This window comes from Nycticebus coucang, chromosome 8 (assembly GCF_027406575.1).
Source record: "Nycticebus coucang isolate mNycCou1 chromosome 8, mNycCou1.pri, whole genome shotgun sequence".
Taxonomy (NCBI): Eukaryota; Metazoa; Chordata; class Mammalia; order Primates; family Lorisidae; genus Nycticebus; species Nycticebus coucang.
This window is the reverse complement of record NC_069787.1, coordinates 96,964,955-97,035,958: the sequence shown is the minus strand read 5'-3', so window position 1 is coordinate 97,035,958 and position 71,004 is coordinate 96,964,955. Positions and strand designations below refer to the sequence as shown.

General features: G+C 47.3%; 2 protein-coding genes across 9 annotated transcripts; both read right to left on the bottom strand.

Annotated features, from left to right (window-relative positions):
- Nucleotides 1-24,048: 24,048 nt before the first annotated feature.
- GRM2 (glutamate metabotropic receptor 2) lies at nt 24,049-36,131 on the bottom strand. Its single transcript, XM_053598798.1, has 6 exons — nt 35,586-36,131; nt 33,329-33,914; nt 30,111-30,948; nt 27,290-28,365; nt 25,630-25,810; nt 24,049-25,384 (listed from the first exon to the last, which is right to left on the bottom strand). Exons 2-6 carry the CDS (start codon nt 33,776-33,778, stop codon nt 25,311-25,313), a joined length of 2,619 nt encoding a protein of 872 aa, XP_053454773.1. The 5' UTR covers nt 33,779-33,914; nt 35,586-36,131; the 3' UTR covers nt 24,049-25,310.
- Nucleotides 36,132-38,663: 2,532 nt separating this feature from the next.
- Nucleotides 38,664-70,643, bottom strand: TEX264 (testis expressed 264, ER-phagy receptor). 8 transcript variants are annotated; one of them, XM_053598805.1, is made up of 6 exons: nt 69,876-70,407; nt 66,711-66,997; nt 56,372-56,593; nt 42,675-42,858; nt 39,226-39,266; nt 38,664-38,793 (listed from the first exon to the last, which is right to left on the bottom strand). In XM_053598805.1, the coding sequence occupies exons 2-6, from the start codon at nt 66,966-66,968 to the stop codon at nt 38,692-38,694; spliced, it is 807 nt and encodes a 268-aa protein (XP_053454780.1). In that variant the 5' UTR covers nt 66,969-66,997; nt 69,876-70,407; the 3' UTR covers nt 38,664-38,691. The 8 variants fall into 8 exon arrangements, with proteins under 8 accessions (XP_053454780.1, XP_053454781.1, XP_053454776.1 ...); XM_053598806.1 differs by having other exon boundaries at nt 42,690-42,858; nt 69,876-70,405; XM_053598801.1 differs by lacking the exon at nt 69,876-70,407 and adding an exon at nt 70,542-70,643 and having other exon boundaries at nt 38,664-39,266.
- Nucleotides 70,644-71,004: the final 361 nt, after the last annotated feature.

The following is a 71,004-nucleotide window of genomic DNA, read 5'->3' as shown; positions in this document are numbered from 1 at the left end:
GATGACATGATCTTATATCTGGAAAACCCCAGCGACTCAATCACAAAAGTCTTAGAAATGATCAAGGAATATAGCAGTGTTTCAAGATATGAAATCAATACCCACATACCAGTAGCCTTAATATATGCCAGCAACGGTAAAGCCGAGAATAAAATCAAAGACTCTATTTCTTTTACGGGAACACCAAAGAAAATGAAATACCTGGGAATATATCTAACAAAGGATGTGAAAGATCTCTATAAAGAGAACTATGAAACCCTTAGAAAAGAATAGCAGAAGACATTAAGTAAAGGAAGAACATACCATGAGAAAAATGGTTTCAGTGAGATATATTTACATTAATACCTTTTATATTTTGTATAGACTGCATCTATGTTACACTTGTAATACAATCCAGAGTTTCAACTAAAGTTTTAGGAAAATTCCTAGGTATTTTATTATGACATTGTATATGTCACCATATTCAATTATCTATGAATCAAGGTGTCAAAAAATATAGATCAAGTAAATCTCTTAAATATTTTCTAAATAGACTTCATATTTATTGGAACACATGAAATCATCAAAGAATTATAAAACTGAAGAGCTGGAATTGACATAATAATGGGCATTCTCTAGTGATAGAGCTGCAAAAACTGAAAATCGTATCAAGTGTGTGTATTTATTTTAATAGAAATTACGTATGGGAATAGTTGAACACGTAGGAAATGAGCCCTTTTTAGTAATTTGGCTTCAGTATACAGTATTTCAATACAGTATGTCAATACTTTATAAAAGAGGTTTTAGTTATTAATATGCACTGAGTGATACAACAAATATGAAAAGTGACTGAACAAGGCTGGCACGGTGGCTCATGCCTGTAATCCTGGCACTCTGGGAGGCTAAGGCAGGTGGATTGCCTGAGCTTAGGAGTTCTACACCAGTCTGAGCAAGAGTGAGAGTCTGTCTCTAAAAAAAACAATAGCCATGCGTCATGGCGGCTGCCTGTAGTCCCAGCTACTTGGGAGACTGAGGCAAGAGAATCTTGAGCCCAAGAGTTTGAGGTTGCTGTGAGCTATGATAAAAAAAAAAAAGGGACTGAACATATAAAGCTGAAAAACTGTAAAAACACAGAAGCTGTTAAAAAATGAAGAAAGTTACATTATTGGAAGCAAAATAAAATTAAGTCATTTAACATTCTCATAAGCTTTTTATGACTTAGTAATAGAAATATTGAATACATAAAGCTCCCAGAAGGTATTATAAGGGCTACCCTATATACTCTATATCATTCAAATCTTGAATTGCTGTTTTTAGCAGAAGCAGAGAGAAGATTAATGAACAGTGTCATTAATGTGAGGAGAAACTCTCCGCTTATGCTATTTCACTGTACTGATTATCATTTTAATGGGAAAGTCATTGGAAAAGTTTATTGTGATTCCTTTTGTCCAGTATTGGCTAAAATGGTTGTATCATATAGCCAGTGACAAGCATATGAAATGAAAAATTATAGTAACAATTAAAAAATACTGGCTCAGCGCCTGTAGCTCAACTACTGGGGTGCCAGCCACATACACCAGAGCTGGCGGGTTCAAATCCAGCTTGGGCTTGCCCAACAACAATGACAACTACAACCAAAAAATATCTGGGCATTGTGGCAGGCACCTGTAGTCCCAGCTACTTGGAAGGCTGAGGCAAGAGAATCGCTTAAACCCAAGAGTCTGAGGTTGCTGTGAGCTGTGATGCCACAGCACTCTACTGAGGGCAACAAAGTGAGACTCCATCTCCAAAAAAAAAAATACTTCAGAAATCATTTGAATGGTTTCTTTTAAATGATTGGTGCTTAGCTTGTATCACTAGATACGCATTTTTATAATACTGTATTTAGAGATTATAAGAGAATAAATATATTTTAAAATTTTGAAAATTAAAAAAATTTTTTTAAAAAAAGTAGCATGGTACTGGCACAAAAAATAGAGTCATAGAGGCTCTAGAGATGAATCCAACCATGTATCATCATTTGATCTTTGATAAGTCTAACAAAAGCATGCACTGGGGAAAAGAATCCCTATTCAATGAATGGTGCTGGGAGAATTTGTTTGCCACTTGTAGAAGACTGAAACTGGACCCACACTTCTCACCATTGACAAAAATTGATTCTCGCTGGATAAAAGATATAAATGTAAGACATGAAACAATAAAAATTATAGAAGAGAGTGTGGGGAAAATGCTTCAAAATATTGGCCTGGCTGGCGGTGCCCATAGCTCAGTGGGTAGGGCGTTGGCCACATACACCAAGGCTGGTGGGTTCAAACCTGGCCCGGGCCAGCTAAAACAACAATGACAACTGCAACAACAACAAAATAGGTGGGCATTGTGGCCAGTGCATGTAGTCCCAGCTACTTGGGAGGCTGAGGCAAGAGAATTGCTTAAGCCCAAGAATTTGAGGTTGCTGTGAGCTGTGATGCTACAGCACTCTACCCAGATTGACAACTTGAGACTCTGCCTCAAAAAAAAAAAAAAAAAAAAAAAAAAAATATATATATATATATATTGGCCTGAGACGGGCCTGGTGGCTCACACCTGTAATCCCAACACTCTGGGAGGCTCAGGAGGGTAGATTGCCTGAGCTTGCAAGTTTGAGACCAGCTCTGAGATAGAGCAAGACCCTGTCTAAAAAATAGCTGGGTGTTGGGGAGGGCACCTATAGTGCCAGCTACTTGGGAGGCTGAGGCAAGAGAATCTCTTGAGCCCAAGAATTTGAGGTTGCTGTGAGCTATGATGCCAAAGTACTCTACCAGGGGCAACAAAGTGAGACTCTAAAAAAAAAAAAAGGAAGGAAGGGAGGGAAGGAAATATATGGGCCTGGGCAAAGATTTTATGAAGAAGACACCACTGGAGATTGCAGCAACAGCAAAAATCAATAACCAGGATTTGATTAAGCTAAAAAGCTTCTATACAGCTAAGGTACCACAACCAAAGCAGACAGACAAACTTCAGAATGGGAGGTTTTTCCATGTTATGAATCTAACAAAGGCCTGATAACTAGAAGCTACAGAAAACTCAAATTAATCAATAAGAAAAGAGCAAACAAAGAAATGGGGTTGTTTGTTCTTTTCATATTGATTAGTTTGAGTTCTCTGTGGATTCTAGTTATTAGACTTTTGTCAGAAACATAACCTGTAGACTCGGGGCTCATACCACAGTGGTTACGGCACCAGCCACATACACGGAGGCTGGTGCGTTCAAATCCAGCCCAGGCCAGCTAAAGTAACAATGACGACTGCAAAAAAAAAAACAGCCAGTCATGTAGCGGACACCTGTAGTCCTAGCTACTGGGAGGCTGAGGCAAAGGAATCGCTTAAGCCCAAGAGTTTGAGGTTGCTGGGAGCTGTGATATCACAGCACTCTACTGAGGGCGACATAGTGAGACTCTGTCTCAAAAAAAAAAAAAGAAAGCAAAGAAAAGAAACGTAACCTGCAAATATCTTCTCCCATTCTGAGGGCTGTGGGCAAGGGAATTGAACAGAAGCTTCTCTGAAGAAGACAGGCACATGGCCTACAAACACATGAAAAAATGCTCATCATCTTTAATCATCAGAGAAATGTAAATCAAAACCACTTTGAGATATCATCTAACTTCAGTAAGATTAGCCCATATCACAAAATCCCAAAACTACAGATGTTGGCGTGGATGTGAAGAGAAGGGAACACTTCTGCACTGCTGGTGGGAATGCAAGCTAATATGTCTTTTTTGGAAATAAGTTTGGAGAATACTCAAGGAATTAAAAGTAGACCTGCTGTTTGATCCTGCAATTCCTCTACTAGGTATACACCCAGATGATCAAAAATCATTTTACAGCAAGACATTTGTACCAGAATGTTTATGGCAGCCCAGTTCATAATTGTCAAATCATGGAAGCAGCATAAGTTACCATCCACCCATGAATGGATTAACAAATTGTGGTATATGTACACCATGGAATACTATGCAACCATAAAAAGATGGAGACTTTACATCTTTTATGTTCACCTGGATGGAGCTGGAACATATCCTTCTTAGTAAAGTATCTCAAGAATGAATGAAAAAGTATCCAATGTACTCAATACTATAATGAAACCAATATATAATCACTTATACATTTATACAAATGATAAAACACAACTATAGTCCAGAAAGGAGGGAAGAGGAGGAAGAGGGAGGATATTTGGTGGGACCTCACCTAATGTGCACAACGTGAGGGTACATGTCAAAACTATTAAGAGTAGAGTATAAATGTAGACCTGCTAAGTGAGGTGACGGTTATGTTAACCAATTTGATGTAAGCATTCCAAATTCCATATTAAATCAGCACCTTGCCCCCCATAAATGCATTAATGTATAGTTATGATTTAATAAAAATAAATAAAAAACAATTCAGTGACATTAAGCACATTCATTCACATTGCTGTGCAATCATTAAATAAAACAAACAAAAAAGAGCAAATAACTCCATTTCTAAGTGGACAAGAGAGTTGAACAGAAACTTTTCAGAAGATGACAGACATCTGTCAACTACATCATTTGACATCATCATTTTTAATCATCAGAGAAATGCAAATCAAAGCCACTATGAGATATCACCTAACACCTATAAGATTAGCCCACATCACAAAGTCCCAAATATGCAGATGCTGGCATGGATGTGGAAAGAAAGGAACACTTCCACATTGCTGGTGGAATTGCAAACTAATACAACCTTTATGGAAAGAAATATGGAGAATTCTCAAAAAAATAAAAGTTGACCTTCCATTTGATCTCACAATCTCATTGCTAAGTATCTACCCAGAAGAACAAAAATTGTTTTACCACAAAGACATTTATACCAGAATGCTTATTGCAGCTCCACTCATGATTGCCAAGTTGTGGAAGCAAATCAAATGCCCATTAGCCCATGAATGAATTAACAAATTGTGGCATATGTATAATACCATGGAATACTATTAAGTCATAAGAAGAGATGGAGACTTTACATCTTTTACATTTACCTGGATGAAGTTGAAACACATTCTTCTTAGTAAAGTATCTCAAGAATGGGGAAAAAATCCAATATACTCAATACTAATATAAAAGTAATTTTTAAACAATTGTGTAATTGATTCAAATGATAAAACACAAATATAGTGTAGCAAGTAGTAGGGGTGAGAAGGGAAGGGGTGGGAGAAAGGGCGTGCAATTGGTGGGATCTCACCTGTTATACACAATATGAAGGTGTTCAGTATGTTGCCTGGGTGAAGGACTCTTCTACAACTTGAACTTTATCTTGGAAGTGAGAACAATGTAACTTAAAAATTTGTACCCTCATAGTAATTTAAAATTTTAAAAAGAGACATACATTTGCAAGCTGGGCATAGTGGCTCATTCCTGTATTCCTAGCAACTTGGGAGGCTAACAGGATTGCTTGAGGCCAGGAGTTTAAGACCAGCTTGGGCAACAGAGCCAGATCCCATATCTCAAGAAAAGGGGGGGAGGTATTTTAAATATAAAGTCACAGATGCATAGAAAGGAAAATAGTGAAGCAAGATATTTTACACAATAATTATTTTTTATTTATTTATTTATTGCAGTTTTTGGCTGGGACCAGGTTTGAACCTGCCACACCCAGTATATGGGGCTGGCGCCCTATTCCTTGAGCCACAGGCACCACCCAACACAATAATTAGTATAAACAAATTTGGTGGAGCTATATTAGTATCACAAAAAGACAACTTCAAGGAAAGAATTATAACCACTATCTAATGATCAACATCTTATATAAGATAAAAAAGGCCATTTCATAAGGAGGACATAAAAACTCTAAATGCAGTGGTGCCTGTGGCTCAAAGGAGTAGGGTGCCAGCCCCATATACTGGAGGTGGTGGATTCAAACCCAGCCCCAGCCAAAAACTGCAAAAAAATCCCAAAAATCTCTAAACGTGTATGCACCTAACAACAGAACTTTAAATTGCCTAAAGTAAAAACCATGAACTAAAAGAGAAAAGTAGATAAATCCAAAATCAAGTTTTGAGACTTAACATTCTCTTCTTCGTATTTAATAGAAGTAGACAAAAGGAATCCAATAGGAATGTAGAAGAATTAAAAAACATTATTAACTCTTAAGTAAAATGTACAGAACTTTAAATGTAATTAACTACAGGATAGTAATTTTTCAAGTGCAGTGGAACATTCACTGAGGTGTATCATATTTTAGTCTATGAACAAGTCTCTATATATTCAAAAGAATTGAAGACATAAAGAATATGTTCTCAGCTCCAATGAAATTTTTATATATTAAAAATAATTTTTTTCTTTTTTTGCAATTTTTGGCCGGGGCTGGGTTTGAATCCACCACCTCTGGTATATGGGACCAGTGCCCTACTCCTCTGAGCCACAGGTGCTCCCATAATAGAAAATCTCCCTAAATATTTGACATTTAAACACACTTCCAATTAAACCCAAAGAAATGAAAAGAAAGAAAACAGTAAAATGCAACAAAGTGATAAGCAACAGAGAAAAATTAACAAATTCAGTGCTTTGAAAAGATTAATTAAATTATGAACCCCTACCTAGACACATCAAGGGAAAAAAACAGAATGCAAATTACCAGTATCAGGAATAAGAGGGTGACCACAGGCCCTACAGACACTTCGAAAATAATAAGACAGTATTATCAACAACTTTATGTCCACAAATTCAGATAAAATTCGAATTTAGATAAAATGATCAAGTTCCTTGAAAAATGTAACATCAGAGCTAACACAACAATACATAAAATAGTTGTATAACCATATAGCTAAAATAATTAGAGCTGGGGCGGCACCTGTGGTTCAGTGAGTAGAGCACTGGCCCCACAAACCGAGGGTGGCGAGTTCAAACCCGGCCTCCACCAAACTGCAACAAAAAATAGCCAGGCATTGTGGTGGGTGCCTGTAGTCCCACCTACTGGGAGGCTAAAGCAAGAGAATCGCCTAAGCCCAAGAGCTGGAGGTTGCTGTGAACTGAGACGCCATAGCACTCCACAGAGGGCGACAGAGTGAAACTCTATCTCTAAAAAATAATAATAATAATAAAATTAGAGCTGTAATTTAAAATGTTCCCACAAATGAAACAGCAGAAGATATCTTTACTAGTAGCTTCTACCAAACATTTGGAAGAAATAATACCAACCTTACACAAACTTCTTCAAGAAATGGAGAAAGAGATAACACCTCTCAAATTGTTTTATAAAGACAAAACATTCCTGATATTAAAACTTACAAAAATAGGGCGGCGCCTGTGGCTCAAAGGGGTAGGGCACCAGCCCTATATGCTGGAGGTGGCAGGTTCAAACTCAGCCCCAGCCAAAAACTGCAAAAAAAAAAAAAAACAAAAAAACCTTACAAAAATATTACAGATAAATATCGCTCCTAAAAAAAATCCTTAACAAAATATTGGCAAATCAAATCTAGCAATATACTAAAAATACAATTCATTAAAGTATAATATATAAGAGTATAATTCATCATTACTACATAAAGAATATAAGAAGCTCTTATTTACCTTCACCAGGGTAAGGATGCCTCTGTGTACCCCCAAAAATAGAAATTAGAGAAATTCAAAGGTGATAAATATTGTCAATTAGCTACATTGTTTTACCGATGCCAAACCCACTGTCTTTTTTTTTTTTTTTTGTAGAGACAGAGTCTCACTTTATGGCCCTGGGTAGAGTGCCGTGGCATCACACAACTCACAGCAACCTCCAACTCCCGGGCCCAAGCGATTCTCCTGCCTCAGTCTCCCGAGTAGCTGGGACTACAGGCGTCCACCACAATGCCCGGCTATTTTTTTTTTTTTTTGGTTGCAATTCAGCCGGGGCTGGGTTTGAACCCACCACCCTTGGTATATGGGGCCGGCGCCTTACCAACTGAGCCACAGGCGCCGCCCAAAACCCACTGTCTTTACATTAATTAATCCACTTCTAATTTTATTTGATCTCATTATTTATTAATTTGTTGGGGGAAATAATGCTAACTTTCTTCTCCATAAAGTTGGAATAATTCAAGAGTGAAATAGAATGACTCAAACAGTTGAAGGAAGATATACAATTTTCTCAGTTCTTTCCTCACTTTGTTTGAGGAATTCTATCTGTTTGTAGAGAATATAAACTTTCTTCAACCCCTGCTATGAAGGGCAGGTCTCTCTGGGAAAAGTCTTCCTTTTGTGAACACTGTTGGTGATTTTCAATGTTTGATTAATAAGAATGTTCAGATAATAGCAAGCTGAAAAGGCTAAAACACCTAATCTACATTAAACATCATCATTAATAAAAACAGCAACAGACTGAATAAAATAAGTATAAATGCTTTCAAAAAAAGAATGTAATTCAGCACATAAAAGTATAAAACATCATTAACATTTATTCATTATAATTCATCTGATCAAAGTAGGGTTTAACTTATGAATGAAAGTACATCCAGGCTTGGCGCCTGTAGCTCAGCAGTTAGGGGGCCAGCCACATACACTGGAGCAGCCCAGGCCTGCCAAACAACAATGACAACCACAACCAAAAAATAAAATAAAATAAAATAGCCAGGTGTTGTGGCAGCGCCTGTCGTCCCAGCTACTTGGGAGGCTGAGGCAAGAGAATCGCTTCAGCCCAAGAATTTGAGGTTGCTGTGAGCTATGGTGCCATGGCACTCTACCGTCTATACCAAAGGTGACATAGAGGAAAAAAGAAAAAAGTACAAGGAAATAAAAAGAAAAAAGTACATCCAAAGTCCCCATCCAGTAGCTGGACCTGGGAGTTCCCTGCAAGCTCTTATTTATCTTCACCAGGGTAAGGATGCCACTGTGCACCCCCCAAAGTGATACCCTAACATGACCCCCAAATCAGCACCCCACATGTCCCCAGAACTGGTATTCTCACATGTCCTTGGACTTGGTCAGCCATGCTCCCCACCCAGAGGATGCCTTCACACTATCCCACAGGTGGAAGGTTTGCCCAACTGAAGACAATCCATTAATTCTGAAAGAGATGTTTAACTATGCAGACACTAATGCAAGCTACAATAAACACAAAAAGTCAGGGCAATATTTTCCCACCAAAAAAAAACATGAATTTCCAGTATTCAACTCCATTGAAATGGAAATCTATGAACTGCCAGACAAAAAATTCAAATAATTGTTTAAAGACACTGAGTGAGTTACACTGAACACAGGGAACGCAATAAAATCAAGAAAATAATACATGTACAAAACAATAAGATCAACAAAGAGATAAAAATTATAAAAACCACACAGAAATTCTGTAGCTGAAGAAATATAATGAATGGGCAGCGCCTGTGGCTCAAGGAGTAGGGCGCTGGTCCCATATGCCGGAGGTGGCGGGTTCAAACCCAGCCCCGGCCAAAAAATAAATAAATAAATAAATTTAAAAAAAGAAAGAAATATAATGAATGAAATGAAAAAAAAAATAGATAGCTTCAACAGCAGATTATATAAAGCACAAGAAAGAATCAGGCCAGGTGTGGTGGCTTATGCCTGTAATCCTAGCACTCTGGGAGGCGGAGGAGGGAGGATTGCCTAAGCTAGACCAAGACCCCCCATCTCTAAAAATAGCTGGGCATTATGGCAGGTGCCCGTAGTGCCCTCAACTATTCAGGAGGTTGAGGCAAGAGTGTTGCTTGAGCCCAAGAGTTTTCACTGCTGTGAGCTGTGACGGCACCATACTCTCCTGAGGGCGACAAAGTGAGACTCTGTCTCAAAAAAAGAAAGAAAGAAAGAAAAGAATGAAGAAAGTCTACAGGATTTATGGAACACCATCGAGATAACCAATAAATACATTATGAGAGTCCCAGAAGGAGAAAGGAGAGAAAGCAGCAGAAAGATTATTTAAAGAAATGATGACTAGGACAGCACCTGTGGCTCAAGGAGAAGGGAGCCGGCCCCATGTACCGTGGGTGGCAAGTTCAAACCCGGCCCCAGCAAAAAAAAAAAAAAAACTGCAAAAAAATAAATAAAGTAAAAGTACTTTTAAAAAATAAAAAAAAGAAATGATGACTAAAAACTTTCTAAATCTGGGAAAGAAAATAGTGATCCAGATTCAAGATCCTAAAAGGCTGAACATAAAAAGTTCTACATCAAGATGCATTATAATTAAATTGTCAAGTCAAAGACAAAGAGAGAATGTTGAAAGCAGCAAGAGAAAAGGAACTTGTCACGTGTAACATAACACTATCAGCATATTTCTTATCAGAAGCCTTCTATTAACACAAATTAAAATGAAGACCAGGCCTGAATCCTGAGCAAAGCCGGTTAGGCCTTACAATGACCTTAATCTTATTTGATTGTCTAACATTAAGTAACATTTAACTTGAGTTATTTCTTGTAAATGACTATATGAAAGAAAAACAGAACTTAAATTCAACTAATCGGAAGTAGCCAACAAACTTATATACAACTAGGGACCTTACAAGATAGACCAAATAAAGAAACTGTATAACCATAACTAATTAAAATTTTTCCTTATTTTTTATTTTTTGTATTTTTTGAGACAATGTCTCCCCCAGTCACTCAGGCTAAAGTGCCATGGTGCCTGCCTAGCTCACAGCAACCTCAAACTCCTGGATTCAAGTGATCCTCCTGCCTCCTGAATAGCTGGGACCATAGATTCCTATCATAATGCCCAGCTAATTTTTCTATTTTTAGTAGAGATGGGGTCTCACCCTTGCTCAGGCTGGTCTTGAGCTACTGAGCTCAAGCAATCCTCCCACCTTGTCCTCCCAGAGTGCAAAGATTATAGGTATCACACAAGCCCCAAATAGTTCCTTTTCTTTTTTTTTTGAAACAGAGTCTTACTATGTCACCCTTGGTAGAGAGCTATGGCATCACAGCTCACAGCAACGTCAAACTCTTGGGCTTAAGCAATTCTCTGGCCTCAGCCACCCAAGTAGCTGGGACTACAGGCACCCGCCACAACGCCCAGCTATTTTTTGTTGCAGTTGTCATTGTTGTTTAATGGGCCCAGGCCAGGTTCGAACCTGCCAGCCTGGGTGTATGTGACTGGTGCCCTACCCACTGAGCTACGGGCACTGCCCCTAGATATTTCCTTTTCTCTATTTCTGTGTTTGTCCTATAAAAGCCTTACACTGGTGTTTCCTTAGTCAAGCTCCCAAATCACTTCTGGTTTGAAGATGTCCAATTCTTAAGTCATTGTTTGGTCAAATGAACTCTTTCAAATCTTATTATGTCTCCAGTTTACCGTTTTATTAACACTTGCAAGCTCAGGAGAGAGGGAAGGAAGATTTTCAAAGTACTCAAAGGAAAAAAAAAAACAAACCTGCCAACCAAAAATATTATGCCCAGCAGGACTATCAACTAAAAATGAAGGAACAGGGGCGGTGCCTGTGGCTCAAAAGGGTAGGGCACCCGTCCCATATGCCGGAGGTGGTGGGTTCAAACCCAGCCCTGACCAAAAACCACAAGAAAAATAAAAATAAAAAAAAAAAAAGAAGGAACAATGTTTTCCCAGAGGAAAAAAAACTGATGGAGTTCATCATCATTAGACCTAGAATACAGAAAATGCTTAAAGGTGTTCTTCAAGTTAAAATGAAATCATGCTAAACAGTACAGTGTAAGCATATGAAAATATAAATCTTATTGGTAAAGGTAAATGTATAGACAAATACAGAATAATGTAACATTATGAAGTATAAAATACTTTTAACCCCAATATAAAAGTTAAAAGATGAAAATGTGTTAATGGATACACATATAATAAAAAGTAAATGCTGACCACAAGAACACCAAGAGTGTAGGGAGAGCAAATGTGTAGAGTGTTAATATGGAATTAAAGCTAAGTTGCTGGCCAGGCACAGTGGCTCACACCTGTAATCCTAGCACTCTGGGAGGCCGAGGCGGGGAGATTGTGTGAGCTCACAGGTTCAAGACCAGCCTGAGCAACAGCGAGTCCCTCATCTCTAAAAATAACTGGGCGTTGTGGTGGGCATCTGTAGTCCCAGCTACTTTGGAAGCTGAGGCAAGAGAATCGCTTAAGCCCAAGAGTTTGAGGTTGTTGTGAGCTATGACGCCACAGCACTGTACTGAGGGTGACGAAGTGAGACTTTGTCTCAAAATAAATAAATAAATAAAAATAAAGTTTTGCTATCAACTCAAAATAAATGGTTATAACTACAATATATTTTATGTAACCTAGAGGTAATCGCAAAGAAAACCCCATAATACAAATATAAAAGTTAAAGAAAAACATGTTAAAGAAAAAGGAATAAAAGAAAAACATCACAAAAAAATCATCAGATAACAAAGGAAACCAGCAAGGCGGGAAGAGAAGAACAAAACAACTGCAAAATAGATAGTAAATAACAAACTGGCAATCATAAGTCCTCACCTATCAATAATTACTTTCAAGGTAAACGGATTAAATCCCCAATCAAAAGGCATAGAGTGGCTGAATGGACTTTTTTTTTTACAGAACCATCCAACAACATGCTGTCTACAAAAGACTTGCTTCAGATTAAGGATAGGCCTAGCACAGTGGCTCACACCTGTAATCCTAGCACTCTGGGAGGCCGAGTCAGGTGGGTCACATGAGCTCACAAGTTCGAGACCAGCCTGAGCAAGAGTGAGACATCCACCCCCCCATCTCCCCTAAAAACAAAAAACAAACAAAAAAAACCCAGAAAAGCTAGCCAGGCATGGTGGCATGGTGGCGCATGCCTATAGTCCAAGCTACTAAGGAGGTTGAGGCAAGAGGATCACTTGACCAGGAGTTTGAGGTTGCTGTGAATTACACTGCCCCAGCACTCTACTGAGGGGGACTGAATGAAACTCTGTCTCAAAAAAAAAAAAAAAAAACAAGATGCACGAAAACATACAGGCTTAAATGAAATGGAATGAGGAATGGAAAAAGAGATATTCTATGAAACGGTAACCAAAAGAGAACAAGGAGAAGCTATTCTTTCATCAGGCAAAATAAATTTAATTCAAAAAATATCACAACAAACAAAATTATTATATACTGATAAAAGGATCAACACAACAGGAAGATATAACAATCATAAAAATAAATGTACCCCGAATCAGAGCACCTAAACATATGGAGCAAATATTGGCATATCTGAAGGTATGTCATAACAGCAATACAATAATAACGAGACTTTAATACCTATCAAATATGTAGAAAACCTTAAAGACAGCACATTTCACTCAAGCATACACAGAACATTCTCCAAAATAGATCACATGTTAGGTTATAAAACAAGTCTTAACAAACTTAAGAAGACTGAAAGGGGTGGTGCCTGTGGCTCAGTGAGTAGGGCGCCGGCCCCATATGCTGAGGGTGGCGGGTTCAAACCCAGCCCCGGCCAAACTGCAACAAAAAAATAGCTGGGCGTTGTGGCAGGCGCCTGTAGTCCCAGCTGCTCGGGAGGCTGAGGCAAGAGAATCGCGTAAGCCCAAGAGTTAGAGGTTGCTGTGAGCCGTGTGACGCCAGGGCACTCTACCCGAGGGCGGTACAGTGAGACTCTGTCTCTACAAAAAAAATAAATAAATAAATAAATAATAAAAATAAAAATAAAAAAAAGAAGACTGAAAGGTTTTATATGTCTCTTCTGACCACAATGGACTGAAAGCATAAATCAAAAATAGTAAGGAAAAAAAAAAGGAAAGAACGAAAAGAAAAATTTACAAAGGCATGAAAATTAAAAACAATCATTATATTCTGTGTCTAGAAAAAAAGAAAAAACACAATCTTGAACAATCATTGGGTCAAGGAGGAAATCAAAAGAGATTTTTTAAAAATATTTTCAGATTGGCTCAGCGCCTGTAGCTCAGTGGCTAGGACACCAGCCACATACACCAGAGCTGGCCTTTTCGAACCCAGCCCAGACCTGCCAAATAACAATGACAACTACGGCTTGGCGCCACCACTTAGACCTGAGCTGGCGGGTTTGAATCCAGCTTGGGCCTGCCAAACGACAGTGACGGTTGCAACCAAAAAATAGCCGGGCATTGTGGCAGGCACCTGTAGTCCCAGCTACTTGGGAGGTGGAGGCAGGAGACTTGCTTGAGCACAGGAGTTGGAGGTTGCTGTGAGCTGTGATGCCACGGCACTCTGCCTAGGGTGACAGGTTGAGGCTCTGTCTCAAAAAAAACAATGACAATTACAACCAAAAAATAGCTGGGTGTTGTGGCGGGCGCCTGTATTCCCAACTACTTGGGAGGCTAAAGCAAGAGAATCGCTTAAGCCCAAGAGTTTGAGGTTGCTGTGAGCTATGACAGCACAGCACTCTACCAAGGGCAACATATTGAAACTCTGTCTCAAAAAAACAAAACAAAACTATATCTCTATCTATATGTGTGTGTGTATATATATATCTTCAGACAAGCATAAACAAAAACATGACATACCAAAGTTTATGAGATTCAGCAAAAGCAGAGGGAGATTTATAGTGATAAACATTATAATTTAAAAAGAAGACCCTTTTAATATTTTAAAATTTTAAAAAATAAAAAGAAAGATCTCAAATAACCTGAAGTTATACCTCAAGCAACCAGAAAAAATATATAGTAAGCCTGAAGTTAGCAAAATAAAGGAAATCCTAGTAATAAAATTTAGGACAGAAAAAAATCAAATAGAGAATGAAAAAAGTAGAAAAAAAAATCAACAGAACTAAGACTTGGTTTTTTGAAAAATAAGCAAAATTTATAAAGCTTTAGCTAGACTTAAAAAAATGGAGAGAAGACTTAAGAAAATAAAATGAGACATAAAAGCAGAGATACTACAAAAGAGAATAAAAGGCTCAGAGGAACTATTTGAACAAATATACTCCAAAAAATTGTATAACCTAACAGAAATGGATTAATTCCTAAAAATACAACATGCCAAAACTGAATTGAAAAGAAAAAACAGAAAGACTAAACAGACCAGTAATGTGTAAGGAGATTGAATTAGTAAGCAAAAACCTTCCAATAAAAGTAAGTACAGTACCAGGTATCTTCATGAGTAAATTCTTCCAAACATATAAAGAAGAATTAATACTGAACTTTCTTAAACATTTTCAAAATTTATTTTATGAGACTAGCATCACCTTGATACCACAGCCAAAGACATGACAAGAAAAGAAAACTGCAGGCCAATATCTGTTTTAATAACAGCAAAAATTCTCAATAAAATACTAGCAAACTGAAGTCAGCAGCAAATTAAAAGAATCCTACACTACAACCAAGTGGGATTTATCCCTGGAAACAGTTCAATATACACAAATCAGTAAATGTGATATACAATGTTAACAGAGTGAAAGATAAAAACACAAGGTCCTAGAACTCTAGGAAGCCAAAAAAAAAAAAAAAAGAAAGAAAAGAAAGAAAGAAAAGAAAATCACATGATCATCTTAATAGATGAAAGCATTTGACAAAATTCAACATTCTCAAAAATATTCTTTAGAAGAAACTTACCCCAACCCAACACCATATATGAAGAGCACACAACTAACATAATCAAAGAGGAAAAACTGAAAGCTTTCTCTTTAAGATCTGGGACAAGGCAAAGATGCCCCCTCTCAACATTTCTATTTAACATAGTACTGTAAGTTCTAGCTGGAACAATCAGATAAGTAAAAAATAATAATAATAATAAGGTTGGGGGTGGTAGCTTGTGTCTGTAATCTTAGCACTCTAGGAGGCCAAAGCAGGAGGATTGCTTTAGTTCAGGTGTTGGAGAACAGCCTGAGCAAGTGCAGGACCCTGTTTGTACCAAAAATAGAAAAATAAGCCAGGCTCAGTGATGTATGCCTGAGTCCCAGCTCCTTGGGAGGCTGAGGCAGGAGGATCGCTGGAGCCCAGGAGTTAGAGTTTGCTGTGAGCTACAGTGACATCATTATACTCAACCTAGGGCAGAGTATAGACAGAGCAAGACTCTGTCTCCAAAAAAAAAAAGAAAAGAAAAGAAAAGAAAAAAGAAACATAGAATTATAGCCTTGTAGTAGAGAAAGAGAAAAGAAAAAAAATAATATAAGCTATCTAAATTGGAACAGAAGAAATAAAATTCTCTTTTTTTGCAGATGGTATTATTAAATATGTAGAAAACCCTAAACATCCAACAACAACCAAAAACATAAATAAATAAATAAAACTGTAGAAATTAATAAACCAATAAAATTACAGGATACAAAATCAACATACGAAAATCAATAGTATTTTTATATACTAAAAACAAACTTTAATATTCTCAAAAATATTCCCAACATTTTTATCAAAAAAGAAAAGAAATCAAGTACACTGAGAATTATAAAATATTGCTGAATGGTATTAAACAAGAAACAAGAGAAATTGCCAGTGGACAAGTGAGAATTTTTATTTCTCAACACCTGTTTCACTTGGTAATCAGATTATAATTTTCTATCATACTTTTTGACTTTATTTTTTGGGTCCCCATTGTTTCAGTGGGCATTAACAGAATGCTTTAAAAGCGTCTAAGACAAGAGTCTATAGCATTAGTATACACTGGCACATAATTTTTTTTTAAGTTTTAAGAAAAGATTAATTTGGAATTTTATTCACAGTATAAAATTTCCTCACCTGAAGTAACTTTGTTTGCCAAAAAAGTCGTTTTACTAAACTATAATTTTTGAAAAATTCCTTTTTTTATTAGACAGCCCCTTATTTTTCAACAAAGGGGATTTTGTACACATAACATGGGTTATTTAGTTTAACTCTGGCAAAACCAATTTTTATATGTTAAGATATTTGTATACCATTCAGTATAAAAGTGTCCTAAGTATATTAGCCAATCATTTAACAGTAGAGCATCTTTAAGGCTACTTGGTACTGAGTATACTTAAATCTAACTCAAGAATCCAGGGACTTGGTAATCAAAGGGGATTAGAGCATATGAGGTACATCTAGATTCATATTTGAATCTTATCCTTTATTTTTCTCTTAGTATTGCTAGTGAATAAAGAAAATCTCATAAAGTAACCAAATGAAAAAGAATGAAAAGGAAAGTGAAAAGGGAACAAAAGATAGGATGTCAAAAGAATTCTAGTTTGGTAACAACTCATATTCACAATAAGATATAAAGTGTAATTTATTTGAAACATGCCCCAAATTTCTAAAATTCTATTTCTCTGCCAGAATCAATGACTTTTTTGGTTGATATTTGATTTGTAAAAGGGCTATTTCCTTCTAACTTGTGTATCCTTAGAGAGCAGTACTAGAAGAAATTAGTAGGTCTAATCTACCAATGAGAAAACTACCACTTCTTTATTTTTACAGATGTTTAAAAAATCTTTTCAGTTAATTTTCTTTCCAATGTAAATAAAAATTTAAACCTAGGCATAATATAGGCTTTTCCCACTTCACCCAAGTAATGTCATAAATCAGTGTAAGATCAATAATCCCAAATGATCTGTGGATAAAAATAATCCAGAGCATTTCTGGAGGGCGAGCTGGCATGTAAAAGATTACATTGATTGCAGTGTGTTCTGGGGCTGGTTCTGTTTGACTGTGTTAGACGATGCAAAGTTGAAATGGAGCCTGGAAATGTCCTTCTAGATCTCAAACTAACTACTGGAATCAGTGTTTTAATCTCTTAGCAGAAATTTTCAGTTGCTTAACTCGGTATTTGAGGATTTTTTTAATGTTCTACATGATTTATGTTGTATTACAATGTATGTAGAAACAGTAACCTGTGAACTATGCTTTTCCATAACTTTTAAAATATATATATATCTAAATGAATGCAATGTACCTAAATATTTTTTAAATGCAACAGTGAACTATTGCACCTTTTGCTAATGCCTCTATTTACTTGCTTTGGCATAAAGAATGAGCCAATGAACCTCTGTGTCCTGTGGAAAAAATGTATAAATGTTACCTCATATTGCTCTTAGATGTAAGGCTAATTAATGTGAAATCACAAATAAACAGTATTTTAAATATGTAAAAAAAGAAACAAGTAAGTAGAAAGACATCTATGTTCAAGAATTGGAAGAATTAATATTGTTAAAATGTCCACATTAACACAAAGCAATCTACAGCTGAAGTGTAATCCCTATGAAAATCCCAACGGCATTTTTGATAGAAATAGAAACATATCATAAATTCACAGTCATAAAATTCACATGGAACCACAAAACCTCAAGTAGCCAAAGCAATCTTGAGCAAGAACAAAATGGTATCTACCTGATTTCAAAATATACTACATAGCCGGGCGCCTGTAGTCCCAGCTACTCGGGAGCTGAGGCAAGAGAATCGCTTAAGCCCAGGAGTTGGAGGTTGCTGTGAGCTGTGTGATGCCACAGCACTCTACCGAGGGCCATAAAGTGAGACTCTGTCTCTACAAAATAAATAACTAAATATATATATATGTGTGTGTATATACATATTTATATTACAAAGCTATACACAAACAGACCAATGGAACAGAACAGAAAGCCCAGAAATAAATTTACACATTTGTGATCAATTGAACACGCAATGGGAAACCATAGTCTTTTCAATAAATGGTAATGGGAAAATTGGCTATCCATGTGCACCAGATTGAAATTGGACCCTTTTTTTTTTTTTGTAGAGACAGAGTTTCACTTTATGGCCCTCGGTAGAGTGCCATGGCATCACACAGCTCACAGCAACCTCCAACTCCTGGGCTTAAGCGATTCTCTTGCCTCAGCCTCCAGAGTAGCTGGGACTACAGGCACCCACCACAACGCCTGGTTATTTTTTTGTTGCAGTTCGGCCGGGGCCGGGTTTGAACTCGCCACCCTCGGTACATGGGGCCGGCGCCTTACCGACTGAGCCACAGGCGCGGCCCTGAAATTGGACCCTATGTCCAAAAGCCAAAACTAGAAATGTACAAAAGCCAAACTAGAAATGTACAAAAGCCAAACTAGAAATGTATTAAAAACTTAAACACAAGACCTGAACTATGAAACTACTAGAAGAAAATGTAGGGAAATATCTTAACATTGGTCTACGCAAAGATTTTTTTGAATACAGAACCAAAAGCACAGGCATGAGGGAAAAAATAAATAAGTGGATTACAAACTAAAAAGCTTCTGCACAGCAAGCAATCAACAGAGTAAAAGAACAATCTACAGAATAGGATAAAATATTTGCAAACCATATTGATATGGCATATCCAAAATATGTAATGAACTCAAAAAACTCAATAACAACAACAATAAAAACTAAAAATGGGCAAAGGACATGTCTAGACATTTCTCAAATTAAGAACTACAAGATCCAGAGGTATTAAATTAAAAAAAAAAAAAGAATTACAAATGCCCAAAAAGTATGTGAAAAGGTGCTCAACATCACCGAACATCAGAGGAATCCAAATGAAAACCATAGTGAGAAGCAGAATGCAAATAAAAGCATTACACCTTTTAGAATGGGTACTATCAAAAAGATAAAAGACAACAAGTATTGGCAAAGATGTAGAGAAAAGAGAAATAAATGAAAAGATATGCCAAATTCATAAACTTAGTGATGACATTTTAAAGATTATTATTTTCCACAAATTGATTTATCTACTTAATACAATCCCAGACGAAATTCTAGCTGATTTCTTTTTTAAAAATGGAAAGGCTTGGCTCGGTGCCTGTGGCTCAAGCGGCTAAGGCGCCAGCCACATACATTTGAACTGGTGGGTTCAAATCCAGCCCGGGCCCGCCAAACAACAATGACGGCTGCAACCAAAAAAATAGCTGGGCGTTGTGGCAGGCGCCTATAATCCCAGCTACTTGGGAGGCGGAGGCAGGAGAATCCCTTGAGCCCAGGAGTTGGAGGTTGCTGTGAGCTGTACTCTACCCAGGGTGACAGCTTGAGGCTCTGTCTCAAAAAAAAAAAAAAAATTGAAAGGTGTAATCTAAAATTTATATTAATATACAAAGGACCTAAGATAATCTTGATAAACAACCAAGATAATCTTTAAAAAAAAAAATCATAAAGTTGGAGGGCTTACCCTTCCTGATCTCAAGATTTAAAGTTATTGCAATTATAGCTGAGACAAGCTGAGAATTTTAAAAATTGCTGAATGGTATTAAGACAATGGGTGTTTTATTGATATACAAATAAATCACAGAGACATAACAGAATTGAGAATAGACCCACCCATTTATGGTCAACTTATTTAAGTAAGGGTACCAATATAAAGTAATGGGAGGAAAGAGAGTCTTTTCAACAAAGTGATAAATTGAATATCCTTATGGGTTAAAAATAATAGTCACCCCTATCTCACACACAAAAATTAATTTAATGTGTGCCTGTAATCCCAGCTACTTGAGAGACTGTGAGGCAGGAGGATCACTTGAGCCAGCAGCCTGGGCAACAAAGCAAGACCCCATCTCTAAATAAAAATAATAATTTCAGAAGGACCAAATACCTCAATGTAAAACTATAAAGTTTCTAGAAAAAAAATGGAGAGGAGTAACATCCATAAAAATAGCAGAATAGGTAACTTGAAGGGCCCTTCACAAGTATGCTTAAATATCATGCTTGACTCACTCCCATTGTTGAATGTGGCTGCCATACAGTTTGTGCACTCCACAGTCATCAGCACTGGCAACCCTTTTCTTAAACTTGGAAGGATCCTTCAGGGGGAAAATATCTTGCAAATAAATGTATGTGAAGTTCAATAATGTCTTCAGTTTTACTTCTGTCTGATTCATTTTCTTCAACTAGAGTCAAGTAAAATTAAATCTTCTCAAAAAAATAGACATATGGTATGATCCCATTTTTATAAAAGTATTTCTATCTCTCCTTCTATCTGTAAAAAATGCATAGAAATATGTTGAGGATGCTGTACCAGAAATGTTAATGATGGTTATATTTGAATGATGAAGCTTGAGGTAATACTTTTATTTTCTTTTTGTACTTTTCTGCAATGCTTAAACTGTTTGAAGGGAGCATATACTGTTTTCACAGAATGAATAAAATAATTTTTCTTTTTAATTATTTGTTATTGTTTGGGATTCATTGAGACACAAAGATGTCTATTTGTTAAGTAAAGTCCCTCTTATAATTGTGTCCCTCCCCCAAGAGGTGTGCCATACACCATACCTCCCCATCCCCTTCACTCCTCCTCTCTACCCACTCCCATCTTCCCCTAACCCCCATCCTGTATTAGATCATGTACTGCCTTCATATTAGAATCAAATACATTGGATCCTTGCTTCTCCATTCTTGTGATGCTTTACTAAGTAATTTTTCTTTAAAAAAAACTAACATCCTGGCTCGGAGCCTATAGCTCAGCAGCTAAGGTGCCAGCCACGTACACCAGAACTGGCAGGTTCGAATCCAGCCTGAGTCTGCCAAACAACAATGACAACTACAACCAAAAAATAGCTGGGTGTTGCAGAGGACTCCTGTTGTCCCAGCTACTTGGAAGGCTGAGGCAAGAGAATCACTTAAGCCCATGAGTTTGAGGTTGCTGTGAGCTGTGTGATGCCACGGCACTCTACCAAGGGCGATAAAGTGAGACTCTGTCTCAAAAAAAAAAAGCTTCTGTGTTTTAACTTTCCTTCTCCTGCCCCCTTATCCTTCCCTCACCTGGTCGCCTCCATTTCCCTCTTCTCTCCCTGTTCGAGCCCCCTCACATACATACCTTTATTCTGTTTTCCCCACACCTGACCTTCCTCTTCCAGGCTGAGAATGTCTCACCTCTTTAGTGTTTAACCCCTACCCCCATCCCTAGTCCCTGTCAGGTAGGAGTGGTGGGCTCCTTTTCTTTCTCTGCTAGATCTTGGGGTGGGGACATCCTCAGAGGGCCTTGGATCTTCAGTGATCCCTCCTTCCTCCTATCCCTCTCACAATCTCCCACATCAGGAGAGGAAAGAAAGCTGCCAGGCTAGGCTGAGACAACAGTGGGAGAGTGCTGGCCTGAATGCAGCTGTGGGCAACATGCACCCCCGGGATTTGGTACAGCAGAGCGTAAAGCAGCTTCACACCACCCCTCTGCTCCACTTTCTGTTCTTAGCACCTTTGCCCAACATATCATTGACTTCCTCTTGGATTTCAATATTCTATCTCAAGGATCTGCTCCTGGACAGGGCTCAAATATGGAAAGGCATCCCTCTTCAGAGCTGCCCTTGTGATATCACTGTTCCCCTCCCCCCAACCCCATGCCAAGATGGGGAGAGCCAAAAACAGAGTGGTCAAAACCACCCTTACCCAAGCTGCAAAGACTTGTGGTTGAATAAGATAGAATTGGGCCCACCCAGACAGGCTGAGGGGCAACCTTGCAGTTTTGCAGGACCAATGCAAATGACAGGTGATAGGATGGAAGTGGGGTTTGGGGGTCTTTGAAAAAAGCCACAGGACACCTCCTGTCGGTGGTTTACAACTGTGCCCCATGCCCCAGTGTAAACTCTGGCTACCCAAGCAAAGAAACCCATTAGTTAACAGTCATGGACAGCTGATTCACGATAATGGGTGGTTCCCTAGGGCAAGAGAGAACCCCAAATGCGGGGCAGCTCTGATCCTCAGTGCCTAGTAGGGGCAGGGCCCTTCTTTGAGGACTCAAAGCAGACCCAAAAGGATCCTGGTGACCTTATCCCTTTCCCAGGCAGAGGTGTCAGGGCTTTATGGGAGGACATGGATGGTGGTACCATGGAGGAGGACAGCCAGAGACATAACCCTAGGCCACTCAAAACTGGAAAAAGGGGGTGGTGCCTATGGCTCAGTGAGTAGGGCACCAGCCCCATATACCGGAGGTGGTGGGTTCGAACCCAGCCCCGGCCAAAAACTGCAAACAAGAAAAAAAGAAGAAAGAAAGAAAACTTGGAAAAAGGATTCCACGTGGCATGCCCTGGTAGGGTCTGGTTTCAGTAACATGTGATAAAGACTGAGAGGTAAGGAGTAAAGGTCAAGATTTTCTGCCCACAGCATTGTAAGGGTGGGTGGGAGAGGTCATGTAATATGAGGGTGGGGACCATGGATTGAGGATTGGAGCAGCTGAGAGAAAAGGACACAAAATAAGGAGGCTGCTTTCACAAGTATGGGGCAGATAAGCTATGGGGCTGGTAGAAGGAAAGGGGTATGTTGTCAGACTTGATGGCTGGTCCTCAGGAATTCTTCACCCACTTCCTGCACTCCTCCCCTGACCCTCAGGTGCTGGGGAGAGTGAGAAAATGTTCTCTGGGTCCAGTTTGGCAGGAAGATCCAGAAAAGGCTATAACTGGAAGCAGGGGTTGGTGCTGCAGGTGCCATGGGTATTATAGTCATAGGGGGCTGCACCAAGGCTTGAGTTATTTGGGGCCAGGAAGCTAAAATAGAGATCACTTTAGTAGGCTTGCCAAAATTATCAGATAAAAATACAGGATCTCCAGCTAAATTTGAATGTCAGATAAACAATAAAAATATTTAGTTATGGGTGGCACCTGTGTCTCAGTGAGTAGGGTGCTGGCCCCATATAACGAGGGTGGTGGGTTCAAACCCGGCCCCTGCCAAACAGCTAGAACAACAAAAAATAGCCAGGCGTTGTGGCCGGCACCTAGTCCCAGCTACTCGGGAAGCTGAGGCAAGAGAATCGCCTAAGCCCAGGAATTGGAGGTTGCTGTGAGCTGTGTCATGCCATGGCACTCTACCGAGGGCGATAAAGTGAGACTCTGTCTTTACAAATATATATATATATATATATATATATATTTAGTATGTCCCAAATATTTTGTGGGATGTATTTATACTAAAAAAAGTACTCATTGTTGGGTGGCGCCTGTGACTCGAAGGGGTAGGGCGCCAGCCCCATATGCCGGAAGTGGCAGGTTCAAACCCAGCGCCGGCCAAAAACTGCAAAAAAAAAAAAAGTACTCATTGTTTATAATATTCAAATTTAACTGAGCAATTTATATTTTATTTGTCATCCAGATGTTGGCTGGAGAGGACAAGCCATTCCTTACAACTTTCTTTTTTCATTTTTCTGTTTCCATTTTTTAAATTGTAGACCCAGATTTTCACAGCCTTGCCAACTGTGGATGCAGATGAGCTCACTCAAAGATAACCAGTGTCCTTGTACTGTACATCTCCTAATGAAGTACCTTAGCCCTCTGAGCTCAGAGAGTCTGGGGCTTCCCTGAAACTGCCATGTTCTTCTTGTTGGATGCCAGGTGCCCTCTAGGCCATTTGAAGGCTGCTGTTGCCTGTCCTAAGCCATGTACCTCGGCGCCCTCTGCTGGTGAGCTCCAAAAGCAAACACAGGACATGCCCAATGGCACTGGGCTTCATGTGTCCACCAGGGCAGAGACTGGAGAAAGACCCCCTTCCCAGACTTCTCGCTGGGCCTGAGAGCAGATGGCCTTTCCAACTACCCATTCTGCTTTACCCACTCTTGCCACAAACTCTTTCTGGCTTTCCATGTGCCATATAAATAGGTGATGTTTCATCCCATAAATATGCTTTCCCTTGTTCCCTCTGCACCAAATGCTCAGCCTGGCTCCATAAGAACCAATGGCTCCTCCAAATGCCGGGAAGTTCATGGAAAAGCCTACTGTTCCTGGGGTCACAGCCAGCTGTCTCTCCTGCCCTATTGCCTACACTGTCCTGGATGCTGGATCCCTAGGGAAACCCCTCCCTTGGTCTGCCAGATGAGTCTATTCCTGCCTTACCCCAGGAATGCCTTAGCCATCCTGCAGTGACTCCTTTTAAGGGAACATGATTTATTCCTTTTCTGTCTCCCCTCCAGGGAGAGCTGGGTCTGTCTTGGTGGCTGCCAGGTCCTATCATCAGGACACAGAACAGAGTCAACAACCACTACCAGAATGAAGGTTAGGAGGTTGGGGAGGGTGTAAGGGGCCTCCCAGGATCTGGGGCAAATAATGATTTTTTTAAAATAAAGACACTTTATTTACAGGTAATATAAAATAAACCACAAGACAAACTACTGTGCAGAGGGAGGAAGAGCCCCCACAATAACTATTCTCCCTATCCCAAATTAATTTATATAAAAAATAAAAAAGGGCCTAGAACAGGGGATGGACTGGGCTGGAAGCACCTTTGCTAATCGAGATTGAGGTCTGAAGTCCTCAACCACCCTGCTCCAGGGCAAAGTGGACCCCAGCTTACTTCTCTCTGAGCCCTGGGACTGGCAAGGAGGGGACAATGCTTCAAGGACTGTTAGTGGTCATTGCAAAGGCTCTCTGGCTAAGGCCCATGATGACTTATGACTCTGAAAGGTTGGGGCAAGTAAATAGGTAAGTGACTTTGGGGTGGACATGGGATGAGCATTATTGCAGTGCTCCAGCCAACTTCCTCTGGCCCTGGACGCAAGTCTGCATGGGGTTCCAGGGAGCAGCTGTGTCAGGGCAGGAGTGTGGGGTCTTCAAAGCGATGACGTTGTCGAATCCACCACCTCACGACCGTTGCAAACAGTGGGGACAAACTGGGAGCCAGATCCTAGGAAAAGGAAGCTGATGGTTGGGGCTGACCCTGAGGGTCCTCCATGGAGAACAGGCAGCAGGGAAACCAGACTGTAGAGGGAAGCATCACATCTCCCCTCCCACCCTCTCCTGTCATGTCACCTAGGGGGCACCCCATCCCCCAACAAAAAAAATCTCAGCAACCTGAAGAGTGGCCTGCATGCCTCAGGAGCTATGGTGGGGAGAGGGGGAAAGGTGGAGAGGGGATCTCTGGACACTAACCTTGGCCAAGGCTGGAGCTGGCCCTGGTAGCGGCACTGCCAAAGCGGCTGGTGGGTGCCCGGTGGCTAACCACATTCTTCTGAGGCTGGAAGAGGATAATGTGCAGCTTGGGTGCAAAGAGGCAGCCGAGTACCACAGAGCCACTGAGACTGACTGATATGCACATGGTGGTGGTCTGGACCTGCAGTGGGTGAGTGGGCAAGCAGGCACAGGTCAGGATGAGTCTGCTCCAAAGGGCTGGGTCTGACCCCAGGACTTCCTGCTTGAGCTGTGGAGGAGAGTTGGGAGAGACCATACTATCCAATGCTGGTCTGTGATCCATGTGCTAAGTGCTAAATGATTTCTAGGAAGTTGGGCACAGCCCTAGGGGCAGCCCCAGTGAACAATTTTCCCAGGGAGAAAAGAGTTCCGGCTGAGAGAGTGGACATGGAATATATGCACAAGAGTGTGTGCATGTGGGGGGTGGGTACAATATGGAGTATGTGCATGAAGATGTGTGTATATCTATGTGGGTGTATGTATGTGGTTAAGTGTGTACAGGTATGTGTTTGAGTATAAGTGTGTGGGTGTGAATGTGTGATGAATGAATATGGATGTGTGTGTGGGCAGGGAAATTGTGTGTACTAGGGAGTAAGCGCAAGTGTGTGCATGTGGCGATAGGGTACATGCATATGTGTGTATCTGCCTGTGTGCAGGTATGCGTGTGTTTGTGTACAAGTGTGTATGTGAGTATGCATGTGTGGGTAGTGTGTGCATTTCAGGTGAGTCTTTGCCGCCTATGATGGGCATGCAAATGCAAACCTATGCAAATGCAGGCTGAGTCAGAGCAGATTCCCTCCCCAGCCCTGGTCTCCACCACTGAAGCAGGTGGTCCTGCAGGTGCAAGCAAAGCAGCCAAGCCCAACAGTCCCTGGCCCCTGGCTTTGTGCCAGCACACCTCTCTCTTGGGGAAAGGGCCTTTGTCAGGGCTTTCACCTCAATTTTCCTGCAGTTCACACCCTGCTCTGTGACCTCATGCTGAGTGACCTTGGGCAAGACATTGAACCTTCCTGAGTCTTTGTTTCTTCATCTGTAAAATGGGAGAGTCATGGAGCTTACTCCAAAGTCATGAGGATTAACCGAGATGATCCCCTTATCATTCAGAGCTCAGCTCATCTGTCACCTCCTCAGAGAGGCCTACCCTGACCACCCTGGCTGAAGTAGCCACTGCCCCTTGGAGCTGGGGAGACCCACTCAGATACTCAGTACCAACAAGAATGAAATGTGGTTGGAAGCCACCAACTGGGGTATATTTTCACCTGCTTTAACCTTTCTCAACTCTATACCTTGGACCTCTTCCCTCTACCCTCTTTGCTTTACCTTTCCTGCCTTCCCAGGCTTCATCTCTCAACCCCTTCTGCAGCCAACCTGGGAGCAGGGCAGATGAATTTTGCATCCTAAAATCACTTCTTGTTTTTCTAACTCAAGTTCCCCACCTCCCTGGCCATTTCCCTAGGCCCCACTCTGCCCTCCTACCTTCCCCTAAGGTCCACATAAGCAGTGGGCCCCTTAATGACCATTTAACCTCTTAGACCCTCTGAGCTATCAGTAAATTAAATAAGACACCAGGAGACAGAGGGTCCAGTGTCCTACCCCTTTCCCCCTCTAGGAGGTAGCTTACCCGGTAGTCACTGGAGGTGACATAGAAGATGGGCAAGAATGCCAGCCAGATGATACAGGTGGTGTACATGGTGAAGCCAATGAACTTGGCCTCATTGAAGTTCTCAGGGCACTTGCGAGTCTTGAAGGCATAGAGCGTGCAGAGCGCAATGAGGAGCACATTGTAAGCCAGTGAGCCTAGCATGCTTGCATCACGGTGGTTGCAGCGCAATGTTACCACTTCCCGCCGTTCAGGAGCTGTCTCCTTACCCGTCCCTGGTGCCTCCACCACCAGCCAGGCAGCCACAATGAGCAGCTGGCCTGAGATGAGCGCCAGGCAGATGGCCACCTGTGAGGCAGGACTGATGAAGCGTGGCCTCTGGGCACCGTCCCGAGCTCCACCAAAGATACGTGCAATGCGGTTGGTCTTGGTGAGCAGGGCTGAGTAGCAGACAGAGAAGGCAGTGCCCAAACCAAGGCGCCGTAAGGTGCAAACTGCCATGGATGGTTTGGCAATGAAGATGAAGGTCATGCAGTAGCAGAGGAAGACACCACCCAGCAGGATGTAGCAGAGCTCCCGACCTGAGGCCTTGACCACAGGTGTGGCATTATGCCGCACAAAGACACCCAGCACAAAGAGGGTGGCCAGGGCACCCAGGCAGGCAATGGTGACAGGTCCTATGGCCCAGGCATCACCCCAGTGAATGTACTCTTGAGGAAGCTCGTAGCAGCCGGTCAGGCTGGCATTTGGCCAGTAGCCCAGGCCACAGTCAGCACAGGTGAACTCATCCAGCAGGTACTCATAGGGCTGGCATGGGATACAGAGCCAGCAGCAGACCTCGCCTGGCTGCACGCTCTTCACCTCATTCTGGAGGCAGGGCTCACTGCAGCGAGAAGCAGGCAGGGGGCCTGCTGAGGGTGAGGCCCATGGGATGAGGCTGGTGTCCAGGGTCAGGCCCTCTGCCCAATAGCCCACCTTCTGGTAGCGATAGCGCCCACTGCCGGCCCGCAGATAGGTGAAGATGTTGTAGCGTCCAATACCATCACCAAATCGGTCAAAGCGGACCTCATTATGGGTGTCTGCTGGGCGGAAGGGGGCTGAGATGGAGGAAGGAAGGGACAAAACGTTGGATTGGTGGGTCATGTGACCTCAGCCCCCACCCTTACATGGAACCCAAACCTCAGAGAAAAGGCCATCTTCCCTTTCAAACCTCATGCTACACCCCAACACTGTCTCGACTGCAGCCATTATTCTAAATAAGAGATTACAACAAATTCTTACTCCTGAACTCCAACATTAACTCTCAACTCTATATACCAAATGTAACCCCAGCCTTAAAGCCCAGGTATCTTCACAAACCATTATAATGCCCACACTAATCCTCAACCATGACTCCCCAAACTCAGTACTTAGGCCTAGTATCCAACACTTTCCAACCCGGGCCCTAAATCTCAACTTTATCACAACACTCACCACAGCCCTTTCCCTAGACTTAACACGGAGACCCCAAGGCTACACCTACTTTCAAGTCCAATCCTAGTACCAGTAATTGTATTCAACAATAATCCCAGCTTCAGTCCCTACCAGTCCTAACACTCATCCCAACACACTGAGCAGCAACCTCAGTGGTCACTTATAATATGCTCAGCAGCTCTAAAATCACTTCTGCTCTCCATCCTCATTCTCCCTGACCTGTGAACCTCACATCTCCCAGCCAGGCTCAGGTGCCAGGACTATAGCCACTCGTGGCCCCAGGGGGAAATCAGGATTTACACAAGCAGATGATGTGCTTAAGGGCCTGTGAGTAAATAGTGCAGCTTAGATTCAAACCCAGGTCCCTCCAAGCCTCTACTCTTTCTACTCAGCCTCAAAGTTCTCAAAATCCAACTCTAGCTCTACCATAAATTCCACTCAAGCCCAGAAGGCTAAATTTAGCCTTGTTTTTTTTAACATCAACCCAACTGGACCCCAGACTCCAACCCTGACCCCTACCTTGATTCAGAATAACTCTGAATGTCAATTCTGTTGGAATTACTCTTCATCTTAAAACTGGGCCAGTGCTTCTAAGCATTGCCAACTCCAGCACCCTCTCCCACTATTCCCACAGTGATTCTTCCTGAAGCATAGGGATGATTCTGAAGCACTAATTTTTCTTAAAACTGGTATTTATTAAAATAACTTTTGATTTCAATAGACTTTGACCACCTTGAATAGAAAATTAAGATCAGGAATAGAAATTTTCCTGCAGCTAGGTGCAATGGCACACCTGTAGTCTCAGCTACTCAGGAGGCTGAGGCAGGAGGAACATTTGAGCCCAGGGTTTTGGGGCTGTGATGCACTATGATTGCACCTGTGAATAGCCATCACAATCACTGCATTACGGCATGGGAAATATAGTGAGGTCCTGTCTCTAAATAAAAATAAATAAATAAATAAATAAAAGCATTCTCCCTATATAGAGAGTGTCATCCTGATGCCCACTCTCAACCCACCCTGATTCTGACTTTCACTATTTCCTGAGAATGGGCTTGATGTCCTGTGGTTTCTAGCCTTAGCAGGATAGGGAAAGAGGAGATAGAGGGAAAGGCCCAAACTGTAGTCACACACCCATGAAGTAGCAGGACCAGGCCAGAGGTCTACTCTCTGGAAGGGTCTCAGAAAGAGGAACCTCAGTCCTGGCTCCAGGTGGAGTCCTCTCTTCCTAGTTCTGACACCAGCCCCCAGTGAGTCGTTTACTTTCACTATGCTATGTTTTCTTAGCCAAGCAGTGGAACCTGAAGGCCTGCTTCCCCCTCATCATCCAAGAGCCAGCAGACTGATGAACACTGGCCAGAACCATTACCATCAAATTTGACGTTGAGCACAAAGTCCTTGTAGAGGCGGCGTCCATTGACTGGCCGCATCGCGTCACAGAGGCGTGTGGTGTTGGGGCAAAGCGCACTGTGCATGTTGTGCAGCGCATGGGCCATGGCATACACAGCATTGACCACAAACATGATCTTGGACTCCTGCTCAAATGGCACAGCCCGCAGAGAGTGGGCTGCACAGTCTCGCTGCCGGAAGCTGCAGTGGAACCTCTGCTCCCAGAACTCACGAAACCAGGGGTTCCGGGTGTTGTTCCAGGGGTCCAGGCTCTGGAAGTAGGAGGCAAAGTCTCCAATGGGGTAGGAGGCCAGCTCGATGGTGATGGCACCCTCAGCAGCCCCCTCACTGCCTGCCACTACACTCTCTAGGGCCCCCCAGCCATCACTGGCCACCCAGGTGAAGGTGGCATTGAGGCGCTGGGTGGCAGCAAGCAGCTCACGGGCATCCTCAGAACGGGTGAATAGGACAGCCACACGGGCACTTGGCTTCTGCAGCAGGGCTCGCACGACACCCTCGAAGGCTGCTCGGTTCATTGCACGGCCCAGCTTTTCCGAGGTGGCCACGCAGATGTTGCGGGCACGGGCCTCCAGCTCAAAGGCCTCAATGCCTGTCTCACCATAGTCACCCTCGGATGCCACAGTGGATACATAGGTCCAGTTGAAGAAGCGGAGAATTTCAGCCATGGCCTTTGCTTGGAAGAAGTCAGGGGGTACTGTGCGGGCAAAGTAGTCATAGCGGGACTTGTCACTCAGCTTGGCACTGGTGGAGGCGTAGCTGATCTGTGGGATCTGAAATAGCCGCAGGAGGTTCGCCACCTAGAGGAGAAGGCAAAGATCAGAGGCCAGGTCAAACACTAGAGACAGATGACTCTCATAGCTAACAGACTTTTATGCCAATTATCTTCAAGGTCAGAGAAAGGCTGGTGTCCTGACTAGATGAACGTTTCTTCTAGTTTTCTACACATTTTTTCTACACATTTCCAAAAGCTGAGAGATGACCCAGGGGCCAGGCACCTGATCCTGAGTTGCATCTGATCCCCTCTACTGTCCCTCTTTAGACACATGAGAAGAGAGCCACAAGAAGGCCTGGGATAGAAAGAGGTTGGCACTTTGCTCTACTAGGGGCAAAGGGAGGCACTGGATGGCATCTGGATGCTCAGGATTCTTCAGCTCTCTACTTGTTTGGGGACAGGTAACCCTTTCTAGAGACAGTCCTGATGGGAAGATGGAGAAAGAAGTAAAATTTTCCCCCAGGAAGAAAGACCCAGATCTGAGGGTCCTATGGCCCTAGTATCCTAAGGCTTGCTCTTCAATAGGTGCCCCAGCCTGAAATAAACAAGGCTCCCTGCTCTACCACTGACTCCCTGGAACCCCATCTTCCACCTTCAAGTTCCTGGGGCCTCCCCATAGGCATGAGACCTAACCAAGGACCTGGTAGATGGTGCATAGGTGAAAGAAGAGCATGGTCCAGGTTCTACAGGAAAGGCCCAAGTCCTGTATTGCACCTGGACACAGGCTCTGACTCTGACCAACTAGGGCACAGTGCCCACTCCGACCCTTTCTACCTTTGTGTCCCTGGAGTTGTCAAATCTCTCTGAGCCTCATTTCACATCTCTGCCTTAAAAGGCTGCTGAGCAGATAAAAATGGTAATGCATGGGAAGCCACAGTGCCCACATATGGAAGAGGGTAGGAATGTGGGCAAGAGAGAGAGCAAGGAATGAGGCAGAATCATTATCAGACAGGCATGGCCTAAAGATGAAGGGCTGGGCCTTATGTTGAACAGGACAAGGTAAAAGCAGACTAATGCTGAGAGGTACAGCCCCTGCTCCAGGAGGCAGGCAGTTCAGGATGGCAAGGAGGTAACTGGGCTTGGGGCTCTGAAGAGAACAGTGGAGAGAAGGCATGCTGGCAAAGCACTCCTGAGCCCCTGAAGACATCAGCAGGTAGGAGGCTGCCCAGCTACCTCTGCCCCCAGCCAGGGATACAGATGTGGATGCTGGAACACCCACATTTGTCCAATCTGCTACCTAGCCACCTCTAGTAGCTGGGACTAGCTGAACAGGTAATCTATTCCAGCAGTGGGGGAAATGCCAGGCCTCCCTACTCCAGGCCAGAAGCTGGTTCCATGGTTCAGATTCTTGTGTCTGCTTCATTTCTTCTGCATCAGCATTCCAGGTCACAGTCCTGGCCCTACCCCTGATGGCAATGCCTTCAGCCATCTTCCCAAAGAAAGCTGAGGCCCCGGCCTAGGCTCCCTTATGTCTCCCAGCCCAGATCCTAGTCCTAGCCTCATCTTCCATATGCTGGGCACTTGGCAAGCCCAGGATCTGGATGAGAAGTGGAACTCAGTCAGAGTGGAAGAGTATCACAGCAGAGGGACATACACGGGGTTCCCCAGGGCCAGCACCCTCTGCTGAAGCTGAGCAACAGGGCACCCTCTGCTGGTCCTTTGTGGGATAGCAGGATATGAAGGGGACATCTTCCCACCTCCTCAAATTCTGCACCCCCTGAAGACCCTAGGGTACCCTCTCCCCTGCTCCTTTCTCTTCCACCTGTTTCTCTTCCAGGCCACTCTTAGCTTCTATCTGTCTATCCCTCTCCAATCCAGGGAGAGATGATCTGACAATCAGGGGCCCTTGACTGACAGCTCTGATTTGGTATCTCTCCTTTACTACTGCCTTGACTTGTGGCCTGCCTCTCTTTGAGCCTTGGTTTTCTCATCTGTAAAATGGGTTAATAATAAAAGCACCTAATATTGACCATGCTCTCATCACTTGTCAGGCATTTTAAATACACTTTATACGGATCACCTCATTAATTTCCACTAGAAATCTAAAAGCAGAAAAGAGGAAACTAATACAGAAAAGAAAAATAACCTACCCAGAGTCATGCAGCTAGTAAGTGGGGGAGCTGTGATTCAAATCCAGAGGTCTGACTCCAGAGGCCTATTTAAACCTCTCAGGGTTGTTTAAAATCAGGGGTGTGTGTGGAGGGGGTTCTTTTGTACAGTCTCTAAAAAGCAACCCCTATTATGTGACAAAGGCACTTTCTTGGTCATCTGTAAAAAACTACTGGGAAGAAGTTGCTAGTCCCCCTTTCAATTCATGGCAGCCCAGAAGCCCCTGCTCAGTGGGAATTCTGGATCTCTACCTCTGGCCTCCCTTACCACCCCCCATTTGGGCAGCCTCCACATACCTGGATGGAGACATCACTGTAGGAACCACCAATGACACCGGTGATAGCAGTGGGAGCATCACCGTGGGTGGCATAAGAACCATCAGGGCAGATGTGGCGAGAGCCATCAGCACCGCGGCTGAGTGAAGCACGCACAAAGTCCAGTGCCTGCTCCAGGGCGTGTGTGTCCTTGGAGCAACTGTCGAGGATGTGCGCACCGAGGCGCACGCCAGGCAGCAGGTGCGGGTCGCGGTTGATGCGGTCCAGTGCAAAAAGCATGGCTTCCAGGCGCTGGATGCCACGGTGCTCATTGACAGGACCACAATCCTCTGCTGGGCCACCCTTCTGATGCACTGGGAACAGCCCACCCAGCACCAGGTCCCCCTCCAGGGTCAGCACCTTCTTGGCCGGGCCTTCAGCCACAGCACCCCACAGCAGCAGCAGTGCCAGGAGCCCAAGCAGCGATCCCATGGCCACAAAGGGGATGAATGGGTCCAGTAGACCTGGGTCTCCCAGGGATCAGGGTAGAAGCAGCAAAGGCAAAGAGAGGAAGAAACAGGGACCAGGAAAAGACAGACAGGAAGAGAGATGAGAAAGGACCCAGCTCCTGCAGAGAAATAGAGAAACAGACAAACAGGGAGAAGTGTAGCTGCCCTTTCTAACTCTCCCTCCCCCTCCTCCGACACTCCTTTCCCTGGTACTCAGGAGCCAGGTAGCAGGTGGTATCACTAACAAGGCTGAGAAGCTCCTGGGACACCCCTGGCCTATCAGCCCTGCCCTGATCTGGGCTAGAAATGGGTCTTGTGCCCCTACCAAACTCAGCAGTGGGGGAGGGAGGCGAGTGAGAACACAGGAGAAGACAGGAGATCCCAGTCAACACAGCCTTCTGAAACCAAAAGGTGTCCAAGACATGCACAAATCTCACAGAACCCTGAGATCAATACCTTTGCAACAGAAGCAATAGCAGAGTTACAAACATGGAGGTCCAGTCTCCAGCAAGAGCCTTGCATTCCTGAGGTGGGGGGAACACTGCTGTCTGAGGACCCACCAAGGAAGAAAGAGGTGAGAGTCTCTAAGAAACAGACTTTACCTCCTGGGAAGATTGGAACCCAAGTGAACACCAAGGGTCCTAGCTGCTGGTTCTTAAAAAGCCATTCCCAGAGTGCCTGAGGCAGGAATAGGGACCCTAAGCCCTGGGAGTGACATCAAGGTGGCGTGGCTGGCCCCAGAAAGGGTACCCAAGTAGCCACAGGTCCTAAGACAACTGGACAAGTAGATGTGAGCATACGTGTGTGTCAGCGATGGGGGACAGAGTCTCTAAACAGTGCTAAGGGTGAGAGATTTGGACTCCTTCACTCTATGTAAAATGCTATTTGAGACTTTGTGCCTCCGTTTTCTCTGCACTCCAAACATAGCAGATAAAGTCACCATTTCCAGTCTTCCCCTCATCGGCTTTAGGGGGCCCTGTCCACCCAGGCCCTGACCCTCAGTGACCCTTTCCCTCCCTCTTCCACTCTGCATTCTATCATTTGTATCCCAGTCGCCTTCTCAAACACCCACCCTGCACAGGCTTTTACAATCACACAGGCTCTTACAATCACGGAGGCTTGAAAAGGCCAAGAGAGGGATACACATCTCTCCTCAGAACACAAAAGGAAACTGAGGCTGAAGGAGGACAGCAACTAGTTGAAGGACCCCACATACTGGCCACAGAGATTGGGGTTGCGCACTTTGCCTCCTCAGCTCCCCAGAGCTTATGCCCCACTGGTACCAGGGCAGAGGGACATACAGGTACATGGAAAGAAGCAACTCAACCAGGCAAAGAGGAGAGAGAAACAGGAATAAAGACCAACACAGATGGGGACAGGAACCCTGATGGGGGCTGAGGCCAAAACTAGTCAAGACTGCAAACCTCCCACAGCAGAGGCCTGAAAAGAAGCTTAGACCCAGGGAAAGGGACAGAATCTGGAGTCCGGCAGCTGGGGATGGGGGGGTGGGGGGGTGGGGGGGTGGGAGTGCCCTGGGTCACAAAATCTGGGCTGGGAACAAGCGAGCCCGAAATGCTGAGACAAAGACGGAGGCACAGACAAGAAAGAAGGACCGGAGGACGTTGGAGCAGAGCAGCGCGAAGCAGGGCGTGCGTTCCTTAGGGAAGACAGGGAGTGCTGTCTGGACACCGGCCCAGGCTCCCCTGAACTCGAGGGCCAGCAGAGCCCTAGGGCATGGGGTCAGGGCAGAAAAGGTTGGCAGTGACCGCGGCACCACAGGTTCACCCTACCTGGCGCGCCCGGCTCTGGAGCGGGGAATCGGAGTGCAGCGGGGACGCCGGACTCCGACTCCGCTCGCTGGTTCGCTGGCTCGCTGGCTCTGAGCTCTCCACCCGCCAGTTCGCCCAGCCGCTTTCAATCGCTGCCCGCTCCGCCCCCGGCCCGGTCCGCCCCCAGCCCCTCCTCCGGTCCTCCCGACTCCGGGTCCCCTGCTCCTAACTCGGCCTCCGCCTCCCTCCAGACCCCGCCACCAGTCAGTCCTTGCACTCCTCCTCCCGCCGCTCCCGCTTTTCGCGGGACCACCAGGAACAGAGCTGTCCGCTTCATGGTGCTGAATCCCCGGGCACTCTCCCTCTGCCCTGAAGCAGTGGCTTCGTGGCCTACCCCCTTCACCCCATAATCAAGACTATGGTCTCAGAGAGCAAATTGAGGGCGGGAGGTGAGTAAAGGTCATTGAGCCCCCTAGGTATGCATAGTGCTATGGGATCCCATCTGAGAGCGGAAGAGGTTGGCCCCTTGGGTTTCAGAGGATAGGTAAAGGGACAAGGGGGAGACAGGTGTAGACCATTCTCTCCACCCACAGACTTCAGCTTGGTCCACATGTCAGACCTGAGATGGGAGCCTGTGTTTTCAGCCACACATGATGGTTTGGGTCTGAATCACCAAAGATTGGGGGAAGACAGAGGTCAAAGGATGAGGTCTCCCCTTCCTTTTTGTAGATGACCTTCAAAGCTGCTACCCACCCCCCAATCCCCATTCCCATGTGCAAAGGATATTTACAACAAGGAGATATCAACCTGTGGGGGTGGAGGACAGCAGTTGGAGAACAAGGGACTAGGGTCAACCCTGAGGGACCCATTGGGGCTGGCAAGGAGATCCAGAAGGGTAGGAGGCTAAGGAAAGGCTCCTGGAACTGGCTGGTGTGTAGGAGGGAGTAAGAGCTGGAGCCCAAGCAGAGGGAAGACAGCTTTGAGAAGATGCTCTTGACTCCTGTCTCTCACAGCAGGATGGGGAAAGATGCCCCTGGGTAGGGGGTGGTAGATAAGCAGCTCTGCACTTTTTTTTAAATTTTTTAAATTTTTTAATTTTTTAATTTTTTTTGCAGTTTTTGGCCAGGGCTGAGTTTGAACCCACCACCTCTGGCATATGGGGCTGGCGCCTTACTCCTTTGAGCCACAGGGCCACCCTGCAGCTCTGCACTTTCTGACTGACCACCAGTGCCAGACTCTGCTGAAGTATTTGAAGCCTGTACTATCTGCCCTCCACAAATACACATACTAATAAGTGCTAAGGGGCACAGCACCCCATACTTATTCCCCTGGCACTGACCCTCCTTCCACAAGTGTCAGTGTAAACAAGCCCAGCTAAACACAGGCTAATATGCCAGGCCCAGGCTCCTCAGGCACACACCCCCACATGTGCGTGTGGCAGTTTGGGGAGGAGGCATCACAAAGGACAAGCTCTCCCATAGACACAGAAACCCAGTACCCCACTGCTTGGGAAAGGACACAGCTTTAAAATAAAACAGACACATCAAACCCAAAAAACCACAAACTCTAATCATTAATGGGAGAAAGGTGATAGTAAGATGAGGGTTCAAAGCTGTCAGACAAGGCTGGGGAGACAAACATGTTGTCTTCCAGCTGCAGCTCTGCCACCGGCTGCTCTCACCTTCTCTGGCTGGCTCAGAGCAACTACTCCCTGGGGTAGGTGAGCGATGGGCCCAGCCTGTGAAGCAGAGAGGTTGACAGTGGGAGGGTGCTGAAGTGAGAAGAGTCACACAGCCATACCAGCTCACTCAGCAAATTAGCCTCACAAAAGACAGGGCTTTATAGAAAGACAGGCTGCACACAGCACCAGCCCAAGAAGCCCATTACATGGCCTGCAACAAGCAAGCTGCCCAGTCCCATTGCAGCACATGGACATACAGTTATACACACACCTATGCCGCCACAATCCCAAGGACACAGACCCAAGTGTATACACATAGTTGCACATGTAGACATGACAACACACACAGCACTACACATAAACACATCACAGACAGCTGTGCTTATGGACAGCCAAAACTAGCTGTACACTTGGACACCACCTTGATGTACTTGTGAACATGCCCACACACATAGCTACACGTGTGGACATGGCCACATACATATAGCTGTACACATGAACATGGTCACACACAAATAGCTGTATACATGGACATGTCCACATACATAACTATAATTATGGACAAAGCTGCACTGACCCATAGCTTTGTATATGGACACACAGTAAAACACATACCTTTACACATGAACACATGACCATGCGCATATAGTTCTACGTAGACACACAGAGCAGTCTATGGACAAAGCCCCCACTGAAATGCTCCCAGCAAGCTGCCCTCGCTTGCTCCTATAATACAACAGGTACAACCTATAATACAGTCAGATAAACAAAGAACAGCACGTAGGCACACAGCCATCCACACAAACACAGCTATGCCTAGCCACAACCACATCCTGCTGCTCACTCAGGGGCAGCCTCACCCAGGAACACCACCAGCAGCCCATCCATGGCTACAGAGTCAAACAAATACACACGTATACATGCACACATACACACACAGCTATGCAGGCACTGGCAGGCACAGCAGGGACATTCTCATCTGCTAGGGAGTTCCCAGTGTGGGTATAGGCACATTGAAACCACAGACACAAAGGCATCCCTTAGAGAAGTGGTCTCAATCTTCCTAATGCTGTGGCCCTTTAATATAGTTCCTGTGGGTCTCAACCCACAAGTTGAAAACCGCTGCCTTAGAGGCAAAGGCAGGCTGTGAGGTCCCCATGCCTGAGCCCTGGAGGGCCTGGAATGCTCAGCTCTCTCACCCCTTGCCCTGCTTTGCCTATACTCCAGCAGCTGCAATGGAGGGGCAGTTGTCCCTTGGGGTCACAGTACAGAAAGTGAAAAACCTCCAAACACCCGCTTTTCCCCACCCCAGGGTTCCTCTCCTTGTGCTTTGTGGGGGGGGGGGGCTCCTGCCTGCTCTCAGCCTATCAGCACAGGACTAACTAAGGTGGAACAAACCAACAAATATACAGCCGAAATCCAGGTGAAACAAGAAAATCATTTGCTTTATTCGGGGTCCTGGAAGCTCTGATGTGAGACAGAAAAAAGATGCAACAGAGGTGGCATCCTTGGGAGCTGGTGCAGAAAACAGTCCTTGGCTCCTTGGCCCTGGAAGCCAAAAAAAGCAGTAAGAAGAGGGCTTAGCAAGAAGCCTGGGGTAAGAGAAATCAAGAACTTCAGGCACCCCCTGGCTTCAGCCTGGGCCCAGGAGGTGAAGGAAGAAGAGGGCTGGAGAGTCTGCTCAGTTCCTTAGCAACTCCACCACCACAGGAAGGTGCAGGCAGCAGGTTACTCCTTGCCCTTCTCAGGAGTACTAGGCTCCCAGGGCCACTTGGTGGACCCCAAGGGTTCAGGTTCAGGGTCCAGCCGTGTTTCTCCCATGGGACCCTCACTCTCCAGGTCCAGCTCCTCAAAGGATGAACCACTGGCACCCGACTCGCTGTAGCTGTGCTCACTGCGAGTGTCAACATCATCCCAGCCACGGCTGCTTGCCCCCGGGGATAGTGTGGTGGCTGAAGTCTTCCAGCTGCCAGGGCTCACCTCCAGGCTTACAGAACTCGTGTCACTCATTGTGTCAGCTCCTGCGTGGCCAGGATAAAGGGAGCACAAGTTAGCCAGGACTACCCCTGCCCCCTCTCCTCCAGGAAGAGGGGAGAGGCTCTATCACCAGCTCAGCAACTCAGCATACACAGTCTTCTCATGAATAATACAGCCAACCCTGACTCAAGAGGCTCATTCCAGTTGCCCTGTGCCCTGGCTGGAGCTGCCCTGCCTAGGGCTCCACTGACAGGGAAGAGGGAAAAAGAAGGGAGGGAGGAAGAGGGAAAGCAGGCAGCTGTGCACGCCTCTCTCTACCCCGAATTAGCCCCAGCTCCCTGCACTCCCACAAAGCCTGCTGTCCTCCCTACAATATCCAGTAAAGCCACTCAGCCCTGAGGTGAGAAGCTGAGGTAGAATAAAGAAACCCAAGTAGTGTCTCCTCCATGCCCATTCTGAAGCTTGAAAAGAAGTTTGTCCAGGGCCACCTATAAAACATTGCCCATAGGGCATGAGGATTAAAGAATGGATCAGGCCCACTTGCCAGCCCCTCCCCCATGAAGGGCTCCCCAGGAGCAGCATCCAGGCCTCTGACCCATGAGGATGGAAAAGTCCTGAGAAACACTCAACCAGTTACAAGGAAGGAGGGTGCTATAACGAAGCATTTTAAAGGCTATCTCCCCATGCCTGAGTTAATCCAGAGGAACCCTTACCCATCCTGCCCCACCCCCAAACACTGGTGCTTCCTAAGCCACAAGGCACCAAAGGGGACCTTGAGAGCTCTCTGCTGGTGGCTGAGGAGCCCCAAAAGTGCTGAGCTGGACTAACGGCCCAGATCCTAACCTGCTCCTCTACTCCCAGTACATCCTCCAAACAAGTAGCCCCTTCATCTGCCCTTTCCAGGTACATCCCCTTGATTCAGATGCACTGTATGCAGTTAGGGGTGGCAAGGAGGAACAAAGAGCTTGGGCCCCCTATGTGCAAAAATCCAAATTGGGAGGAGGACAATATGCCATCTTTCCTGTGAGAGAGGAAGAGGAGCAGTATTGAGTATCACAAAAGATGAAGGATGGATCAGCTTTCCCAGCTGTTGTCTCCGTAGTGATGAAGCCCTGAGCCAGGCACAGCTGAGGACTGCTTGGCATTTGGACTCAACCTGAAGTTTTCCTTGAGCCTCACCTGGGGCCTAGGTTGGGGGTTGGGGGTTTGGGGCTTGTTCCGCCAGTTCTCAGGCCCCTAGAAGATGCCTTCTGAGCCCCCTACTGGCAGAGGTGAAGTAAGCCCTAGAAATGCCAGGCTGCTGGCCCAGGCCCTTCTCTTGCTGGAGAGTCCAGGCTTGGCTCCCAGGGTAGAGGCATGTGAGGAGGGTAGAGGGAGAGCCCAAGCTAAACTGAGCTTTGAAATATCGGTGGTTCCTAATGCAACACAGGACTCCAGACCCTCACTTACTCCTGATATAATCAGTGCCCCAGAGGCTACAGCATGAAAGGAGCAAAGAAGGGGGATAGTTTCTAGACTGTCACATCCTACCTGCCCACCCACCCAATGGCTCTTTTGAGACTTCAGATACAGGGACATGACTGCTTCTCAGCCAGCCTCCTCCTCCTCCCAACTCCTGAGCTAGGAGTGATCAGAGAAAGGAGCAGGGTGCCTGCTTTAGGCCAGGGCTCAGCATGATGGGATGAAGACAGCCCTTGGGGACATATGGATACTCCAAGCAAAGAGACAGGAAAGTGGCATCCCTATAGTCCCAAAGTCTACAAAGGAGAAAAGTCCCAGAGTCCTGGGCCTATGTCCCCGGGGAAAAGATGCCAGGCAAGGTGGCAACATCTAAATCCCCAGAGCTACTGTGCCAGGGTAAGTGAAGCCACCATCTTCACTCCAGTCCCGCCCTCACTCTCTGCCCACAGCCAGTGCAAAGAGATCAAATATTCATCACCTCTCTGGAGCTAAATAATACATCAATGTAATAACAGGCACAAGGCAGCTAATTACCCCTTTTACCTCCCAGCCCAACCCAGGGCCACAGCAGGGAGGCAGGCAGGGATAGGCCAAACCTTGGGCAGCCATGCACCCACCACACATTGCGGTATAAGTGGCATGCACCTGGCAGCTGATAACCAGAGTCCACCCTGGGTGTCAGGACAGGCCCTGTCAGAGGTGGGCAGATCCCTCAGCCTCTGCCATCAGGGAGTAGGCGGGCAGGCTTGTAGGGAGGACAGGCCAAGAAGCTAGGGGTTATGGGAGCTGCAGCTGCAGCCAGCTGTATCGGGTGCCAAGCAGCCCTTCAACACCCCTGGAAGGCAGTGTATGGGAGGAAAGGAAGCTGGGTGGGTGGGCCTAGAAGCGGGGAGGCAGGGAGCAGAGAAAGGTCACAGAAAGATCAAGACACTCCCCTTTCTGCCCTGGAGGCTGCTGGGCCTGCTGACCTTGTGCCATGTCCTATGTCCACAGTAGGGACACCAAAGATTGTTGGGCACTACCAGGCAGAAGGGAACAGTACCCCACGGAGGTAATTAAGTGGCAGATGAAGTTAACTGTGTTAGACACAGGCCCCTAGGGAATAGAGATTGCCTCCCAGTACCTTCCTGCCAGCCTCTGCTGACAAGTCTCTCTAGGGTGACCTTGTCTGTTAAAAATTGGATGGGCACAGATTCTGCTAAAGAAGAAGGGGGTAGAAGGACAGTCCCACTCCTTATAGCCCTGTACTACTCCTAGAAGTCATGGACTTCCAGGGTCATACAAAGCTCCACCAGGAAAGATAAGAATTAGGGCCCCTGGGACCACTTGGGACATTACCAGCAGGCCCCCTTAACTCTCAACAGCTAGGGGTCACAAGAAGTCATGGTAGAGGGATGGGCTGAGAGCAGGAAACATACTGTTGGCCTGGACCTGGGGCATCAAGGCTGCCAGCAGGTGTGTGGGCTGGCTCTGGTGGAAGGTGCCAGGGACTGATCTGGCTCCCCTCTGCATGCTCCCTGGTTGTTCTCTGGCAGGGACAAAGCAGCTGACTTGGAGGTGGGGTGAATACTGGGGGATAGGAGAACATTTAGTTCCTTTCCTTACCTTCCAGATTCAGTGCCAATCAGACTTTCTCACGAGCCCCACCCAAGTGACTCCTTTCCTGAGCAGCCTCAGCCCCCTCCCATGAGCATCCAACTGTGCGTGATCTGTGTCTCCAAGGGTACTCCTGTGGCATCTGAAGGGAATCCAGGCAGGATCTTTATATCTGTGTTGCCAGAAGGTAACGTGTGAATCCACATCTATGTAGATCCATGTGTCTGGAAACAGGCAACTCTGTATGTGGGTCCTGGGGTAGACAGGTCTCCTTCCTCCCTCTGCCAAGCACTACCTGACATGCACAGTGCCAGCCAAGACTGCGAGGAGCCTCCTCAACTATATCCCTGGATGTCCAGAAGAGAGGGGATCCAGGCAAGTCCCTACCCTCATACCTCCACCTTCTGTACCTGTGCCATCCATCTGGGCATCATTGGCCTCTGCAAGCCCCCGGCATTTCCGCTCTGTTTCCTTCACCTCAGGTACATAGAAGTCTCCCTGCCGTGCCAGTGGGCACATGAAATGGATCTGGTCTTGCTGGTAGATCTCCAGCCGAGGGTGGGCACACAGCTTCCGCTCCTAGCCAGACAGTAGCAAAAAGTATAATGAGCCCTACATTTCTCCTGATTCACTTGTCCCTAGGTGGCCCCAGGAACTATCTATTGTCTATTCCCTCCCAGGGCTGGTTCTGCCTCCTGCCCCAATCTCTTCCAAGTTATAACCCCTTGCTGAAGGAGGCACACCTCAGAGCAGGGCCCCTAAGAGAAGGGCCCCACATTCCAGAGGGCAGTGGTCTGAAGACCCAGGAGTCCTTAAGATAATACCTAGGGCAAGTGCTAAAAGAATCCAGAAACCTGGTCCTGCTAATAATATGTGTATGTCTGAGACGAAACGGCTACTCCTAAAAGCCCTGGTCTCAGACAGCCAAGAAGCTTAGCACTCCTGGACCACCCTAGGACAGGACCCCATGTGCCTAAGCCAACGTCTCACCTATCAGACTTCTTATCCCAGACACTCCAGCCCTAACCTCTTCTCCACCCTGGAAAATGCTGACTGATCCACAGATATCAGGAGACCAATACCTCTGACCCTCAGGCGTTTAGCCCCTGCCTTTGTAGACATGTTATCCCAAACCCTGGTCAGGGACTCCAAACCAGCTAAACCCCTCTTCCACTCTCATTCTTCTGCTAATTCAAGTCTGTCAACCTCTGAGCCCATCACATGTGGTTCCCACACCTCTTCACACCTAGGCCCAAGATTTCAGCTAAGGAGGAGAAGACTGACTCTTGGGTGGAGGGGCAGGCAGGACAAATTGGTCTAGCACTGAACACTACCTAATGCTTAAAGTATCAATGTCTAGGGCTCTAAGTCTTGACAGGCAGTCTACTTCCCTTTGCCTGGACGGTGAACCCAATGTTCCCCATCCCCCAGTACGTATGCAAGGGGGCACAGATACATGCCAGAGCTGCCCTGAGGCAGGCAGAAACAATCAGAACAGGAGTCAAGTGCCTCTCACTACCGAGCCTGCTTCCCTTTTCCTGTGATAGAGCACAATTACCCACTACAATGACTGCAAGGCCCCTGCCCTGTCACTGCTCACCCGCCAACCTTCACAACACAGCTATTTATAGCACTGGCCTGGCTCTCACCACAAGCTCTGAAATGAGCCTTCAACTTAACAGTAATGAGAGACTTATCGCCTGGCAGGGAGAAGCCACTCTAGGACTCCACTTGTCTGCCTGCCTGGCCAACCCTAGGATTGTGGAATCTCCTCCAACTAAAGCAAGTAAACAGGGGTAAAAAGGGAGCCCATGGAGAATAAAGGGAAGGAGAAGTAAGCCCAAAAGGTTTATCCAGCTAGGACCCCTCAACAGCCATCTGGAGGGAGAGGTACATCTAGGAGATCATGTGGGGGTATTGGAGGCCTGCCCGAAGTCCGGCTGCAGATCAGCTTGTAATTCCACTAGTGATCTAGGCAAAGCCTTGCATCCTAAGTCTCTGTGTGCTCAACCCCAGAATGGAACACCCTATCCCTGATGCTCCCAGGCCAATGAAGGAAAGTCATTACTTTTAATAATAGTTGAGTCCAATCTTTTTTGCCAACCTGAGTACTCTCCATACCCCCAACTCCTCCCATCTTTAACACAGATAGCTGTCTTCACTTCTCCACCCACCCACATGCCCACCCCAGCCCTGATCCTTAGGAAAAGGCTAACCAAGAGCACAATGTCAGGAAGCAGGAGCTATCAGGTTCTGGGGCCTCTCCAAGGCCAGCAATTGGAGGAAGGCATCTGCCAAATTTGAGCCACACTCAGCAAATCTAGCCAGGTCACTGAAGCCAGGATCAGTGAGGCTCCTTGAAGAAGGTCCATGTCCTTTCTGGGTAGCCAGAGATAAGAAAAGGATCCAGTCAGGGCATGATCTTTATCAGCAACCTCATGCTCTGGGCATTAAAGAATCCATAGGGCAGCAGCTCAATGTCCGTTGGCCATCTCAAAAGCAGCAGACATTTGGCTTTGGGGGATTCTTCCAAAACTAGAGCCTGTGTCCACCTACAAATTCCAGAGACAATGGGGACCCTACTCCAACCCCTGCCAACACTCAGACCACCTCCCTAGCTTCCTCTCTGGAGGAATTTGGCAGTAATAGGGATGATAAGAGAAAGTAATACTCTTTCCAGCCTTTCTTCTAGGCTGGGCAACATCAGGCAGCCACCCTGTGCCACCTGCTCTGCCAGCCCCCTTGTTGGCAGGCGGGAGGCAGCTCTGAGGCTGCTCGGCGCATCTGCCTCCTCCAGAGAGCCTGGCTCTGAAGTTGCCTGGCTGTGGACAGCCCCGTTGCCATGGAAACTGCATCCTCCATCCTTGCCATCGCCTTTATCTTAAAGCCGTCAGGGAGAACAGAAGAACAGTAGAGACAGGGGATGGAGAGAAAACTGTGGCCTGACTACACAGCACTTCTTTCTTACCCAGCACCCCACACAAGGAGCGCCAGCCGCCTGAGCCTGCCCCAGATCCCCGGAGGGGCAGCCTTAGACCCAAACCCAGCCTGGTCTAACCCCTTGCCACCTGGGGATCCCAGGTCCTTCCTACCAGAGAGCGATATGAAGCTATATAACATATGCTGGATCCTGTCAAAATTCAGACTCAGGAGCAGAGAAGGGGTAGGAAGAAAGCAAAGTGGCAAACTTCCAACCGAGGCCCCAGAAAAGGAAGGGGCTTATCGTTGCCCCAGTAGCCCTATCTAGAAGACTCTCCTTTCTAAGTTCTGCACACTGAGTGAGAGTTATTCTAGTGGGGACTGGGGATGGATGGTGAAATGTTAAGAACATGTACTCTGTCCCTGAGATATCAGGCAGACAGGACAAGCCCTTTTCCTCCTGGTCAGATATAGCCTCAAAGAAAGGAAAAGGTGACCATGGGCTGACCCTCAGATCCTCACTGCACAGCAGTCGCTATGGCCTGGGCAGTATGTCAATGAGTCAGTAAATATTGGAAAATCATTGGAGGAAGGCAAGGCCAGCTGCCTCTCCCTCAGCTAGCCTCAAAGAGCCCTTGGAGAGTAGGCTTCCAATGGCCAAGGACACCACTCAATGCCACACTGGCCTGGTACTGCTGGACTCCATAAGCCTGGAGTCCTCCTAGCCCTGGCCACGCCTCTTTCCATGGCCCAGACAGCCAGAGGTGCATGGAAGCATTGCCATGACTGGGCAACCTGATTTGTCTACAGAAGCCACTGACCATCTGACAAGCCCCAAACCCAGACCAGCTCCCTCCCTTGCATAGACTCAGGGGACCAGACAATAAGGCCCTTCTCCAAGGTCCCTCATAGTCCCTCATACACACCTCCAGGCCTTCTCTCCCACCTCAGCCTTCCACATGCAAAACCAAGAGGAGGATTTGAGACACTACCCATGACACAGAAATTTCTAGGAGACCTCAGTCACTAGTAACTTCCTACCATCACCCAATCCTGCACCAACACTAGCTCACCCACCCAGGAGTGCTGGCAGATAAGAGAAAGAGCAGCTCACCCACCTCACATAAGACTGCTACAGTGCCACTGCCTCAGCTATCTTGAGAACACACCACATGCTCACTCCTTACCTTGGGCTGAGCTCATCTCCTGGATAAGGGGGCAAGCATTCAGCCCACTCAGCTCAGGGGTCCCACAACAGGGCCAGACTATTGGCTGGACTGAGGCTTCCCTACAGGACCCACAGTGCCTCCCCTGGCAGGTCTTTCTGAATTAGGGGAGAGGAAAGAGGGAGGTAAGAAGAGAGGACCTGAACTATCTTAATTTAGTGTTTTGCCCTCAGAATATCAGCCTGTACTCTGGCTTCAGCTAGGAGTGGGGAGGGGATGGCAGACATAAAAGGCAGGCACAGGCAGGAGGCTGAGGCTGGACCCCACACCCAGACTTCCCAGAGGCTAGATTTGCTAAGAGCAAAGTGGCTGCAAATTGCAAAGAAAGGAAGAAATATATGTAGGCCAAGAACTGAGTCCCATCTCATCTACTACACAAACTTTAGGCCCAGAAAGGGAAGCATCCCATTCCATAGCCCCTTACCTCCTGTCTCACTGGAATGAGAGGCCCTGGGCCTTATCCTCTTTGTTCATCCTGAGTAGCCCAGTCCACCAACCTATCTGCCTATGCTAGGCTGGGCAGCCAGGCTGCTCTACAACCAGCAAACAGCTATTGCATCTCACCCAAGGTGATGGCATCTTCTCACTGGGTGAAGTGATGCACCCTCATTTTTAATTATAGACACTAAGGTTCACCCACCTACACACATCAGTCCCTACAAGTGGAGGCTCAGACCCTGGAGGACCCTTAGGCAGCCAGTCTTCATCTCATGTTCAAAGTGCTTGGGGGAGGCATAGCAGGAGGCTGCAGCTAGAAGGTAGCATGTTGTTGTTATTCTGCCTAGAAACTTCCATCAACTTCCTTTTCCTTTGCTCCTTCTCATCCCCATCAGGCCTCTCCAAAGCCTCTTGCCCAGAACCTAAACCTGTCTATAGGGCCCTCTGGGGGCCTTGCAATGCCAGCAGGGAGAGCCTGCATAAGCCTCATCATAGCAGGAGGGCCCAAAGCTCTAAAAATGTTAGGCAAAGATGAAGAGGGCCGCGATGGCTCACACCTGTAATCCTAGCACTGTGGGAGGCCAAGATGGGTGGATTGCTTGAGCTCATGAGTTCAAGACCAGCCTGAGCAAGAGCAAGACCCTGTCTCTAAAAATAGCTAGGCTTTGTGGCGGGCACCTGTAGTCCCAGCTACTTGGGAGGCTGAGGCAAGAGAACCACTTGAGCCCAAGAGCTTGAGTTTGCTGTGAGCTATGACGCTATGGTACTCTATGGAGGGCAACAAAGTGAGACCCTGTCTTAAAAAACAAAAAAGGAGATGAAGAGTGTAACAGGACTGCCAAGGAGAGGATGGAAGAAGCAGAAAGTGGCAGAGAGAGCCCAAGCCGTAGCCCAGAGGCTTGGCCTAGCCATTGACAAACAGGTGGCTTCCCTCTGGGCTTCAATCACCCTTAACTATGAAACAAAGGGGGTAGAACAGATAATCTCAAAAAACTAAAGAACTAGAAAGGATCAGTAACAGCACCATTATGTGAATATAAGACAACTGTATACTTGGAACCTCTCCCCCTCACAAAAAAAATCAGTAGAGGAACTATCTCAGACATTAAGTCACAAGGTAACTAAAGCATAGCCCACTTTACTATGTACCATTTGGCCAATTAGAAAATATAATGGTGGCTCTTGCCTGTGATCCTAGCACTCTTGGGAGGCTAAGGCAGTTGGATCACTTAAGTTCAGGAGTTCAAGATCAGCCTGAGCAAGACCAAGACTCCATCTTCCTAAAAATAGAAAAAAATGAGCTAGGCATTGTGGCAAGCACCTGTAGTCCCAGCTACTCAGGAGGGTGAGGCAGGATTTGCTTGAGCCCAGGAGTTTGAGCTTGCTGTGAGCTATGATACCATCGCACTCTAGTCTGGGGCAACAGAGAGACTCTGTGTCCTCCCCCAAACCCCCCCAAAAAAGGAAAGAAAAAAAATACAATGGAAATAAAACATAAAGGCCCTCTTTGGGGTCATATCTAGCCCAGGGCCAGTCTGGGAGTACCCCGGGAAAGGCAGGGAATGCCAGAGGAGCCAGGCAGGCAGGGCCAAGCCTGGGGAAGACTGCAGAAAGGAGAAGGTGTAAAGAAGAGTGGGGCAGGAAGGCGAGGCATTGTGCCTGGCACTCCCGCCTGCTGTGCCTGCTGTTGTTGCTGCCTGAAGACTTTTCATTTTCACCTCAGAGCTGGCAGCTCACCACACAATTTACACCTCTGCTCATCTCCCTGGCGCTGCCCAAGTCCTGGTTTCCTGGGCAGCCCATGGAGGTGGGGCCTGGGCAGCAATCAAACACAAAGGTGGCCTGAGGCATTGAAAAACATGGAAATAATGATTCCCTTTAAGCAGGCACATAGGACACAGGCCCTCAAGGACCCTAGGGCCAAGATGGATTGGGAAGCCCCCTAATCTTACAGCCATACCCAGCCTTTCCTTTCCTGAGGCCAATATACAACCCTAGCTCAGCCCTGCACTGGCTTCTTGGGCCTTTGTGGGTAGGACCAGAGGGCTGGGCAGTATGGGAGTTGAGTACCCCAAGGGAAGCTCAGCTAGAGAACTCGACATGTGAGCCCCAGTATCCCACTGCTCTCCCTTGCAAATCTCAGAGGGAGCCAGGGTCCTGCCATTGCAGGCTCTGTAACAGCTTACCGCCTCTTCAAGATCCAGCCACTCTTTTGCAGCTTGTCTGTGCAGTCAAGGACCTTGAGTCCTGTCCTGCTTGCAAGCTGATGAAACCACTGCTGACTGATTATCCAGCAGCAGGAAGGCTATTCAGGTGCAGATGGAGCCAAGAAGCCAAGCACCCGGGAGCCAAAGGAGTCAGGAATTGCCAGAGGGGAAGGACAAATGGGCATAGAGAGGAAACGGGACAGGAGGAGGAAAGTAGGAGAAAGCCCTCATTTCCAACTGGCACCTCTGACCTCTCTACCCCTCAAGGAAGTTCTCCCCATCTTGGAGCCTTAGGTTTCCTTTCTGCATAACTGGACAGATCTTATCTGAATCTCTTACCCCCTACCCCTCCACCCCACCTCCAATCCCAAATCCTAAGCCTTGTGGAGAAGAAAAAAAGAATTTTTTCTTGGTAAATAAATCCCAACTGCCTAGCAGAAAAGTCTCTTGCTAGACTGGTGATGCCCCAACCTCACAAAACCATCCAGACAAGCTTCAGCCCCCAAGGTCCTCCAGGGCTGCCTAGCTACCATACTCAAGCTGGTATTTTGAGAGTGGTGGATCCAAAGCCACCCCAGCAAAGACTGGCTTTATGCTTTTAATACTGGGGTAGGGGTAGAAGGAGGGCTTAAGCCAGAGAGGCTAAGAATTGGTTCCAGTGCTTAGGCTAGTAGAGGGACGAGACCTGGCCTCCTGTAGGTACCCCCATACCTCAACGCTCAGGGATAGCTCCCGAAGGGAAACCAGGGAAGGCAAGCCCTGGTATGGTGGGAGGATCTCTTCCCGACTTGGGGGTAGCTGGGAATGAGAAGTCACTGGTTACTCTCAGCTAACTTCTGTTACCCTCATTCAGAGTTCAGCTATAGCCTCCAGCTCTTTCTCCTCACTCCCAAGTGCTCAAGAGTCTTATTCTGAAGCCCAGCCTGAATGCTGTCGCTCATCTACTCAAGACACCATCAGTACCTCCCTAGTGCCTGCAAGACCCAGTCTAATCTCTTAGGCCCAAATTCTTGTTCCCCCGCTGCACTTTAGCCTCACTGGATATATAGCCACCAAGCCACTACCTCTGTCTGACCTGTGTTCCCAGAGGAAAACACTGCCCATCCTTCAGACTCAGCCCAATGTACAACCACTCCACAAGGTTGTTTTGTCTTTCTCAATGAATCTACTCCTCCCATCCCCTTCCCCACCCTCACCCCTTAGCATGGCTAACCTCCCCAGCTGCAGTACATGAGTGAAGGTAAGAGTTCTGGGGGCTTGTCATTCAGCCCCATGTCCTAGTGCCACTAAGAGTACCATCCTCTCTGCATCAGAGCACATGCCAGCACTGGCAGGTGGGCCAGCCCTGGATACCCAGTGAAGGAAGCCTAGGAATGGAGCCCCCTCTATCTCATTAAGGGTAAGGACATGAAGCCTGATAAGGTATCTGCTGGAGCTGCTTCCTGTGCCAGGAACAGTTGCCAAGGCTTCCCCTAATGAATGCCTGCTGGGAAAGCGGGCAAATGGGCTTTTTTTTTTTTCCACACTGAAAAACTGACATCTTTTGGGCGACGCCTGTGGCTCAAGGAGTAGGGCGCCGGTCCCATATGCCGGAGGTGGCGGGTTCAAACCCAGCCCCGGCCAAAAACCACAAAAAAAAAAAAAAAAAAAAGAAAAATTGACATCTTTTGTCAAAAGGTGTCTGGCACCATCTGGAATCAGATACAACAACTAGGGTTCTAGCGACTGGGAGGGGAATTTAAGTTAAGCTCAAAGTTGTCGTGTGAATGGGGTTATTGATGACTTCCTATCTAAAAAGCTGTATCCCACACTCTGATTTGTCTCTTCAGAGCCAGGCAAATGGGCTCTTGATGTCCTTTGCCTCTGGTTCTCCCAGCAGTCTCCCAGATGCGCAGCTTCAGCCCCCAACTTTGACCACTAGGGCTAGAGAGGGAGGGTCAAGTGGGTGTTGGGCCACAGTGCTGCCACTCCAGGTCCACTCTAGACACTATCCCAATTGTATTCCACATTGACTACAAGTCCTCAGCCTCTTGGTCCCAGCCCCATTCATGCATTGGACAGAGGGCAAAAGGCACGTAGCCATCAGAATGATGCTCAGCCTAGGGGAGCCAGTCAGGATTCAGCTACTACCTCATCACTTCCCTAGCCTCAGTCTCCCTGTCTATAATACAATGGAGATGCTGGCTTTGACTAGAACTCTGTAACTGCCTTCTAGGTGGTTCTCCCATGCCCAGAACAATGCCACGTGAAAAAGAGAGTTCAGTAGATAACTGCTGAATAAGAGACTGATCTGAGATGCCAAGAAAACCTTCCCTCATTAAAAATAAAGTTTTCAACTTGGAACCTTTACAAACATTACCTTGACAAAGGTGATAGGCAGGGAGAGGGAAATGACAACAGATTTCACATTAATGTTGAGGCCCTCTCACCTGAATTACCCCTGCCATGGCCCCATTGCTCCCCATGGATGTTCTGGCCCCAGTGTGGACTCAGACCTTCCCAGTGACTCCCTCAGGAGTCAGGCTAAGAGGAAATACATACAGTGTGTTCTAAGCCCACTGGACAGAACCCAGGCTCAGACCAGGCTGCTGTGAGCTTCCTCCCAGTCAACAGCTCAACAGGCTGACCCACTTCTGCAGGCACCCTGCTGGAGCCTATAATCCTGAGTCCCAACGTGGCTGCCCCATGGCATTGCCATGGTACCACCCACCATTCATGAGTTCAGCCACCACTACCCCATGAGATCTCCAACCTGCAGCTCTCCAGGGCTCCCCTCCAGGTCCAGCTTCCAATCAGAGTCATGCTTCCACAGACACAACTGCCTCTTCTGGGAGCCCCTACCCCATATGCACAGGGCTGGGCCCTGGTGCCTCCTCACACTACAGCTGCCACAGCATCCTCAGGATCTGGAACAGACATGGAGTTGGCCAGGGCTGGAGGGGGGCATCTGTTCAGTGGTACACCTCTTTTAGGACAGAGATTTTCAAACCACCTGAACCTCAGAAGCCCTCCTCCAAAAATGAAGCTCATGATGTCACCTGGTTTATAAAACTCGTAAGCAGAAATACTCCAACTGAAGCAGGTAGGGTCTGAATGCAGCCCCTACCTCAGGCTGCCAGTCCCCCCAGAGCTATCTGATAGCTATGGATCTAGGGTGCCAGTCTCCTTTAAACCCCTGGTAGAATAACCCCAGTCAACCCAGCTGTCTCAATTCTACCACCAAGGTTCTCCTCACAGACTCACTACATCCCCTTGGAAACCCTCCCCCTTCCCCCTTTTTCCAATTCAATGGAGCAAGGGTCAATGTCTGACCTCCAGGGCCTGCCTGCACTCCCCAGCCAATAAGCTATCACATGGGACAATTCCCTGTGCCTCCCTAAACTTGGGAGAAGATACCAAACCATTTTATAAGGATTCTCCCCTGAAAAATCCCAGAAATATAAGACTCTGAAAAAGGGAGTTTATGGAAGTTCTGGACTGTGCAGGGAGGAAAGCCAGGCATGGGGCCTTGGTTGGGCCAATCCCACATTCCATGACCTCCCACTAACTGCTACAGACAGACACGAGCCAAGTACTGCACTTAGACATTTTCACATGCAATCCCACACATGTGATCCCTAGGCCCGTGATTCGGTCTTGATTTATTCCATGAACCCAAAGCCCTTGGAAATTCATTAAGACTGCAATGCTGGGCTCACAGACCTCAGTTCCCTCTTGCATCTACCAGAAGATATCCCCTTTAAAAGAGTCAGGGAGTAGTCTCCTGTCCTAAAGGCTACCTCCCTGGACTCCAGTGGAGCAGGCTGATAAAGCTGGGGCATATTCCACATAGAGTAATTGTCAAAAAGTACCAGCAGTTTCTTGTACCCTCAATGAATCCAATAAAAAAAAAAAAAAAAAGTACCAGGGAATCCCTTACATACACAGTATCCAGAGTGCTCAGGGTGTGGAGACCCCAGAGTGTATGTGGAGACAGAGTTCTAGCCTCTATGGCTCAGCTTGCCAGGCCAGACTTGCCATGCAGACCACAAAGCTGAGATCCAGTCATCCCTTCCAGAATCCCCAGAGAGGCCTGCAAATGGTTCTCTTTGGGTCCCTCACAGTAATCCCTAGGTCCCTCAGTTCCATGAGACCAATTCTGCAGGCACATCTGCAACTGCCAGCACACCACCTGCTCTCCACCTCTCCCACCCAAAGCTCTCTGAGACCCCTTCACCACCATCCCTTACCCCAGCCTCTGGGGTGGCAGATAAGCCTGCCAAACCCTCCTGCCTCCCTTCCCCTTGGCAGCAGGACTCCTGGCCTCTCTTCTTTCCTGAAACAGAAAGCTGATGGCTGCTGTCATTCTATTTGAAGAACTGTCACAGCAGTCCTAGATCCAGAGAGAAAAGGAAGGGTGTGTGCAGGCGTATGCACGCGCACGCGCACACACATACACACACACACACACAGTTAAAAGTAGCCAGCTGTCGGGGCTAGAAGAGTCAGATGCACCCAGAGTCTCATTAGTAGCCTCTTTCTCTGACCCCCAGGGCAGTGGGGAAGAAAGCAACAGTGGGAGGGAGCCTTACACTCTCCTCTAGATATTTCCTGGGCTGAGAGACGCACAGGGCCCTCCCCTGTCTGCTGTAGGCTGTGACCAGCAAACAAAGCCAATACCTTCCTCAGCTCTCTACCAGCTCTGTTCCGCAGAATGCAAGGTCAGGCTAAAGACAGGGGCAGAGGCAATCCCAACCCCTGCTGCCAAAACAAGCCAAGGACCAGGGGCCATACCTCTCCTGTGGGCAGCCTGGTCTATTCACTCTCAGCTGGTGGCCAAGCAAACATGCCTCACAGACATCTCTGGGAGAAGTCCCTTGCTCTCCCTGTTTACTCCTGGTTTCCTCATCCCAACCTCCACCTGGGAGAACTAAGCCCAAAGCATAGCTGACAGGCTCCCAGGAGAGGGGGAGGAATGGGAAAGGGCTCTCATCAAAGAGGTGACGTCAAAACCCAGCAACTTGTGAAGCTGTCAGGGGCCGGGAAATTTGGACAAAGGTGTCTAAAAATAAATCCCTGAAGCCAGGAAAAGGCTTTGGTGGCTGAGTTGCTCTCCACCACACCACATGCCATGCTCTCTGTTCTGAGTTTTAGAGCCCAAGAAGTATCTTCCCAAGAGGTACTTCTCCAGATTAGCCCTTGAGGTTGAGAATGACACAGAACTGGAGGTACCATACACTAGCCTTTCCTTCAGTGAAATGGGGGAGGATCCCCATGAGGTGGCACACTGAATAGGTCTGGGGCACTGGTGTCTCCCTTCCCGCCTTCACTGTCAGCCTGCATCCCCACCTCCAGCCCAAACCCATCCCTGGCATGCACACCCTTCTCAGCATCCCTTCTAGCCGTCATCTTCAGCTCAAAAAGAAAACTCACCTCCATTCTCCCTGTGCCCCTGCCCTAACACTGTGATAGCCCTGTTGTTTCCAGGTCTTCTCACCCATTTCTTCAATCCTGTCCATGCCCACTAAGGCCACAGCTGGTGATCCAGAGCCTCATTTATTCATTACCCAGCCATGACACCACACTCTTGTACCCCCTTATCCAGAACCTATCTGAACTCCCATTTCTGTCACCAATTCCCTATGCCTTTCCCCAGAAAAAAAATGGCAAGGTTCCTCTATGTCTGCCAAGTTTCCACTCTCTGACTCTCCTGTTCTGTATAGTGACCCAGCCACACTAGCCGCACCCTCTGCACAACTTATTGCCACAGGCTACCACTGCCCACCTGACCCCATGGAGGGCAGCCTCCCAGGTCAAATACTGTCAACAGGCTAATGTTCCCAAACTTATCCACCAGCCCAGTCCTCTCAGAACTCCAGATCCTACATTTGCCACTGCTAATGCCACAGGCCCCACTGGGATGTCTCTCAGGCAGCTCTATTGACATAGCCTACAGAGTTGGCTTCCCCTTGCTCCCCAAATCAGGGCCTCCCTCAGTTCCCCACATCTCAGTGAAAAGCATCTCATACTCACCTAATTGTCCAGGCCATAGGGAAGCAGAGCCCTCTGTGACTTCCCCCACTTCCTCCCCTCCCTCAACAGGGAATCTACCCAAAAGCTCATCAGTTCCACCCCCAAACAGTAAATCTGTGTTTATCTCATCCCTATAGTCACTGTCCCAGCCTAAGCTGCCACCACTAACAATGGGATTCTTGACAGCCTCCTAAGCACCTCCACCTAGCCCCTGACCTGTGATTCAGTCCTACCCTGCCCAGGGATAGGATAGTCCATCTTCTATAGATGACCATGTTACTTTCATAGCTGGAACAATGTAGTGACTTCCCACTGCATTTAGATCTAACTTGTAATTCCTCACCCTTCTCTGCCTAGAACATTCTTTCCTCCCCTCCAAAGGCTCTTCTAGAACTCTGCCTTGAGGTTACCTCCTCCAAAAGGCTGTCCCTAACCATTCTATACAAGTTGGTCTCCCGACTGTTCTCACCCCATTCTTTCCTAGTATGGTCCCATTTCTGTCTGATATTCATTACTTAACTTCATTACCTCACTGTGAATGCCTATTTCATGTACCAAAATTTCACATCACGCCCATCACAGCCACTGGCACACAGATGCTTAATAAATACAAGTTAAACGAATGAATAAACAATCACTTCCAAGCCCAAACTGAGGTCATTTCCCTAGTATTCAGATTTACAAAACATTTGGAGAAGAAGGGATGTGCAACAGGGCAAGTTTTAAAACCCTCTGTAGACACAGAAACCCCTGTCAGACCTCCTGGTGACTAGCTCTCCTTCCTCTAGGCAGGGTGAGCCAGCATTGCTAATGATCACATCAGTAAAAAGACAGGGTCTGGCATTACTGCTCAGGTGCATAAACCTATACAGAGCCAGGGCCAGGGGCAACATATGGGACAAGTCCCAGTCACTGAGAGACTCAGGGCCTTGCTTTACAGGCCCTACAAGGATAGAAAGAGGGTGGGCCTGTCCATCCATCTGAGCCAGGAGTGCAGAATGAGCACTAAAGATATCTTTGGTCAAAGCTAAAGACAAACCGACTAGGCCAGGTTTCTGAACAAGCTCTCTAAGCTCCTGGGAGATGCTCTGGCCCCTACAAGGTCTCAGACATCTGAGACCTCTTCCTTCTTCCTAGCTTCACAGGCATCTGCTCCATGAGGCCCCATGAAAGGATGCTTCTCTCCCAAAACCAATTCTTCCTCCCAACCTGGGAAATCCTGCCCAACTCCTAACCAAAGGACCTGGCTGTTTCCCTACCCACACCCTCCCACCAAGGCCTGTGCCTCACCTTGATGTAGTTGTCCAAGGCAGGGTGTACACGGCGGGTAGCCAGCCAGATGGACAGGGTGGTTGTGTGGGGGAACGTAGCTGTCACCACGTGGCTGGGTGCCGGAAATGAGAATACTTTGAAGCCAAATTTCTCATACAGGTGGATGAGCTCAGGTGAGGGTGACTCCTCACCTTCACTCAGGATGCTGCCCACTGCACAACGGCACTTCTCAGGGGGAACCTAGAGAAGCAAAGAGGGGTCAGAGTTGGCAAAAAAAAAGGAGACTCCCTGCTTCCTGGTTTTTGCCAACTCAGGCCTGTAAGAACCACCACATCCAACAGGCCATGTAACCCTAAATACCAGGATGAGGCTATTTTCCTACTAGAACCCATCTGTGGCCCCTGCCTCCTGCTGCAAGACCCTCATCCACCCATTCATTTATTTCTTCAATTAACACACTATGCCCCGTGCTAGAGACCCTGGGTCATGGTAAGGGATCAGACTTAGTCTCTGCCCTCCAAAGGCCCAGAAAAGGCAAGAACAGCGAGGACCTCTGAACCATCACCCTCCACAAAGCCCATCAACAGCACCACTGAGGGGGCCTTTCCACCTCCTGATAGGATCCTCTGTTCAGCCCCTACTCCCCAGGATCACAAGCAGGACTACAGGATGGCATATCCTGGAGCCTGGATCTATTAGTTCCCAGCCCTATTAGCTCATTTCTCTCCTACCTCCTAGAGAAGAGCAGGCTTCCCTGGCAGAAATTTCAAGATAGGTAAGGGAGCAAAATTTAGGAGCAGGAACAAGAAAAAGAACCCAGACCTCTCAGGTCATGCCCTAGGAAATCAAGAGAGTGTGTGTTTACATGTATTTATGGGCTCACAGGGTAAAGAGGCCAGGCCAGGGTAGGAACCTGACATCCAGCTGTGGAGGGGCTGCAGGTAGCATTGTTTAGGACATAGAATCATTGACCTCTGGGGTACTGATGAAATTCTGTGAGGGAATCTTTCTAGACCCTCAAGTAGGGCCAAGCCACCAACACCCCCAGACAACTTCTTCAACCCATGCCCCATTCCAGAACTTCCCCACTTTCCAAGTTTTTTCTCCTGGCTAAGTCCAAGACTATTGGTTCCTCTCCAAGTCTCCCTGAGCCCCTAGTGCCTGCAAATCCCACTCTGATCTCCTCTGACCCTATACTTCTTCTCTAGCCTCCCTTCCCTAGCTCCCCAAAATGCCAGCCAGCCAAGTAGGGCTCTTGTGTGAGCCTCCAACACTTCCTAGGACTGACCCAAGGCCTACAAGGTCCAGCACTCATTTCTCTACTTTTTGCTACGTTTCCCATGTCAGCTTTCTACATGCCTAAGTCTGTACCACGCCTCAGGCTGGGTCCCCAGAGGTATGTGTTCCTGGATCTGGGAGACTCAGCACAGATCTTACTCTCTCAACCCTGGATTTTGCATGATTTCTCCCCCCTACTCTGCTGACTCCTAAGTTTAAAAAGGCCACTCCCTTTACCTCCACTTACTCTTCTCCTCAGCTTCCATTCCTAGCCCTGTGAAGTCATCATATTACCTGTTCTCACCTTTTCCCTTCCACTACAACACCTTCTAAGCCCTGTTAGCAATCCTCTGGGGGTTTCTCAGCCCTGATCTGCCTCTTCTACTCTGGCCAATCCAGCCCAGCCTTAGAGTTGTACTTTTCCTGGGACTTGGGCACTTACTCCAGGCTCTCATCTCTAAGCAGACCCTAGGGGTCACCCCCAGCTCACTGTACCACTGGTTCCCTTGCTGCCTCCTTGAATCCTACAGAATCAACTCTGGCTCAGAGCTTCAGTGGTAAGCAATATGATGCAGTTTTCAGAACCACAGCTGGAAGCAGGCCAGGGTGTACATCCTGAGTCATGTGATCCTGGGACAAGTCCCTTAGCTTCTTGGAGGCCCACTTCTTTGATATCTACTTATAAAATTGTCGTATTAATGAGATACTTCATGAAGACTTAGCCCAGGTCCAGCATTCAGCAAGTGCTCTATAACTGCTGTTGGTTATTAGCAGCTATGAGAAAGTCAAAACTGTCCCTCAGCTTAGACTGCCCATCCACTCAAATCTCTGCAAATGCACCTCCTCCCTGCCCATTCAGGTTCAAATGCCCTTTTAGGGAACCTTTCAAGGTGGTTCATAGGCACTCTCTTCTCCCCCAACACCTCCCTCCCAATATTTTGCTGTAAACTCTCTTGCCCATGTGAAGCCCACCTTGCAGCACAGTCTCTTCTCTTGGCCTGAAGCTCCTCCCACCCCACCCAGGCAGAGGAACAGATTGCTGCAGTACCACCTTTTGTCTCTAGATGGTGGAATAGCCCAACTCACATGTCAAGAGGAGCATGGCCAGGTAGGCAGGAGGTTCTGGCAGGCCGGCTACTGATTGACCAAGGGTCAGCGCCTGCCACAAGGCCTACCTTCATGTCCCAAACCCTAGCAACCTATGCTATGCAAAAGAAACATCTAGTGTTAGTCAGATGGAGAAAGGGGTAGAAGGTCACTTGATCTCCTCTCCATCCCTGGCCTGCCTCAGTTTGGGTCCCAGGGTCTTTTCTACAATCACTGCAGCAGCCCTCATAAAGCTTTAAGCTCAATACCCTTTTCAGTCCCCCAAAGATACCAGAACATATGTGATCATCTCCTTAAAACCTCTCAGTGACCCCAAATTCACCTCTAGGATGAAATTAAACTCCCAACCCAGTGTGCAAGGCTGTCTTTTAGAGTGGCCCACACAGCACTGCCCGGATTTGTCACCTCATACTCCCTTTCTGCTGTTCTAGGGCCCCATTAAGGGCCAGAGCCCAGATGGGCAGGCACCCACTGAATATCTGTGTGGCAGAGAGAGGGACAGATCCAGGCTCTGGCCGAGCCTGCCTTACCAGCCTCCTTGCCCGCCACACTCCCACAGCCACCCACATGGAACTATTTGCAGCTCCCCAAACATGCCACGTCCTCTCATGCTTCCTGCCTTTGCGTAAGCTATTTCCTCTGCCTGAAATGTCCTTCTTCACCCTATTCTAGAGTCCCTTCTGCCTGGGAAACTCCTGCCCATCCTGTAAGACTTAGCTCAAGCCTCCCCCTTAAAACCTTCTGTTGCTCCCTGCCAAGCAGCCCCTTTTCTCTGATCCCAAGTACCCACAGAGGGAGGTCTTGTGCTACACTATAACTGATGGCCTCCCTGTCTCTCCCCACCACTCCAGGCCCAAGGCAAAAAAATCCAGGAGCTTGCACACAAAGAAAGTTCTTGGGGCACACTTAGTGATAGTACATACACGTACCCACAAGCCCTGCATCCTCTCCCTCCACCTACAGGAAGGGATAAGCTCCTTTCACAGTGGAAGGAGGCAGCTATTAAGGAAACAGGGCTGCTAGGATCCTGGAAGTGCAGGGGGCACAGTAGCTCCTTTCTTGCCCTTCCCCTGCCCTGGCCATGGCTAAGGAGAGCCTAGGAAGACCCTCAGCAAGCCTATCATGTGCTAAGCAGCCTCATGTAAAGCTAGAGCCAGGAAGCAGCTAAATCTAGCACCAGCAAGGAGGAAATGGGACAGACCCTAAGATAATCTAACAAGTGGCAAGGCTGGTCCAATAGCAGGGGAAGGCTCTCAGGAAAGTCATGCCTGACTGCAGGCAAATGGCCTACTGAGGTTATCAGGCACCCAGAAAGTAGGGGTTTCTTGAAGGCACAAAACCCCATCCACCTTGGTTCAATGCAACATCTTTTTTCTTTTTTTTTTTTGAGATAGTCTTACTATGTCGCCCTCGGTAGAGTGCTGTAGCATCACAGCTCACGGCAACCTCAAGCTCTTGGGCTTAAATGATTCTCTTGCCTCAAGTAGCCAGGACTACAGGCGCCCACCACAACACCCAGTTATTTTTTTTGTTGTAGTTGTCATTGTTGTTTAGCAGGCTTGGGCCAGGTTTGAACCCGCCAGCCCCAGTATATGTGGCCAGTGCCCTAGCCACTGAGCTACGGGTGCTGAGCCCAATGCAACATCTTTATTTGGGCCTAAACCTAGAAAGTACACCTCGTCCTTCTAGCTCTACCTGCCTGCCTATTTTCCTTCCCATATCAACCATTTATTTCTCTGGACACCTAGGCCCAGCACAAGAATCTGGACCACACCAGAAAACTAACTCCAGGCAAGGAACCACACCAGAGAGACAGGATAGTGGCTTACTTTGGGTAAAGGCAAGCCTACCCAGTATCTGTCCTCAAAACAAGAATATCAGGGGAAAGTGAGAGGGATGCTAGGACCCAAACTATCTCCTTTGAAGCCTCCTGAGTCCCAGAACTGTGAAAAGAGGGAAGTCTGCTTGGAACCTAAAGCTTCCAGGTATGAGCTAATCCTAAGGCTGGCCCCACTGCCCCTTCCAGAAAGGTCTCAGAGTGCTCTGCAGACTCTCTAATGTGAGGCCATAATGAAGAGAGCCACTTCAGAGGCCCTACCTAGCCTAGACCTCACTGAGTCCTGGAAATGAACAAGACTAATATCTTTCAGAATCTAGGAAGGAGAAATGGTTATCAGCTGGCCCAGACCAAACCCAGGGCTTGAGTTCAATAGATATAGACAATCCCAGGCCCCTAACCTGTACAACCTGACAGGGATGGCTGTACCACCTGCTAATCCCAAATCCAAAGGGCTTCCCTTATCCCTCCCATGCCATCCCACCAAACCCACAGCTGCCCCAAATAAGGGGAAAAGTAAAGGCAGTGCCTTTCATGTGCACTGGTACTCCCAGGAAAGCAGAACAGCTGCACCTACCCATTACCAAAAGCTGGGCACTAGATCTTGTTCACCTTCTTGGGTGCTGCAGGTCAACACACCAAGCTCTATGTGTCTAAATTCCCTGAGCAGCCAGTGCCCAAAGATACACTGTGGCAAGTACCAGAACATGGGCTAATACAGACAGTGAGGCCAGAAGACAGGACCTATACTTAAGCAGTCAGCAAGATGCTAACTTTCAAAGGTGGGTTCAGGGAATTTCTGAGAGTTTCCACTTAGAAGTGTTTCCTGGCTCTCCACCCCTCATTCTCAAGCATAATCCTATCAGCTCATATCTGACAAGGCACTGACCGATTGCCCCTGTCACTGCCTTCCATTAATAAGCTCACAAAATCCAAACATCCCTGTATAATAGGTACTATTATCAACCCTGTTCCTGAAGCCCAGAGAACCAAAACACTCAGCAAAGGTCACAGTAAGGCAATGCTGGAGTCAGAATTTGACCCAAGCAGACAAGCTCCTGGGCTGCACCATACAATTCAGGGCCACGTGGCAGCCCGAGAAATAGGTTCTGGCTAGGAATGGGTACACAACAGCTTCTCCCCGCAGAGCACCTCCTCACATGGCCCAGGCAACCTGCAGGAGGCAGGGACCAGGCCAGAGACAGCAGGGTTCCTAGCAGTACAAAGTCCCAGTGGCACAAGGCCTATAGGCAGGGGTGGATGTCAAGTGTGCTACACAGCTATTAGGGATGGATATTGAGCCTTATCATTTAGTCCCTACAAGAACAAAAACCCTGAGATAAGGGTCTCTCTCACCTTTGCTCCTCCACGAGAGGGACGCACTTCCAACTCTCTTTGGAAGTGCTCTAAACTTTCTCTTTATTCTTCCTAAATCAAATCTCTCTTTGTTACCCTGAAAAAACAAGCAAAAAAAAAAAAACCCTGAGGGAAGGATTCTTTTATCCCCACTTGATAGATGAAGAAACAGATCAGGAGAGGCCAAGTGACTCACCCAGAGTCCCAGAGTCACGTGCTGGTAAGCGATGAAGCCTGGATTCAAACCCAAAAGGGCAAATCCAAAGTCCTGCTCTCACCTTACCTCCCCTTCCGAAGGCAGTTCTAGAGGTGCTCACCCTTCCCAGCCTGTCCCACACAGTTAACCTGCTGCAGAGCAAAAGCCTGAACTCCACCTGGCAGAAAATAATCATGAGGTAATTGGCATAAGGGATAGCCTAGGCTCTCAGTAAACATAAACCCAGCCCACATTTCCACTGCCCTTGTGGAGGAGGTCAATCCTGATCTTACTCCCTTGCCCCTTTCCTGGACTCCATGTGACCTAAGTGCTTCTGGAGAAGCTGGAGGGCCCCATCCTCACACATATTGAGGAGGAAGAGTATGGCAAAGGCCCAAATCAGAACTCTCATCAGCCTCAGTCCCTGCAGACTTGCTGGCCCGAACCTGATTCTCAGTGGACTATGGGGAAAATGAGACTTTTTTTTTCCCTTTTTTTTTTTTATGTTAATTCTGAAAGTTCTGAGAGGGAAAATGAGACTTCAACAGTAGTCTAGCTTACTAAAGGCAGCTGAAGTGCCACCAATTCCACCTCCCACTCTATGCCTGGGGCAAGCACTCCCTCCTAGGTAATGGATGTAAGCAGCAAATATAGGTCTGCCTTAGGCAGGTAAACTGAACTGGCTGTCATGCCCCTCTTGCCTAGCCAAGCTCCCCACACGGGCAAGTAGGCAGGATGCCTAAATCCTCAAACACGGCAGTAGAGATGGGGGTGGCTGCAGAGAGCAAGGTTCACCTCCTAGACAGGAGGTAGGGGGCCAGGCTGGCAGATAGGATAGATCCACTGGCACAATGACGGCAGCCCAGTCACTAGGGCCTGTCCGCAGACTAGAGGTGGCTAAGATCAAGCAAGGCACTCAGGGTCCTCTCAGCTCCTTCCTTCCCTTCCAACACTGAAGGTTCCCAGAGAGACAAGGCACAGAAGAGGAGGCTAAAGCCATTTTTCAAACCCCTAGCATCAATCTCAGAAGCTAGGCTGAGGGCAAAACAGTTCAGCTATGCAAGGGTTAGGGTAAGCAGAACGTACATGTGAACTGAGATAAGGGGACAGATCTGACAGACATCCACCTACACCTGACCCATCTCTGAACTCACCTTCCTCCCCCAGGAACCTTAAAGAGGAAATGGACTGTACTCCATGAATGTTGAGCTCTGAGGGGAAAGGGCACCCACTATGAGCCACTGCCAGGGTCTATCCACTTCCTGACACATGCTCCCTCTTTCCACTCCCAACCATGAAAAGGCCTTCAGGGATGGGGAATGAAATGCTTCCTCTTGCCTCACACTTGCCAAGATCTTGCAGCCTCTTCCCACACAGGACTCCAGGACATATGGCTAATAGCTTAATCAGCATCTAATATGAAAGGGTCCACAGTAACTGCCCCTATTCTGCTGGGTAATACCATTTCTTGTGCCACTTCCTGGGCCCACACTCAACCTCCCCTATGCTCAGCTAAAGTCAGGAAGGGATATGGCTAGGGAGGTGTCAGTCCACACCTCATGGATAAAGGCAGCATCCAGAGCCAGGTGGCACTTCTAACCTGGTTACTCACTGCCCCACTCACACACCCTGAAACACCCTCACTTCCTCCCCAAACTCACAGAGAAGCAGATTTTTATTCCTCTTGTGCCTGGAGCAGTGGGGTTGGGGGAGACAACAGATGAGCCTTATATCTTATCTTACTCTGAGAACCGGAACATGCAGGACCCCAAGATGAACACTGCTGATGAAGGCAGCCAAGGGAGCAGAAAGCTTGAGTTCTCAGCCCACCTCAGGACAAGGATGAGGATGGTATCCCCGGCCCAGCACAGAGCCTGACACAGATAAGGTATTCAAATATTGCTGAATGAAAACAAAAAGCGTGAGATCAGTATATCACTCCTGCTTTCTGAAACTTAGTCTCCCACTCGATAATCTCAGGAGTGTGGATCAGGAAGCCTCAAGTCCTTACACACCAGGCAGTCTATGATAATCACGAGTTCCTAAAGCCTAAGGGCCCATGGTCCCCTGAACCTATTAGAATCTCTGCCAGGCATAGAATGCACAGCCTCACTCCCAGAGCAGGTGGGAACCCACATGTCCCTGAGCCATCCCAAGTGCCATTGCTGTGACCTACCACTAAATGAAGACACGGTTATATTCTGGAGGACCCCAGGATTGGGAGGGGAAGGATCAGAGGGGCCACCTGGACTTGTTCAGTGATCTTCTATGCCAGCTGGATGTCCACAGTCAGACTAAGGGTCTAAGCCTCCTCATCTTGACCCTTAGTACATGTTGGTATAACATGAGTGTTTTTTCCCACCCTTTTCTTTGTTGTTAAGTATCTGTTGAGGGCTTGATGCTGGTGTGAACTGCTTCATCTATATTGTTTAACCCTTGACAGCCTATCTATGAAGCAGGTATTTTATTACTACTCTGCAGATGAGGAAATAGAGGCTTAGAAAGGTTATGTGGGAGGAAGGTGCAGTGGTTCACCCCTGTGATCCTAGCCCTTTGGGAGGCCAAGGCAGGTGAATTATTTGAGCTCAGGAGTTCTGAGACCAGCCTGAGCAAGAGTAAAACCCCATCTGTACCAAAAATAGAAAAACCTGAGGCAACAGAACTGCTGGAGTCCAAGAGTTGGAAGTTACTGTGAGCTATGATGACACCATGGCACTCTACCCAGAGCGACAGCATGAGACTCTCTCTCTCAAAAAAAAAAAAAAAGTTATGTGACATGTATAAGATTACACAGTAGGACAATGATGGGACAGGAACAGACCCTGGGACTGCTAGGATTATGGCTGTATTCTCCAGCCATGGTCCCTAGACGAGCACTCAAGTCAGACTATGTCCAGGTAGCCCTGGACACCCAGAGCCACCCCACAGGGTCCACCACAAGTCTTGGAAAGCTACGCGTGGTGGGCTTCCTGGGGGCAGTGGCTAGGCTAGGAGGTCACAGTGAGAGTACCAAGGTGGTACTCTCTTCTAGCTCACCCTTCCCTAGACCTGCCTCCAGCACTGACCCCAGGATACCCTCCCGCCTTGGTACTTTCCTATCCTAGAATCAGCACCTTCAACACAAGAAGTAACATGTTGATTCCAAAACAGGCAGACATGCTGATGAGGAAAGAGGCAGCCGCAAGGACTCTCTGCCCTCCCACTAGGGCCTTACACAGGGCTCCACCTGGGCCAGGTGTGGAAGGAGGGGCAGGGATCAGAGGCTAGCATAGGACGAGGAGGTACTTACACAACAGACCCTTGCAGGGGTAGGGGTTAGGCATCTGGTCTAGGAGCCTCCCACAGCCTGCTACCTCCCCATCCCACTCATGCCCCAGTACTCCCAACTTCAGTTAGTGCCATCTCCTAGCCATGTGACCTCGAAACCTCAGATATTGTCTAATCATCCCTCAACTAGCCCATGTCACCTCTCAGCTGACTGGGCCCAGCCCAGTCTTTTCAATGGCCTCGCTTCTTCATCTCCTTCCTTCATCCACCTGTCCTCCAGTTAGCTTCTTTTAAAACAAAGGTGGCAAAGTGTGCCAGACCCTTTCTCTCAAACTGCTATACCTCCCTACCACCTGGCTCAGCAAATCCTTCCACCTTTATCAACCCACATGTCCACTGGCCACACTTCTATTATCCCATGTTTCCAGACCTCGTTACTACACAGTGGGTAGGTTGTAGGGCTTGTACACTTGAACTCTGCAGGCAAGGATATCAGAGCTGGGGATTCCAAATGCTTGGTTTGGCATAGCTCAGTATTAAGAAGCTAAAGAACCCTTGACAAACTGCCAGCTCATCCAGCTGTGGGCAGTAGCACCACCCCATAGCATGGCAAGAGATTATATTGGCAAGCCTTGACTCTTCATATGCTGTAACTACAACCTGACACCCACAGAGTGTTAGTGATGCAGGGTTAGTCTCTGACTCCAGCACCCTGGACACTCTCAGCAGCTGATCTGGATCCACTTGCTTCCCATCCCGCCCAGGCCCTCTCCTAACCAGGCAGCTTGAGATCTAAGGAAATGCCATCACTGGGTAGGGGCCCACCAAAATGGCTGAAGAGGTACGATTCTAAGCCCTATGCCAAGGGTTTGTCCTTTTAGCCCTTGAAGGCCTACATCCATGGCAGGACGCTGAGGCAAGGAAAGCACAGAAAAAAGATGTAATCCCAGAGTGGGCAGAATTTGAATGGCCTGGCCTTAGAGTGCTGGCCTCAAATGGAGACAGAAGAAGCCAGAGGGACAGCAAGAAGAGGAGGCAGGAGACCAAAATCCTAGCAGAAGCTAGGGACTCATAGTGGTATGCTCCTAAGTAGCCATGAGTAACAGGAACCAGGTCTGAACAAGGAGAAAGCCAAGAAACAATGCATGGAACAAACACCTAGGCTAAATGTGGAGGGATTTCAAGCTCACAGCGAAGGGGTGTGCAGGGCCATTTCAAAGATTTTCCCACCCTCTCCTCAGAAACCAAATCTCCCTCCCCCAACAAGCCCTAGTCTAGCTCCATCCATGAGGTGGAACTCCAGGGAGGTTCCTTACCATGTGAGGATTGTCATAGTAGACAGCAATGGAGCGGAGCTTGGGGGAGATGCTGCAGCTCTCGGTGAAAAGCCGTCCAGTCTCACCATAAGGCCCCAGGTGGAACTTGTAGGCCACAGTGACATTGCGGATGTGAGGTGAACCAGCACTCACTGTCACCCCAGCCAGCAGCCCTGAGTACCCAGCAAAGGCCAGCAGTGTCAGCAGCAGTAACAGAGTCAGGCCTGCAATCAGGCCCAGTAGTAGCAGGTCCGACATGGCTCTGGGCCTCCCACACCCCAAGGCAGCTGCAAAGGAGAAAGAAGGGAGAGGAAGCTAGTAGCCTGCTCTGACCAATGTGCCTACCTGCCCACCAACCAGTTCTGGCCCAACCTCAGCCCTGCCTTGGGTACTGTGACCCAGGAGGGGGAGGGGCCAGAGGTGTTTACACACAGAGTGACCTAGAAGGGAGCTACAAAGGATGACTGAAGCCACAAGCCTCTTTATTTCTTAATCACAGTTGTAGAAGCCCGTGGAGCAGCTCTGCCTGTCAGATGGCAGCTCTGGTCACACCTGGGGAAACTGAGTCATAAAGGGGATCAGGAGGGAATCAGCCAGGGACACACTCCTGGTCCTGACTAGTCTCTCCCTCAAGAAGGGCCAGAGAGCAGCCAGTCTGCTTGTCCCCCACATTGCCCCTTCCTTCTCAGGGCTAAGCCACAATGCCAGCCAAGCCTAGCCTCTCCAAGTACTTACTGCCAGAGGGAGGATGGGCAAACACCAAAATCCAAACACTTATTAACAAACAGGAAAACCATGAAGAGCAAAATCCCAGGGGAAAATGTGTCTCAGAAAGAGAATTTCAAAGAAACCTCTCCTTTGCTAAGTATATCTCACCTGCAGGGACCTTGCTGTCCAGCAAGCTCACTCATCCAGAACCAGAATAGAGACTAAGCCAAACAGCCTGAGAAGCTCGAATGAAGTCCAGCACTAAGCCTCTCAGACTTGAACCAACAATGTTAAGAAGATTCATCCCATTTTTCTAGCCCATAGAAGACTAGAAACATCAAGGAAGGAAAAGGCTGCTACCCTGTTTCCCTGAAAATAAAAGTGTCTTATTTTAAATAAAAGTGTGCTCCCACAGATGCCCTAGGTCTTATTTTCAGGGGACGTCTTATCTTTCCTGTAAGTAGGTCTTATTTTCGGAGGATGTCTTATTTTTGGGGAAACAGGGTAGCAGTGGAAACACACAACAGGGAGAATTAAGAGTTACCCATAAGAAGCAGAGAAGCTATACAAGAGCAGGCCCGGGAACACAACAGAGGCTAGGCAGTATGTGAGCCACTCAAGGCCAGTATGTGACCACTTACACCTCTAGGCAACTGGGGGCCAGAGGCCTAACTCCCTTATACAGAAGGCTTGATCTAAGTTGCCTGGGGGGTGGGGGTAGGGGGTGGGGGAGGGATCACAGCCCAGAGATTTTTTTTTTAAGACAGAGCCTCAAGCTGTCACCCTGGGTTGGCATCACAGCTCACAGCAGCTTCAAACTCCTGGGCTCAAGCGATTCTCCTGCCTCTGCCTTCCAAGTACCTGGGATTACAGGCTCCCGCCACAACACCTGGCTATTTTTTGGTTGCAGCCATCATTGTTGTTTGGCAGGTCCGGAGTGGATTCAAACCCACCAACTCAGGTGTATGTGGCTGGCGCCTTAGCCCCTTGAGCCACAGGCGCCGAACCCAGAGAAGATTTTTTTAAGAGAAATGGAAGCACAAGGTCCATTGGGGAGGCATTCCCACTCCAACTGTTTACAATTAATATTTAAAATTAAAAAGTTTTGAAGCTGAAAAGGCAATGCTGCAACCCCGTGGAAAACTTAGCTCTGTGGAATTATTTGCTCCCTATGGGTTCTGGCTGGGGGTTAAGATTTTATGTTGAGAAACTGCCACCGGAGTCAATGTACACATAGTGCTTGCCAAAAATTTCTAAACCTTTACTACAAGACAGTGAGATGTCTCCCACTGGTCTTCTCACCCATATGTGCTCCTACCCATCAGTATCATTATCTTTTCTGCATGTATTCCCTGTCCTACTCATCTTGGCTCAATCTTGTTTTCTTTGATGACAGTGATGCTGATGATGCATCTTCCACTGAGTGCTTATTATATGACAGTGTATAAATGTTGTAACACTGTTACTTCATTAATCCTTAAAACAATCCAACAAGGTAGGTTATGGATCAGTACACAAGTGATTGGGAGGTTAAGAAATTTGTCCAACGTCACATGGGTATTAAACGGAGCCACAGGAACAAAAATACAGGCAAAGGGAACCCAAGCTCCCATTTCAACGTTCTCTCTCCTCCCTGGTGTCTGGCTTCCAGAGAGGCCCAAGCATTTAATCCATGCTAGACATCTCTGAATCCTTGGCTCTATAGGAAACTCAAAATACAGGCCACCACTTGCCTCAGGAGTAACAAGCCCTCACTCTGACCTATGTCTCCAGTTGCACACTTCCTGTCCTCTCAACAGAATTTAATCCCCACTTTTCTCTTGCCTCCAAAATGCTCAGGAGAAAAAAAATGCCCCTACAGGCCCGTCCAACCTTTTGGTTTCTGTTTCACAATGAAAGAAGTCTTGGGCCACACATTAAATACACAAACAATAAAAAAAAAAAGCTGATGAGCAAAAAAAGAAAAAAGAAAGAAAAGAAAAATAAAAGAAAGAAGAAAGGTCTGCGCATAATTTTTGTGATATCCGCCCCCACAGATAAGTAAGTCCTCACATAATCCTTATCACAGGTTGGACATTCCTGCAGGGTAAGGGAGAGGGGCACGGTGAGTATTTCCCTCACATACCAGAGGACAGGAAGAAGGGCTGGGGCAGCCTCACCTGAAAAGCCAGGCTCACATTTAGGAACCGATGGCATTCAGTGTGGCAGGGGCCAAGCGTCCCCTTGCTGAAAGCTGAAAGGAAGCCATCCCAGCCCAGGAATAACCACTGAACCAACACCAAGCCCCAAACCCCAAACCCCCTTTTCAGGGATTGCCCACCAGGCTTTCAATAGGCACCTCCACCCCATTCTCAGACCCTTCGGGGAAATCAGAAGCAAACCCTGCCTCATAATTTCAGGGCTCTTCACTAGGGTTCTGCTCATGCCCCTCTTTCTGGAGGGTTCCAGGCACCACACCTGACGCCGAAACAGCCCTCGCAGCCAACCACGGGCAGGCTGTGCCAGTTCTCAGGCCTTTGTTTCCCCTCCAGTCAGAGGCAAGGACGCCGGTGGCCAGGTGCGACTTCCCGGTACCGCTCACGTGCGCGGTGGCGGAGGGCCCTGCCCTTAAAGCGCCCCAGGGCGAGCAAAACTTGGGGCTCACGCTACCGGGGAGGGGGACGACCTCGACTGCTAGGGGCCCGCGCGGGGAGGATGAGACTCCACCTTCTCACCACGAGCCTCACCTATTTACTCAGCTTTCTCTTTACCCACGACCTCCCAGAAACCCACGCACCGCTGTAACTTAAGAAACGCTAAAGTTTGCAGCCCGAGCTACAAGGCGCGGCCTTGGGGAGCTGAGGCGGAATTAAAACGCGACTCCAGCCCTTGTTTCCCCCACTTAATTTCACTACCCTGGGGCGTGCCCTACACTGGCAGCCTGAGCAGTGGGCCGCCCAGGATGGTAGGGGCTGACTCAAGGTCGCGTCCCGGCCCGGGCCAACTGTGCGAGAAACGAGGTGCAAAGAACGGCTCACGGAGGGAACGCAGTGAGGCCAGAGGCCGCGCCAGAGCGGACCGGAGTAGAGAAGCTCCTAGGCCCACGCCCTGGTGAGGACGCCTCCCTTCTGGCCCAGCCCTCACCTCAGCAGCCGCCCGCCGCGGACGCAGATCCGCGCAGGCGGCTCGGGCCAGGTCTCGGAGCCCGTCCGCCCTAGACGCGCACGCTCGCTCCGCCCCCTTTCGCGGCGGGACGTGGCCGTGACAGTGGGCGCGTGCGCGCGGGGCTCGTAGTGTGGAGGCCTGCCCCCTCCCTATCTCCATTGCAACGGGCGTGCGCCCTACCCGGTAACTGGCCGGGACAGGACCCAACACGTACCTTCCCTCCTCCAACAAACTACAGGGTTGCTCAGGGTGACTTAGCAACACCCTGGAGCATCTGGGTTGGCAGGAACTCCCCAGCGTCAGCCCAGCCTCAGGTACTGGAGAGAAATTAACCTGGTGGCCTGCAGTCGAGGGCCAGGCCCGGTCTACGAGAAGCCAGGACTAAGGGAGAGTTTGTACAGGTTAGGGATGCACAGCAGTAGCAGACTCTGGCATTTGTACA

What these genes read in the sequence shown, in the direction of transcription:
- GRM2 (XM_053598798.1), bottom strand. Translation starts at nt 33,778, where the DNA reads ATGGGATCGCTGCTTGGGCTCCTGGCACTGCTGCTGCTGTGGGGTGCT. An exon ending in ACAGTGATGTCTCCATCCAG is followed by an intron (nt 30,949 to 33,328) that starts GTATGTGGAGGC and finishes CTTCTCCTCTAG; the next exon opens with GTGGCGAACCTCCTGCGGCT. An exon ending in TCACCTCCAGTGACTACCGG is followed by an intron (nt 25,811 to 27,289) that starts GTAAGCTACCTC and finishes CACCCACTGCAG; the next exon opens with GTCCAGACCACCACCATGTG.
- TEX264 (XM_053598801.1), bottom strand. Translation starts at nt 66,968, where the DNA reads ATGTCGGACCTGCTACTACTGGGCCTGATTGCAGGCCTGACTCTGTTA. An exon ending in ACTATGACAATCCTCACATG is followed by an intron (nt 56,594 to 66,710) that starts GTAAGGAACCTC and finishes TTGCTTCTCTAG; the next exon opens with GTTCCCCCTGAGAAGTGCCG. An exon ending in CCTTGGACAACTACATCAAG is followed by an intron (nt 42,859 to 56,371) that starts GTGAGGCACAGG and finishes CTGTCTGGCTAG; the next exon opens with GAGCGGAAGCTGTGTGCCCA.